Below are 72,089 nucleotides of genomic sequence, written 5' to 3' on the forward strand. Positions count from 1 at the left end.
CGTGTCCGGTTAAATGAACGATTATTCGTACATATAAATACCCTGCCCATCGTGTCCGATCGAGTGTATATGGTAATTTATAGGGACGCCCAATTGTAAATCTTTATATTAACATTAACAAACTTTCATTTAGTTAAACAAATATAAAGCCCATTAATAACCCATAGTCTAGTTTCCACAAGTGTCGTTCTTTTGTCCAAACCCCAATTATGGTACAAAGCCCAATTACCCAATTTTAGTAATTAGCCCAACATCATGATTACTTCGTTTTAAATAAGCATAATAATAACTTAGCTACGAGACATTAATATAAAAAGGTTGAACATAACTTACAATGATTAAAAATAGCGTAGCGTTACACGGACAGAATTTCGACTTACACCTTTACAACATTCGCTAACATACCCTTATTATTAGAATTATAATTAAAATTAAAATATAAATTATAAATATAAATATATTTACGTATGATTGAGAAGAAAAAAAATGATGATTGAGAAAATAAGATGTAAAATTCGATCAGAATTCGGTTGGCTTTATAGCCAGAAGTGAATTTTGGGGCTCCGCGACTCGCGGCAAAATGCCCCTCAAACTCCGCGAGTCGCGGAGAGGTATTTACAATTCACTCCCTTGAAGTTTCCTGCTGCCGACGGTTTTTATTATATATATATAATATATATATAATTAATATAATTAATTATATATTATATTATATTTATATATATAGTTAACTTGTAATTTTTAGTCCGTTGCGTCGAGCGTTAAGAATTGACTCTGGTCCCGGTTCCGGATTTTCGAACGTCCTCGCGTACAATTTAATATCTTGTACTTTGCGTTTTGAATCTTGTACTCTTGTGATTTTGAGACGTTTCTTATCAATAATTGGAACCTTTTTGATTGTCTTTTGTTCTTTTGAGCTTTTTGGTCGTTTGCGTCTTCAATTCGTCGAATCTGTCTTTTGTCTTCACCTTTTATTATTTAAACGAATATCACTTGTAAATAGAACAATTGCAACTAAAAGCTTGTCTTTCTTGAGGAATAATGCTATGAAATATATGTTCGTTTTTAGCATTATCAATAAGCAACACATATATCATATCTGGATCTCACCTCTTCCAGTGAAGTGTCTCGAGATCTGCTTTCTCCTATCTAAAGTGTCCCTTTGATTTCAATGTGAATGTCGATCAGTCATTTTTTGTTTAATCCAAAACTTTGAACCTCATTGTTCTATAAAAGGGGGATATGAAAAGAAGAAATGAAATGGGAATGTGGAAAGAATTGAAAATGAGTTTTAAAAGAGAGAAAAAAAAACAGATTATTCAAGTATTTAAATAAAAAATGGTAAAAAGACTGTTTTACCCTCACATGATATGCACATGCTTCAGTTTAATAGAAGAAAAGAAAAACAGAAAGTAAACGGAAGGACAACATTAAATTGTACATCATCAGGGACGAGCCAATAAAAAAAATTAAGGATGACATGCAAAATTTGGAAAGAGAGACGGCCGGCGTAATTTTGTTAAGATACAGTTTTGCTTTTAACAATTTATCTATTTATATAATTATAACTAGCTTAAGGCCCGCGAATTCGTGGGAGATTTTTAATGGTCAAATCGAATTTTTATTTGTTTTACTAATAGGATTTATATAGCATTTGTTAGGTTGATTAGAAAATAAAATAATATAAGAAATAATTAGGTATTAATATTTTTTTTTACAGTAGATACACTTTGACATGTCTAAATAATAACTTAATCCATATTTAACCATATAAAGAATTAGCATTAGATGGTTGAGGAAAAGGGTCGAACGATTCTTCATTAAAAAATACACACTTATACACACTTATATTAGTTTTTATTAGAGTGATTAATATGAATTTATTACGTATATTAATATAACAATAGTAATAAATCATGTTTGTTTTTGTTACATCTATTATTATTATTACTAATTTATAACCCACCATTTCGCGGCTATACTTTATTATCTACTCCGTAACATGTAAGTTCCGAATTCTTAAGAGAATTGCCGACCCTCCTCTGACCACAACTCATGTAACATGTATTCCTGAGCTTGTAATCTTGTATGCAGGAATGAGAGAAGTTTGGCAACCCTCAACCCATTTTTTTTTTAGGACAGCGAAATTGGGATCACCCGAGGGGGACTAAACCACCCGTTACGATCATCTCCCGTTTCGACTATGCCGATGCAGCGATAATAACCCCGCCCCCATCGCTGCCCGGGAGGAAACCTTGAAACCGATCCAAGGGCACGGCCAAGTAAAACCCCCCATCCCTTTACCCCACTTAGGGGTGCCCCGGGTGATTCCGGACGGGCATGATAGAGTTGCATTTACATTTAAGTAATTGTTGTAGCCGGGTGGAGTCGAACTCCTGACCTCAACTGTATTAGAGGCAGGCCACTACCACTCAACCCTCAACCCATTTAATCAGTTGAAAGCAGTTAACATCCCGTTTATGTGGTTGATGGAGTTAATAAACGTTTGCGTTTTACAAAATATTTCATGTTGACCCTTTGAGATTGATTAAAAAACAAAACAAAAAACGACCGTTCATAGGTAATATAGTATATGGGCAAAATTTGCACCTCTTAACTCAGATAATTACAAAAGAAATCCTCCATTCTGAAACTCTACACACACACACACACACATACACAACATCTGACATACTTTGAGTAAAACTCTGGTAGTTACTGAGACATGTAGACACTTTGATGTAGGTGCAACTTCAAGTGCAAGAGTCCATTTCTATGGGCCATTCCTATTCACGAGTAATCGGTAAGCATCTACTAAAGGTTATACAACCAAGAGTATCAACAAAGCTCAAGAATAACCATTTACATATCATTACAATAACCATTTAAATCGATTCACTTATATTAGAGTGATTAAAACTAAAAAGGCTATGTATATGTATGTACTTAGATTACGCATAAGTCATGCATGATTCCCTTACATGCTCCAAACCAAGCTCTTGTGTAAATGGAGACGAGAATCCTTATAGCCACTTCTCCAATCTCAAAGTCGAAGCCAAGGCATTAACTTACATATAAAGCTTCAAACAAATGTCACAATATGTGTGAGATTTAATCACCATCAATGTGTTCAAAAAGGATTAGTAATGCCCACCTCACAAATTCGCCTTACATCTACACAAAAACTGGTTGAAAATACTTCAAGGATTAGCAGTACCCACTTCAATATTTGAGCAAGTAATGAAGCTATGATTTTTGCTGCTAAATAGACAAGCAACAAAGACATAATGACAGTAACCCAAAACTTCAAACCTTAAAAGAGATTTATACAATAATAATGTATAGAAAAAAAACATAACATTTATAGTCCTTTTTAGTAAGTTCTGATTTTGCATCAACTGAAACATACGCTGGTATTGTTGGCAGCCCATTTCCTGTTTTGTGCAAGGGTATATCATAAGATATTCATCTAAAGAGACAACGAAATTTATTTTACATGAATGAAAATTATATTGCTTCAAGAAAGATGAGGCACCATGTCATACTACAAGTATTTTACCACATAGTCAAATGTCACAATCACAAAACCTGCAGGTTACATAAAGTAAAACTCCCTTGAACATGATATAAGACAAAATCAAACACCAAAATCCCCAAAACTTAATCGAACACGGAAAAACAAAAGAGACTTTCATTTAATTCAATTCAATTCAATATAATAGGAAAATACAAATATATGTTTTTTATACCAAGACAAAGTTAGAAAATTTATATAAATCCTTGAATATGTGGATCATATAAATACATAAATAAAACTCATACGGAGTAAAAGTTTGACCAATTCATTAGGGTTGTGTTATATTTAGGTCAAATGCCGTAAATACAAGGTTCATAACACTTACCTTACGATATCTTTATGAATCGAGAATGTAGCATAGCCATGGATGCCTTCTTATCCAAAAAATTAATACACATTCACTTTATTCAATATAAATTAATTAAATCATTATACACATTCAATCCAATTACCCTTAAAATCAATACAAAGTAATTAAATAAATAACATCGAAATTTGAATTTAACTTAAAAATTGAGATTTGGTACCTCCTTTCATATATTGAATCGGAACGAAGCAATCAGATTCATCGACGAATTTCTTCCCCTTCAACAGAAAATCCATCACTGAGTGGTAATGATTTATGAAACGGAAGTTAATTGATCTTCGATTGATACTATTGTTTAACTGAGATCAAAATCAAAGCATATCTTCTTATTGTGCTAGTATAGTATGTGAATTCTTATTAGGTTAATGAAGATGTAATCTAGATTTTGAAGATAATCGTTTGTATTTTGAGAGAAAATTAGGGTGTTTTACCCTTTGTTTGATCGGGAATGAATTCAATTTTGTAGAACCCCTGATTTAATATTTTTATCCCGTCCTTTCTTTAATCTGAAGGGTATTGTAGTCATTTTCTTGTTAATCTTTGAGATTATGAGGTCATAATCATGAAATGGTTTTTAAAGGGTCTAGATCTAATGGATGCTAATAAATGGATGGCTAGGATTAGAAGTTAGACATTTGAATGATCTATTTTTATGTTTGTTATTATATATAGTATAGATATAGATATAGATAGATATAGATGTTTTAGTCCAGTAGAAGAAAAAGTGTGAATTAAATCAAAATCTTCATTTGACCGGGGGTAAATATTACATAATTCTAAAAACGCCACAACGATGAAACCGAAGCCGAAGATTTCTGACTTAGAATGTTTGACCTCATGCTAACGTTTCCTTAATTATACCGAGTTGAAATTGAAATGTCTAACCCATTTCGAGCTTAACATAATTTATATGTTTTTTTTTTATCAGCAAGTTTGTATGTAACGTTATTTGCTCATACTTGTAACACAGCCCGTAACAGTATCATCACTTTTTCGTGAGAGGTTCATTTTTCTGAAAATGTTAGTGGCGCCACGAATAAATTTCTAACTTTTCATTGCACGTTAAGCCTATTACAAAACAAGCAAAACTCGAAGGTCGGATTTATAGTCCAAATGAGAGGTTCACATTCCTTTTGTGCTTTGTGTTGGTATCGATCTGAAGAGCAACTTTACACATTAATCTCTATAATTTCAATAAGGTTAGACTACTCTTATCTATGACACTTGTCAAACAACCACACTGTGTCATATCAGCGTTACCTCATCATTTTCTTCTCATCGCTAACCCACCTCTTTACACTAGTATCCATGATATACCTCTTCACAACCACATTAGACTCACATAATTTGATTAATTAATACAACTAGTTATCGAACCCTCGCTTCGCGCATGGGGTTCGGTTTTCAATGTATTTTATTGCGTTTAGTAAAATTATTTTGTGGCTAACGATGATGTCGTTGAAGCACAACTCGAGTCGAACTAAAAGGTATAACCCGTGAGAGATTTAAATGTTATTTTAAATTAACAATATATGTGCATCTCCGCGTTTCGCTATGGAATTGTCGACTTTTAAAAATTTAACGCAAAATCAACGTGTATGAAAAGTACCCCAAATATTTAGCGTTTTTTAAAAAGCGTCCGTTTTGCGTATAGCTAGTGACATTGTGTTTCTAAAATTATTTCGAGTTTAACGATGGTGTTGGAAAAATTTAACTCGTTGCGAGCGAGAAGATATGACCCGTTGAATATTTGGGTGTAGTTTATTTAAGATTCTTATGAAAATGATTATTTGACACTTTACTCCCCTGTTTAGGGGGTCGATTTGAATTTTTCAAAAAAGTGTGGGGGCGTTGTTGGTAAAATGAAATTTAGTTAAAATTAAAAAAAAGGTGAAAAGTCGAAAATGCCCCTAGTTACTATTCATAACTTTTATCTATTAGTTAGTATGTAAATGTACAACTCATAATGTATTTTGTACAATAAATAAAAGGTATATATGCTCCGTGGTACATTGGCAACGACATGTTGAAGGACGGTGCTTCAAAGGAGTTCTAACGACATGTTGCTAGTAGTGGTGTCTTCCAACGGCTTGGCAAGGGAGCTCCAACGGCTCTTAAGGAAGCTCCCGATAATGACAGTCTTATAAGTTATAACTTGAGATCATGGCTAACATCTGACATTAACCAATGAGATAACTTGGGAACATGGCTAATAAGGTTATAACCTGAACTGCTCACTCAATGGTTTGCTAAGGAGGTATTTTGACCGTCTTTAAAACACTTTTTAAAAAAATTATGAAAAGCCACCATCCACATACAAAAAATGAGACGAACAAATATACAGAATGAATAACTCTAATTGCTTGTTTAAAGTTTTAATAAGAAATCTTTGCTTTTCGAAAAAAAAAAGGAACCGATAACTAAATGAAGAGGCATTCCTAATAGACCATGTGCATTTGAGGGACAGAAATGTGATAGTCCAACTACAAATAGAACAAGCCTTTACTTTCAAGAGAAAGGCCACACTCCAAAAGACCACCAGTGACAAAATTCAAGAGAATTAACCTAAGCATTGGATATAGCATGTCATATTATATATCATTACAACAAAAAGAAACTAGATCAATAACTTCTAGGTTATCAAAACCATAGTAAAAGGTTCTTGTGGGAACAAAACGATGATACACATCACTAACAGATAACATACAAAATACCTCACAAGCCTTAGTCAGAATTCATATGGTCAGCCTACCGATCATACACAGCACTAACAGGTTCTTTCTTGTGGGTCTTCAGATGTTGTTCCAGATGGTGGGTCTCCATTAGATGGCTTTTTCCATCGACCCCAAACCCATTTTAATATGAAGAAACCTCCAATCGCATAGACCTATAAACAACAGGAACAACTGTTATTAATACAAAAATCGCCTATGTGAATTAAATACATAAACATTCGCATATGTAACTCAATGCATATAAACACACACACACACACACACACACACACACACACACTCTCACTAGGGATGAGATCGGTACCGGTAACGAACCGTACCATACCGAAAACGAATACCGAACCGATTTACGTAAAGCGGATTTTTTGGGGTATTTACAATTTAGTGCCAAAATTGAAATCATTATCAAATATGGCAGTGGTTCATTGTAGTCATATAATGTGTTACAGATTTATATAATGCAGTACCAATTTAGTTCGCATTATAGCGATAGCTTTTCAAAAGAGGACGATTGATTAAGCTTTATAATTGGTGATCAACCTTTTTGTTTGTATAGAGAAACAAACTATAATTGACTTTTGAGTTTGATTAAGCTTTATAATTGAATTTTGAGTTTTGGTTCCAGAAACAATATATAATTGGTCATCAAACTTTATAATTGGTCAAAACATGATGGATGATCACTGCAACACTTGTGAAAAAATATACAAATGGTTTCATAAAATTCAACTGCATATGAATAACACATTACATAAATTACATTAAAAAAAAATCACATATCCACCTACTTAGGTGGTCACTTCACAAAATTCGGTACCTTATCTTGGTTTCCCGGTACCGATCCCGATTGTACCAAAACCGATTAGCCCCAAAACCATGAACCGGAACCCTATCGGTTCGGTTTACGACACCTGTACGGTTTCCCATTTTTTTGGGATTTTTGCCCATCCTGACACACACGCGCGCGCGCACACACACACCATATGGAGTACCTGCCAGGGAACAATATTCTTCAGCACCTGTCGTTCAGCCTTCAAAGGATCTTTCGAAACCTCCAACACCTCACCAGCCTTCAAAGGATCTTTCGAAACCTCCAACACCTCACCGCTAGGAGCCACAACTTCCTTCTTTTTTGGTTTCGGCACCAATTTGTCTAAGATTGTATCAGTTAACTTCGTCTAATTAAGTGAAAACAAGAGGTTTTGAAAGTTGATCAATTCGTTGTTAATAAAAGGTTTACGAAACAAACACGTACAAAACTACCATAATAATAAATACATGATTATCACGTTGATCAATTTCAATGGTTTAGATAACGTACTGCTCCAACTGATTTTAATCAAGTATGTTATCTCGTCTCTTCCAATTGCAAATTTAGAAGAAGCGAAAACAACTAATCAGTAACACAACAAACGCGTACAAAACTACCACAAATAGATACCTTAAATCCGATGAAAATTTTGAACTTAAAAGGACGGTGGAAGCTAATTTAGGGTTCTATCACGTGAGATTTCTATTTTTAGTAACGTGTTCATTTTGCCCCAATTAAGTTTAAAATTAGGGTTCAGTACCATCATCAGCTGTTGTTATTCAACTTCATTGAACTTTATTGTCAGTTCCATGTGATTATGGTATTGTTGGATATCCCAAAACTCTGTTTTTTGACCAATTTTATAGAAAAAAAAAAATGTTGATCAAAGGAGTTTGAATAAAAAAAAAACTGATACAGTGGATTTATTTCTCGTATATATGTTGAACTGATGAAGCTAATAAAAATATATACCTCACTCGTGTCTGCATTCTCAACTTTTGGCTTGGGCACTAATTTAAAAAATTCCTGAAGAATAGTTGCCAATGAGGCCTTGCTTCATTGGTATCCATGTTTCCAAGTTCGAGTCTAACAACTAACAACTAACCTTGCCTTTCAAAAAAAAAAAAACTAAGAAAGTTAGATAGAGAAACTAAAATTAATTGATTTCAAAGGCTATAAACAATTGTTGATTGTTGATACCTCCGAAAAAGATAGCATCTCCTTCGAATCCTCTACCTCAGCCATTTTTGCACAAAAAGAAATGAAATTTGGGATTAGGGCTTTCCAAAAATGCAACTTATAAATATGACCTAATATTTTCTAATTGAACCTGTATACTCTTAAACATAATACTTCAGACCCTCGTAGTTTTAGATTTTAGACTTTAGCATTACATCCTTTTAGACTCGACCTATGTATGATTACTCGACCTATGTATGATTAACTAACACACGTATATATGATTACTCTGGATTATATATCCAACAATAATTCTCATTAATCAGTTAACAAAACTAGCTTAACCTTTGGATAAAACTGGTGATTTGAAAAGCGGGAGTTAGGAAGCCCAATGTTTCAGATTTCTCAATTTAGGCTTTCGTTAAAATGATGGACAACATATAAAGCGTTTAAGAGAGCACCGTTATTAATTTAAACGATCCTCCCAAGTTTCCAGCTAAAATTAAAAAACAAAGAAAGAAGAAGTCCGTTGAGGGAGCGGAAATGGAATCCTCCTCGAAATTTATTAAGGATGTGTGACCTCGTGTTCGGTTTAGGTTCTTGTAGATGATTTCTAATCATTCGATCTTCGTCTTGATTGGTTACCATATCCCCTTTTTTGGTTTAGTTTGTTTGCGATGCTTTTGTTTATTGATTTAGGTCTTACTTTTGTTGTATTGCCGGGAACTTTAGTTAGGTTTCTTTTATAGGAATTTTCATATTTCTAATGAACTTCCTCTCGATAATAAAATATTCTAGATCTTCGGGAAAAAAAGACATACAAAAGAAGTTTGACAATAGTCGAGAGCCTCCCCCGATCGCCCGTACTACAAATTATAATATGAAGCGGGTAAAAAGCCATACCTTCGATCGACCGAAGTCGTAACGCGAAACTATAATATTGAAAACGAATGCTACTGCTTGAAAGCCCATCCATAAACCTTGCATTTCCTTAAACTAATTAATGTTCTCCCTCTCCTTAGGATTTTATGTTTGAAAGATTGCAATTTGTAGAATGGAAGGACTTGTTATCATCATACGACAGATTACCCCGTAATCACGGAGGAAAGTTAGTTTAAACGTGTGACTCTTTCAAAAATTGTTAAATATTAAATATTTACCTCATTTTTCTACCAATAACCCTTCAGATTTTTAAAAATTGTTATAATAATAATAATAATATAGATATGGATAGTCAATTTTGGTGTATACATATAGTCAATTTTGGTACACAAAGTATGTATTTTTATATTGAGATTTTAGGCTATAAATACTCATGAATGCAAGCATTAAACTTGCACCATTTCTCACACTTACAAAGTGTTTCTTTCTTTCTCTCCATTATCATCTTTGTTCTTACACTTCATTATTAGTATTCTAAATCAAGAATCAAATCACTAAAGGTAGTTATAAGCCTACTGAATTATAACATCAAGAATCAAACCACTAAAGGTAGTTATAAGCCTACTGAATTATAACATCAAGAATCAAACCACTAAAGGTAGTTATAAGCCTACTGAATTATAACACGTTATCAGCACGATAATCTTAATACTAAATATGGTTGGCTCTGCCACCAAAATGATATATGGTCGGTTATACCACCAAAATGATATATGGTCGGTTATACCACCAAAATGATATATGGTCGGTTATACCACCAGAATGATATAGGTCGGTTATACCACCTGAAAAAATATATGGTCGACACTGTCGCCAAATTTTCATTTATGTTTACTAATATTTATATTTTTGTTATATAACATTTATTTATGATTGCTTACACATGGTCGACACTGTCACCTACTTATCATTTATGTTATATTAAATTTATGTTTAATGTTTATATACTTATGAATATAAATTGACTCTAATTTATCATGATGTTTGTTTTAATTTTTGATAATAGAAAATGTCGAATCTGGAAAAGCTTAAATTTACTCCTTTAGAATCAACTGGAAACAACTACATGCCATGGGTTATAAAAGTAAAAATGCATCTTAAATCAATGGGCATTCTTGAAACCATAAATGAAAACAACACTTGTTCTGAAAAAGAACAAGCTACGGCATGTTGCTTTATTCATCAACATATTGATGAATGCTTACAAAATAATTATGTGACTGTAGAAGATCCCCATGTTTTATGGGAAGGTCTCAAAAGCAGATTCAATAATCAAAGAGAAATTTTACTTCCAGCTGCAATGGAACAATGGAGAACATTAAGGTTCCAAGACTTTAAGAAAGTAAATGAATACAGCTCAGCTCTGTATAATACATGTTCACAACTTAAATTCTGTGGACATGAAATTAGTGATGCAGACATGATGGAGAAAACTTTCTCCACAATGAATGCTGCAAACATCACAGTGCAAAGAAATTTGAGAATGCTAAAGTTCAAAACATATCCTGAACTTAATTCATATCTCTTAGTTGCAGAGCAAAATGATGAGCTATTAATGAAAAATCAGCAATCCCGTCCTACTGGTACACTTGCAATCCCTGAAGCAAATACTGCAAATAATTATAAACAGGGACAAGGACGCGGGCAAGGTCGTGGTTATAATAACCATCACCATCATCATGCCAAAAGCCATAACTATGGTAGAAACCATCCTTATGGTAATGGTAATGGGCGTGGACGTGGTCGTGGTCGTGGCCGTGGTGGTCAAAGAAATAGTAATCCACGAAAATATAAATATCAACCACAAAACAAGCCCATTAAACAAGATGTTGAAGAAAATTCTTCTAAAAATTCTGAAGAATCTTGCTACAGATGTGGTAGAATGGGCCACTGGGCTAATACTTGCCGAACATCTAAACATCTTGTTAAGATGTATCAGGATTCGCTGAAAGGTAAAGAAAAGGAAGTAAATTTTGTGGATAATATTGATCCAACAGTCACTGAGAAACCATCTGATTTATATGAAGATTTCTTGAATGTTTAAGTTGTGTGTCTTTTGAAAAATAAACGATTTAATATCGTCTGTCTTTGTCATTATGTTTGCTAAATGTTTCAGTACTATCTATTTGCGTTTAAAATATTGTGTAATATTAATGTACTCACTATTTATTTCTTATATATGAAGTTCAATATGAATTTTGCTGGAATACAACATCAATCAAGTGGTGGAGATCTCTGTATAGCAGACAGTGGAACTACACACACTATACTTAAATCCGAGAAATATTTTATTGATCTAAAACCAACGGAAGGAACTATACATACAATATCAGGACCTGCTAACTTGATAAAAGGGATAGGAAAGGCAAATTTCATACTACCAAATGGTACAAAATTTTTAATAAATGATGCCTTATTTTCTCCCAAGTCAAGCAGAAATTTATTAAGTTTCTCCGACATATACCTTAACGGGTATGATTATCAGTCAGTGACAACAGAAAATGAGAAATATTTAAGTAACACTGACAAGAGTCATGTGGTTGAAAAACTGCCAAGACTTAGTTCTGGATTACATTATACACATATAAATGTACCAGAAATACATATGGTAGTTAACGAAAAATATATTGATCCTGGTGTATTCAGTTTATGGCATAACAGATTAGGCCATCCAGGATCAACAATGATGAAAAGGATTATTGAATGTACTCATGGACATCCACTAAAGGATAGAAAAATCCATCATGATACAATGGTTCCATGTACATCTTGCTCTCTTGGAAAATTGATAACTAGACCCTCACCACTTAAGGTTGAGAAAGAATCACCAATGTTTCTTGAAAGAATTCAAGGTGATATATGTGGACCAATTCATCCACCATGTGGACCATTTAGATATTTCATGGTTCTAATAGACGCATCTAGCAGATGGTCTCATGTTTGTCTGTTATCAAGCCGTAATGTGGCATTTGCAAAATTTCTTGCCCAAATTATTAAATTGAGAGCTCATTTTCCTGATTACACCATTAAAAGGGTGAGACTTGATAATGCTGGTGAATTTACATCTCAAGCATTTAATGACTATTGCATGTCTATAGGAATTGTTGTTGAACATTCTGTTGCTCATGTGCATACACAAAATGGTTTAGCCGAGTCATTGATTAAACGTTTACAGTTAATCGCTAGACCATTGATAATGAGAACAAAACTCCATGTATCTATATGGGGTCATGCAATTTTACATGCTGCTGCATTGATTCGCATCAGACCAAGTGCAAGTCATAAATATTCCCCCCTACAACTCGCTTTTGGTCAAGAGCCAAATATTTCCCATCTTAGAACATTTGGTTGTGCAGTGTATGTTCCAATTGCGACACCACAACGTACAAAAATGGGTCCTCAAAGGAGGTTGGGAATATATGTTGGATATGAAACATCTTCAATATTAAGGTATATTGAACCTATGACAGGTGACGTTTTTACAGCACGTTTTGCTGATTGTCATTTTAATGAAACATTGTTCCCTATATTAGGGGGAGAAATGAAAAATAAAGAAAATGATGTTTCATGGTGTGAACCTCAATTAAAGTATCTTGATCCTCGCACAAAAGAATGCGAGACAGAAGTTCAAAAGATAATGCATATACAAGAACTTGCAAATCAATTGCCTGATGCATTTACAGATACAAAAACGGTGACAAAATCATATATACCAGCAGTAAATACTCCAGCTCGAATTGAAATTTCAAAAGCTGGCAATAACGTCACTCATGAATCTTTGCCACGTCAAAAACGTGAAAGACTAATTGGTTCAAAGGATAAAAATCCTCGAAAAAGAAAATCAGCTGATAATGAAGTAAAAGAAAGTGTTCAAGAAGAACCACAAATCAGTACTCCTACTGCAGAGGAGATTGATGATGTCAATACAGAAATTGCAATCAATTATGCATATTCAAAAATATTATGGAACCGAAATGAAATGAAAAATCTTGATGAGAAATTTTCATTTAATGTTGCATATGACATCATGAATAATGATGATGATCCAGAACCAACATCTATGGTTGAATGTCAAAATAGACATGATTGGGCTCAATGAAAAGAAGCAATACGAGCTGAATTAGAATCACTCAATAAAAGAAAAAAGTTTTCGGATCCATCATTCTCACTCCTAAAGATGTGAAACCTGTATGATACAGATGGATTTTTGTCCGAAAAAGAAATGAGAAAAATGAAGTTACAAGGTATAAAGCTAGACTTGTAGCTCAAGGTTTTTCTCAAAGACCGGGAATTGATTATGAAGAAACTTATTCCCCTGTTATGGATGCAATTACTTTTAGGTACTTAATCAGCCTGGCAGTTTCTAAAAATTTAGAAATGCATCTCATGGATGTTGTGACTGCTTACCTATATGGATCACTTGATAGTGATATATATATGAAGATACCTGAAGGATTTAAGGTACCAGAAGCATCAAATGCAAAACCCAAAGAAATGTATTCAATTAAATTACAAAGATCTTTATATGGGTTAAAACAATCGTGACGTATGTGGTATAGCCGATTAAGTGATTACTTGATAAGCAAAGGGTATACAAATAACCTTACTTGCCCTTGTGTTTTCATTAAGAAAACAACATCCGGATATGTGATCATAGCTGTTTATGTTGATGATCTTAACATCATAGGTACAAATAAAGAGATCTATGAAGCCATTCAACTTCTAAAGAAAGAATTTGAAATGAAAGATCTCGGAAAAACCAAGTATTGCCTTGGTTTACAAATTGAGCATATGCCTAATGGTTTACTTGTACATCAAACAACATATACTGAAGAGATTTTGAAACATTTCAATATGGACAAGGCAAAACCATTAAGTACTCCTATGGTTGTTAGATCACTCAATGTTGAAACTGATCCATTTCGTCCATGTGAAGATCATGAAGATATTCTTGGACCAGAAGTACCATATCTTAGTGCAATTGGAGCTCTTATGTATCTTACAAATTGTACAAGACCTGACATTTCTTTTGCAGTTAATTTGTTGGCAAGGTTCAGCTCTGCTCCTACCAAAAGACACTGGAATGGGATCAAACACATATTTCGATACCTTCGAGGAACTACTGATTTAGGATTATTTTATTCTAACGAATCAAAACAAGATTTGGTTGGTTATGCAGATGCAGGTTATTTATCTGATCCACATAAAGCTAAATCTCAAACTGGATATGTATTCCTAAATGGAGGTACTGCAATATCATGGCGTTCTCAAAAACAAACACTTGTTGCTACATCGTCAAATCATGCCGAAGTGATTGCATTACATGAAGCTACTCGAGAATGTTTTTGGTTGAGATCAATGACACAACTCATTACTGATTCTTGTGGACTAGAACGCGATAAAAGTCCAACAACTATCTATGAAGATAATGCAGCTTGCATAGCACAGATGAAAGAAGGGTATATCAAAAGTGACCGAACAAAACACATACCACCTAGATTCTTCTCATACACTCAAAATCTCATTAAGGACAACCAGATTGAAATGAGATATGTGCAATCTAGCAAAAACTCTGCTGATCTTTTCACGAAAGCACTTCCAACTGCTATTTTCAGAACACACGTTCATAACATTGGCATGAGACATGTTCAAAAGATGTAACAGCTGAAACGATGTCTACTTGAGGGGGAGTCAACTCCATGCTGCACTCTTTTTCCCTTAGCTAAAGTTTTTTCCCACTGGGTTTTCTTTAGCAAGGTTTTTAACGAGGCAGTAATTTATAGTTGATCTTCAACAAAATAAAATTGCTATCCAAGGGGGAGTGTTATAATAATAATAATAATATAGATATGGATAGTCAATTTTGGTGTATACATATAGTCAATTTTGGTACACAAAGTATGTATTTTTATATTGAGATTTTAGGCTATAAATACTCATGAATGCAAGCATTAAACTTGCACCATTTCTCACACTTACAAAGTGTTTCTTTCTTTCTCTCCATTATCATCTTTGTTCTTACACTTCATTATTAGTATTCTAAATCAAGAATCAAATCACTAAAGGTAGTTATAAGCCTACTGAATTATAACATCAAGAATCAAACCACTAAAGGTAGTTATAAGCCTACTGAATTATAACATCAAGAATCAAACCACTAAAGGTAGTTATAAGCCTACTGAATTATAACAAAAATTATTTTATAAATAAGAAAGTTTTCTCCAGAGTATCCGGAAGATCAGTTTTCCGATCTCATACTATGATATATGTACGCTACTCATCGGGATCACTTTATGTCTGTTTTCAACCTTTCTCTGACCACCACTAAATATTCGTCCTACACATGATTGAGACATCTTGCAAAAAACTCATGGTCCAATCACATAGCTATGTTGTGGGTTCTTGTAAATTATTTTTTCTACTTAAAAAATGTGTTTAAACTTAATAATGTAACAATTACTTGCACAAAACGTTCATCGTTGATTAATTTATATCGTATCATCAGTAAGCTTCATGTCATGTCATTATTTTTATTTTTTAGCTAAAAGTGGAAGGTTCATTGACGTTTAGTGTTTTCGTATCGTCGTTTTCTTTTTTGCTCGCAATTGGTTACGGAGTACCATATTTACAACGAACGTATTGATATAGTATCTAGTGTATAGAAAAAATTTCGTAGTTGGTCCCAAAACTTTATACCAGAAATCGGGATGGTGACAAAAGTTTAGAACGATAATGTTTGGTCCCAACTTATATACATAATACACGAATGGTCTCGGATTTTAACGATCGTTACTATCTAACAGTTAAGTTAAACACGTGATTGACACAAGATCCGCAACTTAGTCTTTTTTGTAATTTTCTAAAAATTAAGATGCATACCTAAAAGTTAACCGATGTTACGAACAAGAGAAATGGTGACTGCGCTTCGCGGCGGTAAAATTAAAAACGTATTTACATCGAACTTGATACAAAAAAATAATTATGTCAAGGACACCATATTTTTTGTGTGGTAGCAGTCAGAAAGGTATACAATGATTGCTGAAAAATGTTGCTCCTATTGTTATATTGCTGAAAGATATCATTCTTTGCTAAAAAGAATTTACTGATCACTTGAACATAATCTTGTACATCAACTACTAAAACTTACAAAACCTAACCACGTTTGGTTGCACCACCTTCGAAACCGATGTTGACAACCCGTTGATACTTGGTAGTTAGTTCCCTGTTAGTACATAAAGTTAAAGGCAATATGTAAAAAAGTGGACAGAATAAGTGCGCATAGAAAACAAAATCATAAAGATAAGTATACAAAATTACAAACTAACCTTCACTTTGATTCGAAAAGGTAAAATATACATTATACCAATCGTTCCATCCCGTGATCTAACTACCAACTGTTCCATATTGTGATCTTCCATATCTTTCGTAAATGTTGTTCAACAAATTTCAGTTTCAACCATCGTTTGATGCAACCATTATAACAAAGTGACCCACAAAGTTGAAATTTGTGACCGAAATTAACGGTCGTATTTCATCATATGACTAACTACCACACAAAGTTAGTGAAACAAACTGCCGACATGCAAAAACAGTTACACCAGACCTAATAACAGCATCATGAGTTTATATATTGACCACCAAAAATACAAGCTCCCACCATAAGGTATTAATGCAAATGTATATGAGTTGTGAAGTTACGTACTCGTATACTGATCGGTAGAAGTCTTCAATGGGTGCAGATCCACCGACGTGACTCGTTCTAATCATTGAGCAAGTTTTCTCTACCAAAGATACCCAGAGTTAGCATTATTATTAGCAAATACATACCTTACCTAATTATACAATAACAATAATGATGAGTATATTCAATTCAAAAATAGAAAAATTACCTTGATCTCAAGTCTGAGAGGCTATTACAATGGTTGCAATTAATTGACATACCGGATGTTACCAATTGCTATATCTAACCTGCAGTGTATATTCTGATCCAAATCAATACTTCCAATACTAACATAAAATGAAATGAGTTTGTTATTTTACTTTTTTATACAGAGTACTAATGATCATACCTATGACAATTTTTGTTTAATACTCCAATCACAATATGTATTGCAATTGACGTATATGTTCCTTCCTGACTTATAACCTCTGTATTAAGTTGTTAAAAGTAAACCTACTAAAGTATACAAAAGCAAAACGAACTTTGAAAGTACATCTTACCCTCTAACTTTTCAACTCATTTGGAAGCAGCAGATGTCACTTTATTCCCTATAAAAAAAAATATATACTCTGTACTTAGTATAATATTAAACGAAATATGTACGATTATAAGTTGGAGCTTACTTACAAATGACATTCATCTTTCACGAAAGCATTTCTAACATTGCGAGCCTCTATTTTTTTCATTAAGGTATTATAGCAAACACTTGGTATGCAAGAGATAATTGATGTTTGTCAAAAAAGCATGATTCTGAAACTAACAGCAATTATCTGAATTGTAGAGCTACATGAATATAAAAAGAGCGTTGGTAATTACTAGGATTTTTATCCCTTTCTTAGTACCTTCTTTCATAAACGAAAAAAAAAAAAAAAAATCAAATTGTTAGTTACTCGCTATGTAACAATAATAAGCGGCTCCAATATGTGATACCCGGTGACGGTGTTTGCGACGAAAATAAGCGGCTCCGATATGTAATAAGCAGCTCTTCATTATCTAAATTCTTAATTAAACAAACAAACAACTCATCATATCATACATAAAATTTAAAACAAAAGACGGAAATACTTGAAGGCTGAAGTTTTGAGACGATGAAGATGGCCACGATGACGACGTCGTTGGCGACCGTGTTTGCGACGCATTTAAGAAGGTCCGATTTGTGATAGCAGGTGATTTTGATTGTAGAATCATGTTCTCGCTAAAGAGCTAACCTGCTACACTTTCATGGAGAGGAATACATAGTATATTTTGATGGAGAGGAATAAGTTATACGGAGTACATTTTTTTAAAATAAGATAATTGTATATGAACTGGTAATAGATATTGAGGATAGATATTTGGGGGATGCATGAGCTGGCATAAAAACCCCACATGCACCATGACACGCGTTAATGCAAGGGGCATGGCAAAAAAACCCCAAATGCTGCGTGACACGTTTTTTTATAGAAAAAAAAAATGAAATTGTTGGGATGGACCAATAAGGCAGAGGGAGTCGTTCGGTATTAAATGTCAGTGTTAAATTTAACACTGGATTTAATACTGAAGCCAAAACAGTGAAAATGGTTCAGTGTTAAATCTCAGTGTTAAATCATTATTTAATTATTATTATTTAATTTATTTTTATACTTTTATTTATTATTTGATTTATTTAACTAACAAAAAATATAATATAAATTAATAAAAAGTATCATTGTGATTTATTTTTAAAAAAAATTGGCCCAATTTTTAAAAAAAAAAAATTCAGCCCTTTTTTTTTTTTTGCCATTTTTAATGGCCTAAAATTCAGCCATTTTTTCCAATTCTTTTTATTTAATTCATTTTTAATATTTGTATTTATCCTTTTATCTTTTAGTATATACTCCGTAATTCATTTACTCCGTATTATTTAACTGATTATTTAATTTACTCCGTATTCTTCATCTTCCCAACTGAAACGCCTCTTCTTCTTCTTCTTCCTAAACAGTAAACACACCTGCAAAAATCAAATAACAAAAGGAAAAAAGATTGAAAAGAAAAAAAAAAAGAAAAAGAAGCAGAAACAGCGTCGGGTGGGTGACGGTGGCCGACGTTAAACACCTTTAACGGTGGTTTAACGCCGGCGGGGATTGGGTGGAACCACCGTCCCCACCGTTAAATTGGGTTAACGCTGAAAAAATTAGGCGACTCCAGGTGCTCTAAGGGATCAGCTTTCAGTTGTGTCCGTAATACTCCGTATATTGTGTAATTTAAATCAAACATTAAATTAAATATAAATAATAAAAAAAATTGTGAGAGGATAGGACGAGCAAACAGTAAGTAGGGAGCCAATAGGGGTGTTTTATTAACTCTTGTTAATAGCTTTTAAGATTATATATATATATATATATATATATATATATATATATATATATATATATATATATACATATGTATATGTATACATATACATATGTATACATATACATATGTATATGTATACATATATATATGTATATACATATATATATATATATACATATATATATATATATATATATATATATATATATATATATATATATATATATATATATATATATATATATATATGTATATATATACATATATATATATATATATTGGTAGGATCAAGGGGGAAGTAACCAATCGGGGGGAAGCGGTGGGAAGCAATTTATTTTTTTCGTTTTTTGAAAAAACTTTGTTCGCTAAAATTATAGATTGGATGAAAATATGAACATTTAATAAAGACACTTTGTGATAAATGTTTTTATTTTTGCGAGAAAACGCTCGAAGAAGTAATATATAACAATTATCGTGTTTTTCTAGCGTATATTGAGGTTTAGATATTAGGGTTTTAGATTTTAGGGTTTATAGGGTTTAGATATTAGGATTTAGAAATTTAGGGTTTAGGGTTTAGATTTAGGATTTAGATTAAGTTTTTAACACGGACGGTTTAGAGTTTATGGTTTAGGGTTTAGGGTTTGGGGTTTAGGGACTAAACCCAAAACACCAAACCCTAAACCCTAAACTCTAAACTCTAAATCGGGCTAAATTTTACTTCACAAAACATGAAGAAAAAAAACGTTAACATTTTTCACGAACAATATTATCTTGAATGTTATTTTTATCGATTGTTTTTTCGCCAAAATAATAACATTCATCACGAAGTGTCTTTTTTAGATGTTCATATTTTCGTGTGATCTTGATGCCTGAAAAAATTTTCCAAAAAAAAAAGCGAAAAAATAAATTTTTTTACTTCCCCCCGCTTTTTCCCGATTGGTTACTTCCACATTGATCGTGCCCATATATATATATATATATATATATATATATATATATATATATATATATATATATATATATATATATATATATATATATATATATATATATATATATATATATATATATATATATATATATATATTAGTTTTCTCAAAATAGTTATGTAAATAGAATAAAAGTTAATTAGGACTTTTTCGTATTGGTAAATTAATATTATCTTTTTACAACAACAACAACAACAACAACAACAACAATACTCAATCTCGCACATGCGAGGTATGGGGGAGGTGAGCTATAGACAATCATTCATCTACCCTAGAATAGAAGAGAAGCCATCTATCTAGCCACGAGTTGAGAAAAATTCTCCACCCACCGAAAGAGAATATCATCACTCTCTCTAATCCAGGGTAGAGAGATAGCTTCCGTAAGGACCTCCAGCCATAATATCATCTTTTTATTTGTATCAATAAATTTAACGTGTATAAGGGTCCATGTTTATGTTATATTCGTCCATGTTTAACATTTAAAAAGCTTCAATTTAAATTCAAATTCAAATTTTAAATTTAAATTCAAATTAAAATATTATATTTTATAAAAAGCTTTCAAATTAATTGTACAATTTTTATTTTAGTTCTTAATTAATTAGAATAATGACATCGGTCTCGAATTTTTCTGATTTTTTTAATTTTTCTTCTTTTGATTTTTTTAAAGCTTGGGTTGTGTATTTTGATGATATTATCTTAGTTGAGCTTTATATGATAACTAGTGAAATGACCCGTGAAAACACGGGTTTATTTAAACGAAACAGTTTAATGATATGTTTTAGGTATTAAGTGATGTAAATATTAAAGTCATTTAGTTTATTGCCCCGTGGAACCACGGATTCCGACTAAGAAACTTGTCGTTGATTTTACAAACATAAAGTTCGCTCAAAGTTAATATTTATATTTATATTTTTAATAATAATTAATAATAATAATAAATGCTTTTTAAATTTTTTTAGAAAAATAAAATTACAATTTTGGAGAGATTAATATTTCCTTTTATAAAAGTATAAAATTGTTTTAATTAAATTAATATATAATTATGACATCATCATTATAAAAATGAAAGGCTAATTTAGCTTAATAATGATGTCATAATTTTAGAGGTTTATTAGACTATACAGATGATACGGAGTAATTAAATAGTACAAATGAAATCAAAAGTCTTAAAACTTAATTATTTGGAAAGGCTATATGAAACTTTTGATAAATTTTATTGTAAAATATCAATAATTATATTCCATCTTATTTAATCGTAGAGTTTAATAGGTCACACCGGTTGGACTGAAATTCGACCTTTACCAGTTTAATTGAAAAATAGATTTTTAAAAATTTCAAAAACAAAAAGAACGAACATGAATGTTTTTTTTTTTTTTTTTTTTTTGGGTTGGTAAAGATGAATATTATATATAACCCAATAAGATATCTATCTATCTATCTATTATATAGTTTCTATTAAAATCTTAAAATGATGATGTCATTATTAGGTTAATTTTTTTATTAAGAAAAAATTAAAAAGTTAAAGAAAAAAATCTAAGCCCTTAAGGTGATGTCATTAATTTAAATTAATCTAAATAATGACTAATTAAATTAAATCTACTTATTTATTTATTTCATTTCTTAGGGGAAAAAAATCACTCTCATTAATTATTAATTATTATTATTATTGTATTATTATTCAAATTCAAATATGGTTTTTTTTACGAAATTAATCAAGTTATATATGTATACGAAATACACGTCTCAATAAAAGGTTCTAATGTAGGCTTTTATGACAAAGAAAATAGTAATTGTGATGAATATTGGAAGATGATGGTGAGGGAATAAATGTACTTCATTTATTCCGACCAAGTTAAGTACATCAATGTGTTTAAAAAAATAACGAGAAGTTTCTTAGTCGGAATCCGCCGGGTCATTAAACTAAATAACTTTGGCGTTTAAATTCACTTAATACCTAAAATATACCATTAAACTGTTTTGTTTAAACATACCCGTGATTCTACGGGTCATTTTAGTATAATGATAAAGAACAAGAACGACCAGAGAAAAACACCCTAGCCAACAACTAGCCACGCAGGGCCAACACCAAACAAAACCACACAAGCTGAACAAAAGCCTGCACTCAGAAACAAAACCAAGTTACGGGACTTTCCATGAAGACTTCATCATCCTCACCGAACTTGAATCCTTCCAAGAGATTGCCATAATCTTTAGCCGAACATTTGCATAAATGATCTCGAACAGCTGCTGATGCGTACGATTCTTCTTGTTGAAAATTCTTTTATTACGTTCATGCCAAAGAAAATATACATTAGCATCAAATAAGAGCTTAACAGTAATAGACGAGGCATTCTTGCGACTCGCATCCAAGCGTAACATATTGACAATGTCCTTCCAATCGTAAGAAGGACAATTTATCCCCATATAATGCAGAACACATGAACATGTCTGAGCAGCGAACGGACAACGAAAAAACAAATGATCATGGGAGTCCGGCTCAGCTAAGCATAAAGGGAAAACCAGAACGTCATTCGGCCGAATCTCCCACCTCTTAAGCTTATCTCGAGTCTTCAAATTTTGACCCATTAGCAACCAAACCAGGAACGTGTGACGGGGAACACACTGAGCAAACCAGACAACATGATACCAATCAACTTGGTTATTACGAGAATGAATCGTATCCCAACATGGACTGAAAAATTAGGCAACGCAACACCTGTATATCCATCCACTTAATATCTTTGAATGTATTTGGCATCAAAGATTATCATTAGTGAAACGACCCTCAAAGCTGCTTTAAGAGATGTGGTTCGTCTAGTAGTGTATTCTTTCCTGACCGATATGGCTGCCTGCTTTTATCAATTTGTATGGGTTGAAATAAGAGGCGTCCTGGCGGAGTTCATTTCGTCTAGTAATGTTCACAAAATAGCCGGTCATTTCGGCGGGTTTTGTGCGGTTTCATAACAATATTCAAAAACTTATTAAGGTGGATTTGGACGTTGTGGAATATGCTTCAACCCAAGTTTGGGTCAATGAAGTGGCCTGGTGACGTTTCGGGTATTAATCAGATGATCGAGTATGGCTTTTCTCCAGACGTTTTTGCACATTGGTAAAGATGTCATTGGTCCTTCATTGACGACTACGAAGGTTTCTTCAATTTGGTCATGAAAGGTATGGAGGGATCTCGTGTTGAAAGCAAGATTATCAATTCTAAGATGGTTGCTAAAGCAAAAAAGGTAAAGAATAAAAAGGTCCAAGGGGCCGAGTTAAAGAACTTCACGGATGGTTTGTGATTCGTGGTGGTGTGTTCTTGTTTAGCTTGTTCGATGTGGTTATATGTTTTGTAGGTCTCGGGTGGAGGGTTAGATGGTTTATTTTTTCCTTTTGTTAGGTTCGTCAGTGTTTTGGTTTTGTTTGTTGTAGTTGTTTGGTGCCGAGGTGGTTGTGTTTTGTTGGCTCTGCGTGTTTTGTTTTTGTCTATCGTTGTTTTGTATAAAAAAAACTATAGTATTCTTTTTTTTGGAAAAAAAAAAGATGATGTCAAAGATGTTGCTGATCAAAGACTCAAGACAAACAAACTCTATGAATGTGCCCACGTAAGACTAAGCTAGATTTCTGTATCTTTGAAAATGAAATAGGGTCACAATCATGTTTACTTCACTATGGAACGCACTTCGCGACATGAATACACATGTGATTATGTGAACATGAGATTTAACTAAAAGTTGAGATCCAGTACTCTCATATCTTAGAGATTTCTCAAATCAAAATGATTGTATTCACGTACTTAGAAAGAAAATTTACCTGTTACAAGTTTTAGCAATAGCTAGAATGATTATCATGCTTAATTACATCTACAGAGCATGTAACAGCTACCTTATGTTTATAAATCAAAAAGAATACTGACATGACTAACAATGTAAAAGAAATGGAGATTCCGCTAAGCATCCACAAATCATCAAAGCCTCAATGTAAAAATAGTAAGTTTTCGACAATAACCAAATATTATGAAATTTAGTTTCGTACTCTTCAACCTCAAAACGAGATGCTGATTAGATGAAGATCTCAACCATGTTGTCCTACCTCTTTTTCACCTCCCTCCTACACATTAAAAAATACTACCAGTACTTTCAGTTAGCATTAAGATATAATTTTTACTTGAAGGTAGCAAGATTAAGACCTTAATTTAGATGTTGACTTCTTTTAGAGCATTACTGATCCCTTTCATCCTTACCTAGTTTTAAAGAATTCAACCACTTTAACCTGTTAGAGCTATTATATATGACCAATGAACTAGCTAGATAAACCTATTTATTTTTGCGTGAAGGAAGACGTAGCAACATGATGATCACCTTATACATTCCACCATTCATGAGTGCACAAATAACACCAACTGATATAACACCAGGACCTCTCATACCAGTAACCAATGATATAGCCACTCCAGAAGCAAAACCGGCTACGATACTACAATAACACATAAATGTGTAAACTTATAATAACTAGCAAATTAAGAGCATGCTCATCTAATTTCCCATATAGAACATCTAAATTCTCATAGATAGTGCCTAAAAGATTATTCTCATCTAATTTCACCTTATGTGAAATTAAGGGTAAGAACACATATTGAATGCACTTGCACCTGTTTTTCAGTGTGTGCACAGACTGAAAAAAAAAAAATCCAGTCCTGAACTTCAATCTGTGAGTGGATTGAAAAAAAATATTTATTTAAAAAAAATTAAAAATAAAAATTTTTTAATTTTTTTTTGTCTGCCCACAGACTGAACTTCAAACTATGAGCAGATGGAAAAAAAATCTAATTTTATCTTTATTGAAAAAAAAAAAAAAACTCAGTCTACCCACATATTGAACTTCAATCTATAAGCGGATTGAAAAAAAAATTAAAATCCTTTTTATTTTAATTTTTTTCCCAGTCTACTCACATGCTAAACTTCAATCTGTGAGCACAGATAACAAAAATAATACATTTTTTTAAAAAAGCACTAAAAACTTTTTTTGTTTTTTCAATCTGTGTGTACAGACTCAATTTAAAAAAAAAAAAAAAAAAAAAAAAAAAAAAAAAAAAAGTTCAGTTTGAAGAAGAAAATATTTTTTAAATTCATAAACACATGCATACCAAAGAGGCAAAGAGACATATACATACATGTTGGTATGAACAAGAAAAAAAAGTTAACTGCTTTGCATAAGGTTAATATATTACCATGTTTGGACATCCTCCTTGCCTCTTATTTCTTTGGCGAGACAAGTTATGGTTGCACTAACACTTGATAAAACAGCAAAATTACGGACATGTTCGAGGCTTGCGCCAGCTAAGAAAGACTGTACCAATGGACGGTACTCTCCGAGACGTGCAAGTTGCTATATGTCATACGTACAACAAAAAGATTTTCAAAAACTTATATCAGTAATTAAGTAAAGCTTTCATAATTCAGATGTAATTTTATTTTAATCGAGGTACATACAATTAATAAGCATTTTAATTATTAGTACAACTAGAATAATATCAAATTCCACGAAACAGGGTATGGTAAGTTCATTAATTATTTAGTACGTTGTATATATATACCGTTGAAGACGGTGGACTAAGGGAAAGAAATTTGAGGGAATTCTTGTAAAGCAATTCGATCGGCTCTAGTTATTGAGTCGACAGCAAGCGTCGATTTATTGGCGACTTGACTGACTTTAGAGCCTAAATTAAATTTCAGGCAGGATTTAAAACCCATGGAAATTTGATTTTACCATTTTCATGGCGTCTCAATTTATTTTATTTTATAAAAAACTTTTTCCTACTTATTGGCCGGAGGTCCACTCGGAAGCAATCTCTTTATCCGTCGAATAGAGAGAGGGATGACTTTCTCTACTTTTGAGAGTGTTTTTCACTCTGGGTGGAGAAATGACTTGTCTTTATTCTCGGTTAGGGGAAGGATTGTCTACATCTCACCTCCCCCATACACCACTTATGTGGTATTGGGTTTTGTTGTTGTTGTTGTTGTTGTCTTGTAAAGCAATTCGGTAAATAAACCGAAGAAGCAGCCTACGCAGGTTTCACTAATGGGAATAGCAGTACATCGAGCGACCGCATCGATGATAGGGGCAGCAGCCGCAACGGGTGAAGCTTGTTTGAAGTTAGTCTGTAACTCATGATCATTGATTAGCTCTTTATCTAAAGCAACCACCCCTTTCTTTGCATCCACTATAATTTTTGGTTGAGGTTTTAATGATTGCTCGGCCTGCAAGTATGTGTATATATATATTTATCAATTTATTTTGCAAGGAAATGTGAAAGAAGAAGTAGCATGATGATCACCTGATACATTGCACCATCCACAAGTGCGAAAAATACACCAAGTGATATCACACTAGGACCCCTCATACCAGTAACCAATGATAAAGCCACTCCAGCTCCAAAACTGGCCAACATACTGCAATGATACACATACACACAGATGAGTGTGAGATCATATTAAAGACATGCTCAACTAAGTTCCATACACATGAGATGTACACTGTCTAATATGCATCTCTATATACACCAAGTCTAGGTAATTCACTATGAGTTTAGTTAATTTATAACACGACGAACATTCATCTTTCTCTCTTCTTCTTCTTCAACTTTTTAGTTCTTGTTATTTCGCAAAAAGAAACTCTATCTTCTTCCCCAAAGTACTTTTTTATGTCCCATTTCCCATTGTACTTTTAGCTTTGCTTATATATTCTCTTAGTTTCAAATTTGTAGTTCATTTTTTCTGTTCAGGTCATTCCAAACTGACTAATAATTTAAACTATGTAAATGAAAAAAAAATGAATTAATTAGCTAAGAGAAAGAATGTCATTGTATGTAAAAGTAAGTAGTAATAATTATGTTTTCCAAAAACTTCATATTTATTTTGTCCGGGAACAATTAAAGCGGATCCATTGTATGAGTACAATCGAATGGAGTCACCAACCGAAGTTGTTATACATCTTGGTAAACCCTCACAAAAAAAAAAAAAAAAAAAAAAAAAAAAAAAAAAAAAAAAAATTCATGTTTAAGAGGTGATGAGAGCCTGGGAGGATATAGCATGTATGGTTTAGGTGTCAAGACTTTGTTTCTAGGGCTAAAGACTTGGTCTTTAGAGGCGAAAATATCTAGAGGTACCAAGTTTGAATCCTAGGAGAAAAACATATAAACCTATTGGCCACAAGGTTCACCAACGACCACTCAGGCCACCCGCAAATCGAGCGGTCACGCTGGGATTAGTCGGTTCGCAAAGTGGATCACATAATGGCTGAATGGCTCCATTAATCGAGTCAACAGCAAGCGTCGATTTATTGACGACTTGACTGTCCTTAAAGCCTAAATTGAACTTCAACTTCAGGCAGGTTTAAAACCGATGAAAATTTGATTTTACCATTTTCATGGCGTCTCACACTTTTTAAAAACTACTTATTGAACGGAGGTCCATTCGGAAGCAATCTCTCTATCCGTAGAACATCAAAATGGAGGACTTTCTCTACTCTTGGGGTGTATCACTCTGGGTGGAGAAATGACTTCTCTTTATTCTAGGGTAGGGGAAGGATTGTCTACATCTTACCTCCCACATACCCCACTTTTGTGGAATTTAGTTTTGTTGTTGTTGTTGTTGTTGTTGCAAAGTGGATCACATACCTAGATTTAACTAAAAATATCTTACAAGTTCTAGTCAAGTAGGTTCTCAAATGAAAAAAATAATAATGATAAACTACTTAGCATAAGGTTACCATGTTTCGACATTGTCATCCTCCTTGCCTCTTATTTTTCTCGAGAGACAAGATACGGTTGCATAAACACCAGACACTACAGCAAGATTACGGACATGTTCAAGGTTCTTTCCTGCTAAGAAAGATTGTATCAACGGACGGTAGTCTCCTAAATCTGCAAGTTCCTGCAAGTACATACAACAAAAGATTTTCAAAAACGTATACCAGTAATTGAGTTTTCATATGTAATTCAAATGTGGGAACCACAGGACCCCTACTAGTTAAGGAAAAACGGAAGTGCGCTACTACGCACCAGCTGAAAAGGCCCTTTCCCTTTTTAAAACTCTGAGATTGATAATTAATAACCAAGGTGTTCATTAGTAGCATAGTATATATACCTTTGTAGATGGTATACTAATGGAAAGAGTTTTGACGGCTCCCCTGTAAACCGATTCCGTAAATAAACCCATGGCTCCACCTATGCAGGTCTCCTTGATGATGGTAGGTACGACGGCCTTGATGGTAGTGACGGCAGCCTCCATAGATAAAGATGGTTTGGGAAAACATTTACTCAACTTTTTGCAGTTAGTCTGAAACTCATTGATTAGCTCTTTGACCGAGTTCTTTTTATCCAAAGCCAACACCCCTTTCTTCCCATCCACCATTATTCGTGTTCTAAAAGAATAAGATATGGTTTATCATTGATATTAATTAAAGACACTATATATACATATAACTAACTTAATTTCGCAAACTAGCATACGTAAACAAAGAATCGGAAAGAATCTCTCTCAAGGAAATGGTTTAGCATATAATTTAAACACGTAAACAAGATTATATGTATATATATATATATGTTCTGAATACTCAAAGATACGTAGCAGAACCTAATTTAGTATTCCCCTTAGCTGATTTAGAGATAAAGTTGGACTCTTCTCAGTACGCCCCTTAATCTCTGGTTCATCGATTTAGTATCTCTATAAATTCAATCGTGTCAAATTGTCGATGAACTCAAAGCATCAACAGGTGCTCTGTATTTGGTGATAGTTTAAGATAGATTTGTGAAAAAGGAATCAACAATCAGTTAATCAAAAGAAAGCCATAATAATTCAAATTAGTACAAATCCCATGGATAAAAATATGAAAAATATTGAAACTAGAGAGTGGCGACTGTCTCTTAAGAAGAGCTGGGAGAACAGACGATGTACCTGTGTATGTACTTTTAGGGTTGAAACAAACTCTTTTTCAACGGCAGGGCTTAAAGCAAAGGGTGATGATTCGTACACCACCAAGTTTTAGCCATACACCACTAGTTGTGCTTTAAAGTACTGTACTATACAACTGTCTGATGCACGTTTAGTGGTGTATGGCTAAAAATGGTGGTGTACGAATCAGCTCCCTAAAGCAAACTCTGTTACTCTGATTATAATACGGGGTATATTTTATTTATATTTGGACAGAATTTGCGGTCCTTTATGTTTGTATTAAAAAACAACATGAATAACTTTTATCTATTTTTTGACGTCGTTGAAACTCATCTAGCGAAATTTGTCACCCATGACCTTCAAGCGAACTTCTGTTAGTTTAGAATCCGTTAAGTTGCGTTAGTGCTTGTCGTGTGAGGGCAAAATCGTCCAGTCACTATTGTATTGTATGATGTAAACTGTCATATGCCATAAGAGACAACCGTTTAATCGACCACAAAAAATTACCGTATAAATTTCCAACTCCATAAACTTGTAAAATTCCTTTTTAATTTTTTAAACTAACAAATCAAATCATCACCATTGTGCCTTTTAATTTCCAAAATCTGGTGATACATATTAAAAAAATTAATTAGATGAAGTAGTGGCTTTCCATTCCAAATCAAACCACCACCACCATGCTTTTCATTTCATCATTCGGACTCTGATTTGCATAGGTTAAATGAAAGTAAACAAAATTGATGATATATTGTCTAGATATATTTTAGGAACACATTTTTCATGTAACACTTATGTATTATCCTTAATCAAGGCTAAATCGTCATTAAGGTGTCATTAGGTGACCAAAACTCTTTTGGGTATGAAGGGGGAAACTATTCTAAGCATGTTTAAACAAGTTTCATCAATTATAGATGCTCCGAAGTGGTCAAACATTATTAAACAAGTTTCATATATTACATGGCTTCCACGGTCTGACATGCGGTCGACCGTGGACCAAACAGTGTGGCTTATGTTTTTCTTTTAAACTTTACTTGGTTTTGGTCTTTTGATAGAGTAATTGTAGATTTGTGAAATTGTATATTTATGTCAAGATGTCTACCATCACCTTTAGTTATGTGCATGTGTCATCATCAAAACACTTATTGTCATTGGTTAAGATTAATATAATCGTTAAGTGATCAAACCAAAATCGCCATGCTTAAATAGATTTCGGGTTTGAGTGCTTGATTTGGGAAAAAGAATGGATCGAATGTTTTAACTCCTATAGTTGTACAAATCCCGATTTGAAATTTGGATTTCAAGGGCGTGAAACAATCGATGGGATTAACCTTACTCGATCGGAATCGAATAAGTTAATATCTTAGAGTGAAGATTAACTCCGATAGCGACCGTAATCTCAATTGGAGTTGTATTATCAGCTGGAGAAATGCTACCGAAGTTAATTTGGGCAGAGTAACATTAATGCATCCAGTGTTGTTGAATGAATGATATTGTTCGTGTATTTATAGGTGTTATGAGGGAATGGTGATGTGGCACATGTCCCTTTCATGGTTGCAACGAACTTTGCTAATCCCAAGGACGGACGTGGCACCCGTCCCTTTCATGGGAATATCCTAACAAACTTTCCTAGATTCACGGGCGGACATGGCGTGCAGCTTGTTTGTTTATTTGTTCTTGAATCAAGTACTCGTTTCGGGACGGTGCACTTATTCCGGGATGAAGTGCCTGTTCCGGGATGGCGTCCTTGTGCCGGGTCAAGATGTCTAAACCGGGAGGTCGGGGTAGTCCCGGGAGTGTGGTAGATTCGACCAGGTCGTGACAGATGAATGTCTTTGTTTAGTCAAGGTTCTGCCTGGTGTTTATTCCAAGTGTTTCTGATGTTATGGTCGGGAAAGTTCATAGCCGTCTTGCGGGTAATCTCAATCGGGTGCCCGACGTTCAAAGTCCAACCAACCTTTCTATGTGATGACATGGATCCCTGTTCCTTAATGCTTTTATACCCGGATAGCTGGTGCCGGTAACCTGCGTGCTTGTTATGTAATCGTCTCGGCCAGCTCTTGTCTGGTACGCTTCTTACCGGACTCGTATGTGAGTGACCTTCTGGTTGGGTTATTGAAACGGGGCTGGGAAGATGTTGCTCGCCCGTGACGTTTCGTGCTGAGAACATGCTAGCCGTAATGCTGGTTGGGTAGTGTGGCTTTTGAGACGAATCATTATGCATATCATCAAGTCCCTCCAGTTGGTGATGTCAGATGGGACGGCTGCGTTGCCAAACTTAAAGGAACATACCCCACACGAGTGATTTGACATGTAATTAATACTTGTCACTTTCTGTATTAATCATAGTAAAGTCTTTTCACGTATTGCAATGCGCCTTTTTGAGTTATGTGGGGCCCTTATTTGCTTATATAAGCTACCACTTATCTTCACTTAAATTTTTCTACTTTCAATATTCTTCATTTTTCGTAATACAGAGAAATTCTTTGCTTATCTTTGTTAATTATACCTTTTCCTTCATCTTCTTCTTCGTTCATCATGCCTCCCAGACCTGCCAACCCCCTTCATGATGTATGTATTACGTGCATCTAGTAGTGTTGACCAATCATATCTCGATAAGGTTTGCTATGTCTTGCGTATAAACTAGTTTATTTATGTATGAATTGTTTGCTGTGTGATGACGATAAGTTAACGTAGATATCTAGACTACGCGTGAGTATGGTCGAGATGTTTATACGGTAAAACCGGACCATCAATAACTTGGCCGGATACCCTCATTATCCGATAAGGTTCTTCAAGGTGTATCCTCCTACCAACGAAAGCTAGAAGGCATTTCTTCTGGCGGTAGGTCTGGAATATGGCAAAATACTTTTTGTTGGTTGAATGTTGGTTAATGAACTAAACGAAAAACTTAAGTATGATGATAAACCAACAAATATGTTTTGATGATGACACATACATATGCATAAGTGATGATGTGACGCCCCGTACAAAATCATCGTGTACGGATCATTAACAACAGGATCATTACAAGGTCAAACACTATATGCTGTTTAAAAACCAGTTTTGCATTCATAAAAAGATAACTTCAATTGTTTTACAAAAGATAATGTGACACAAAAGTCGTTACAAAGCTATTGTTCAAAATAACATAAGTTGCGAATGCAAAATGAAAAGGTACATGCTTGAGACATCTCTAAACAATGCAGCGAAAGTCTAACACAGCGAGTCTGTAACAACAAGTCTATAAGACCGAGTATAACCTCAAGTCTAACAGCGGAAGCAATAACGTATAAGTACCTGATAAATACATGCTTAAAAGTCAACACGAATGTTGGTGAGCTATAGTTTGTTTGTAATTAGTAATGTAATGTAGACCACGAGATTTCAGTGCTTCAACCAGCAGTTTAAATCAGTAATTCAAATCAGTATGATTAAGTATATGCTTAACCGTGGGCACCCGGTAACTAAACTTAACAAGTAGTATATCACCCCCTAAAAGTGTACTTGGCGAGTGCATTTGTCCTCGAAGTATTAAACACCCGTTGAATGCTAGCGCGACTAGCCCGAGTGGGGATGTCAAACCCTATGGATCCATATTTAAGATTCGTGTTCACGGTTCAGAAACCAATGATTAAACGTTACCGAGCTAAGGAGAATCTTTGTGCCGTTATGTTACCCACACATATATAAAGTTTAAGTACTCGTGTCTAGTATGTAAAATGTAAAAAGCGCATGTATTCTCAGTCCCAAAAATAGTAAAGTAGAAAGGGATGCTATAACTCACAGTGAATAAGCAGTAAAAGTTGATATGAAAAGTATGCAAGTAGTAAGTCGGTCCAAACAAGTAAGTTGCTCGATCCAAAAGGTCCTCAACCTAAGTCAAAGGTCACTAAGTCAGTATATTGTCCCCAAAAGTTTAAAAGTGCATAAATTAAGTCTTAAGTGTCATCATCATCATCATCATCATTCGTAAAAGCTAAAGTAAGTTTAACAAGAATAAAGATCGAAACAATAGGCTGACTTTGGACAGCTGTTACGACCTCTATACAAATCGAAAAGACGTGTAGTCAGTGGCCAAGGCTCCGTATATGAGTCCTCTAACCGTTGTCCAATTTTCAGAACCTAACTCGACGTCGTTTGGCCGTGGCGATGGTTTAAGTGCGAGTAGGTCAGAATTTTCAGCACGACGTTACAAAGGCGTAGTGATTTTCGGAAGGCTATAAATCCTAAACCGTATATCGTATTTAGGTGAGTCTTAAACGAAAAGTCATCTACTCGAAACGAACTATCTGAAAATAAACTTTCCAGAAGCCCAAAGAGTCTGATCAGACCCCGAAAAACAGTAAAAAAAGTGCTCCGGTGGGATTCTTAGTGCTTGATGCTCATCACGGTTCTCATCCTTGATGCGTGTAGCTTCAAGTGTACAACTCATTGAAGTGTTAGCATCAATTTGACCAAGATTCAACCATCAAAACATAAAATGTCAAGACTAAGTAAGAATAGAACTCACTTAAGAGTTTTAGAAGGATGATGAACCAAGGTTACATCATATTCTTAGTCTTAACACAAACACAAATTCTATTTACAACAAAAGCTACAAACTTTCATTCAATCAAACAAACAAGACATAAATTTGATCAAACAAGGTAATGGAACCCTAAGCTAGAGAGCTTGGATCCTCTTCACAAAATTTATGAGATTGCAAAAAGCTAGAAAGTTTGAATCTTTTATGTTCTTGAAGATCTTGGAAGCATAAATCTAGATCTTCAAGTTTCATGTAGACCATAAACACAAGTTTTGATCTTTACAACAAAATAAAGAGATCATAAGTTAGAAATCTTAGATCCAATAAAAGTAATGAAGATTCAAAGCTAGAAAGCTTGAATCTTGATTGTTCTTGAAGATCTCAAAAACATAAAGCTAGATCTTCAAGTTACATGAAGATCATAAACACAAGTTTTGATCTTTATAACAAAATAAAGAGATCATAAGCTAGAAAGCTTAGATCTAACAAAATAAGTGAAGATTCAAACCTAGAAAGCTTGAATCTTCCATGTTCTTGAAAGATTCAAATCCAAGTTTGAATCTATAAGATATAACAAGATCAAAAAGCTAAAGAGCTTGATCTTACAAGAATGATGATGATGTCGTGTATAAGAAGAAGAAAAGAAGAGAAAGAAAATTTAAAACTTACACTTTTTAGAGTGAGAAAGACTAGAGAGAAAATAAGAGAGTAAGTGTGTGTAAATTGTAAATGAGATCAAGTATAAAATGGTAGGAAATGGCTTGGTATTTATAGGGGATGGGGGAGGTGGTGACCGTGGGCATCAAGGGGGGACAAGGGGGACACTTTTTTGCTTTTTGGTTAATGGTGGTCTAAAGTTGGTGTTTATGTTGGGATCCCATGAAACATTAGTGATAATGGTTAACACAAATGCTAGTATGTTGGCTCTTATAAATGGATATTTGTCTTACATATAAATGGGTCATAATCCATTAATAATTGGGCTAATTAAATAGTCCACTAGCTAGATTAGGGTAGCTAAAGTCCAACAAGGTAGAAAGTTCAACAAGACTAACTAGTAAGTATAAGTAAATTACTAAGCATAATTAAGCATTCAAAAACTCAAGTAATTGTTATTAGGAAATAACAATTAGTATTACGTAGTCATAATATTCCAATTATGACCAAAGTTAAATGTGTACCAAGTACATAGCTTGTTTCAAACGTCAAGTGACACCAACGGTCGTAAAAGCATTCGGGGATCAAGTTAAGTGATTAAACACTTAATAGCACGTTGTAAGATATTAACCAAAGTAATTAACATGAAATAAGATCCCAGAGCATAATATAGCTCAGTATGCACAAATACACAGTTTCGTGAAAACAACAAGCATAAAAGTATAAGTCGAAAAAGTCGAGTCGTTACATTACCCACCTGTTAAAGAAAATTTTGTCCCGAAATTTTGAGGAGTGACTAACAACGGTACCTAATTTGAAGAAGAAGGAGTGTATCAAAGCTCCGAGTGACTCATGGGCTTAGAAGTGAGCTATTTACCTTGAAAGGTACTTGGGCGTATAAAAATAAGAATATGTACATGCCATTAATTAAGTCTCTTGTCCTAAGAGATCAATAAATTGATTTCGTTTCTTGTTAACATGAATATGTCATCTGAACATATACCCACAAAAGGAAAGATGATGTTTTTATCCTTACAGGCATCTTTAGTAAGCTGGATGCATGAAATGCATCATGAATGTTACTAAACTCATCTAAAACATTGAGCGCTTATGTCGCAATACAAAGCTGACAGATAGAATGGTAAACATGGCGATCACAATATACTACATGTGAACTTATTCTTGGATGGAATGAAAGCACAGTTCCATAATGTAACTTTATCCTTTCAGTTACATGTTGAAGTTATGGTTAACATCGACCAGAGCAACACATAGTTGCAACCAACGAAGGAAGATATATATATATATATATATATATATATATATATATATATATATATATATATATATATATATATATATATATATATATATATAGTAACCACATCAATGTTATAGACGTCTTAAGCAGTCTCTTCCAAGAGGATAACAAGATTCATAGATTCTTAAAGTATTTTACGTTACATTTCCGAAAGAAAATCGCACGAAAGGTGTGATCTTTGAACGAGAGTGAACTCTTCGAGCGGGTTGATCTGAATTTATCCTTATACTTAAGGGGATGCGCGGATGAGAAGATACGTGAACCCTTGGTCCTAAAGAATGGTTTACTCCAAGTGAAAAGAATCTCCAAAAATGATTTCTTGTACCTCAACCTACTGATTCATAGAGATGATGTTTACGAGGGTGTTGCGATTAGTCGTGAAATATTGAGAGTAGAAATCCACCTAGTGCCTTTCCTACAATGGGGTGACCACTGAGTATACCTCAGAAAACTGATTTATCGGCCTGCGTTTTTGCCATGTCTAACCTTAAAAGGAACATTTTACGAGCGCAAAGACTTCCTAACAAATTTGATAAATCTGCCATCCGAAGTGGCTCAAGAGTTTTTAACAAAAATTTTTATGGTAAGCTTCATCCCTAACGGAAGGCGAGAAGAAGTGTGATCCACACATGGTGTAGTCTAATACGAAAATCTTTAATAAAATCAACTAAGGAATTTTGAAAAACCTTTAAACGTTTGATGTGACAACATAAACAGAACGAAGTTCTTAGAAAATTTAGAAGTATGTATGTGTACCATTTTGCACAAAACTATTTGACTTAAGTTAAACAACTCAATAAAGGAGCGATTTTTAAATAACTTGCAGGCATAACTTAGTATGTACTAACCAAAATAAGTAAGGGTAAATTTATTACTTAATTATATACATACCTATATGATTTTATAAATGGCATAAGTGACATAAATTTTTTTTTTATTACTTTCATTTGTCCGTAAATCTCGTGAGGACCGTACAAATAAATAACGCGTAAAAATTTTGATAAACATAGTTTTTCGTATTTTAGAGGTTACGAGTTGAAAAGGATCGAGTGAAAAATCTTTGAATCATCGGGTGACATGTCACTAGGTAATGAAAACTAATGAATTAAATGTAATTTTGATAATTATCAGGACATAAGTCTTTGGGCCAAAAACGTTCACGTGCGAAGCCGTTGCTAAAAAGTGAGGTATGAAGGATAGAGCGTGAGGACTAGAAGTTAATCGCTTCTTGACTTGAAAAATGCCAAACAGGTTATGACTAATATTAAAGTCAAAATACTGATGGTGTTAATATCACTAAATAAGAATCCCTTGGAATAAGTCAGGACTTAGAGTTATGTAAGAAAGAGCATCGTTCTAACAGGTGTGGCAAATAAGATCCTTGGGGTAACGCAATAATTTTGAATGGTTTAAGTGTTAGTGGATGCCCGAAGGCTCTGCATGACATGGTAGTAAGTGCCTTCATCACATACACACACACACGAATCTCTCAATTTCGATGGTTGTCAGTCTTCATGATGACTTGGATACGAATAAGCAACGAAAAATTTTATATAATAAGCAACGAAAATTTAATAGAAATTGTTTAAGGTGACAATGTAAGAAAAGAAACGAAGTTCTTAGTAAACTAGGGTTACGTACAACATGTACTATTCTAAGTGAAATATCTGTTGAATAAAAGATTTGATATGTAAAAGTGAAAGTACAATTTCATATGTATTAGTCAAAAATAAGTAATTATTTATTTTTTTTATATAACATATATGGTTTCTAAATTTTGTACAAATGACAATAAAATAAATTTATTTTTATAAAACTTTGAGAGGATCGCACAGTAAAATAGTGTGAGTAAAATTTTGGCAAACAAAATTTTCATATTTCGGAGGTTACAAGTTGGAAAAAGATTGATGAGGATTGAGTAAAAGATTTTGAAAATTTCAGGTGATATTTGAGGTAATAAAAACTATTGAATTTAAATGTGGTTGATGACTATTAGTAGGGCATAAGTCCTTCGACCAAAAATGCTTAAGTATGAAGTTGTTGCTTATAAGTGAGATACGAATGAGAGAGTATGAGGATGAGAATTAACCACCCATTGATTTTGGAAGATTCTGAACTGGTATGAATAATATTGAAGTAAGAAGGATGATGGTGTGATTATCATCGAATAAGAAATCTCTCTAGAATAAGTTAGGATTTAGAGTCACGTAATGATAATGCTAAAAACGAACATATATTTCATAGCATTATTCCTCAAGAAAGACAAGCTTTTAGTTGCAATTGTTCTATTTACAAGAGATATTCGTTTAAATAATAAAAGGTGAAGACAAAAGACAGATTCGACGAATTGAAGACGCAAACGACCAAAAAGCTCAAAAGTACAAAAGACAATCAAAAAGGTTCCAATTATTGATAAGAAACGTCTCGAAATCACAAGAGTACAAGATTCAAAACGCAAAATACAAAATATAAAATTGTACGCAAGGACGTCCGAAAATCCGGAACCGGGACCTGAGCCAAGAAGAAACGCCCGACGCAACGGACCAAAAATATCTAGTCTACTATGCACAAGAATATAATATAATATATATATAATTATATATAATTATATATTATATATATTATTATTATTATATTACGTCGGCAAGAAGAAAACAAAGCAATTTGGCTGGATCCAGGGTGGCCATGCGACTCGCATGGCCAGAAGCACAAATCCATGCGAGTCGCATGGAGTGAGATTGCTGGTCAGGTCCTATATAAAGCCAGTTTTCTGCCGAGTTTTAATCATCTTTTTCCTTCCTCTTCATACGTAAATATATTTATATTTATAATTTATATTTTAATTTTAATTATAATTCTAATAATAAGGGTATGTTAGCGAATGTTGTAAGGGTGTAAGTCGAAATTCTGTCCGTGTAACGCTACGCTATTTTTAATCATTGTAAGTTATGTTCAACCTTTTTATATTAATGTCTCGTAGCTAAGTTATTATTATGCTTATTTAAAACAAAGTAATCATGATGTTGGGCTAATTACTAAAATTGAGTAATTGGGCTTTGTACCATAATTGGGGTTTGGACAAAAGAACGACACTTGTGGAAACTAGACTATGGGCTATTAATGGGCTTTATATTTGTTTAACTAAATGAAAGTTTGTTAATGTTAATATAAAGATTTACAATTGGGCGTCCCTATAAATTACCATATACACTCGATCGGACACGATGGGCGGGGTATTTATATGTACGAATAATCGTTCATTTAACCGGACACGGGAATGGATTAATAGCCACTAGAATAATTAAAACAGGGGTGAAATTACATTCAAGGGTAATTGGTGTAATTGTTAACAAAGTAGTAAAACCTTGGTTTACACGCAGTCGATAACCTGGTGTATTCATTAAACAAAGTATTAAAACCTTGTTACAATTCGAATCCCCAATTAGTTGGAATATTTATCTTCGGGTATAATAATAATTTGACAAGGACACTTGCAATTTATATTTATGACTGATGGACTGTTATGGACAAAAACCAGACGGACATATTAAATAATCCAGGACAAAGGACAATTAACCCATGGGCATAAAACTAAAATCAACACGTCAAACATCATGATTACGGAAGTTTAAATAAGCATAATTCTTTTATATCATATTTAATTTCCTTTATTTTATATTTAATTGCACTTCTAATTATCGCACTTTTTAATTATCGCAAGTTTATTTTATCGCATTTTTATTATTCGCAATTTCATTATCGTTATTTACTTTACGCTTTAATTTAAGTCTTGTATTTATTTTATATTTTACATTAGGTTTTAACTGCGACTAAAGTCTTAAAATCGACAAACCGGTCATTAAACGGTAAAAACCCCCCTTTATAATAATAATATTACTTATATATATATTTGTATTTTTATAAAAGTAAACTAATATAGCGTTGAGCTTTGTTTAAAGATTTCCCTGTGGAACGAACCGGACTTACTAAAAACTACACTACTGTACGATTAGGTACACTGCCTATAAGTGTTGTAGCAAGGTTTAAGTATATCCATTCTATAAATAAATAAATATCTTGTGTAAAATTGTATCGTATTTAATAGTGTTTTCCTAGTAAAATAATAACTATTTTATATACACCTCGTTCGACATCAAGTATTTTTGGCGCCGCTGCCGGGGAACATTCGCCAAAGCGAAACGCCATATTTTTAATTTTTAAGTTATAATTAGTTTTGGTAAAATTTATATTTTTAAAAATAAAAAAAAAATATATAAAAAAAAAGAGCTTTTAAAATCGAAAAAAAAAAAAAGTATTTTAAATATATTTTTAAGTTTTTCTTTTATTTTAACAAAATTATAAAGTATTTTAAGTATATTTTTAGTTTTTAAAATTAAGTTTTATTTTAATTATATATATATTTATCTTTTAAATATAAAACAGAAAAATATAAATAAATAATAAATATTACGTGACCTGTCATTTGAACCAGTCAAATTGAACCAGTTCAGGGTGTTCATGCGACTCGCATGACCCACCCTCTTAAATCATGCGACTCGCATGAGGGGTCTGACAGGGCCACATCCTAACCCTAATTCCGCATTTATTACGGTTATTATTTAATTATTATTAATTAAACCCTAGTTTGATTATTATTAATTAAGTTTTTAGTTTAATTATTTTTAACTACTTTTAATTAGTTTTATTATATTTAAAACTTAATACTTTAATATAATTAATATAAAAATAATATTTTAATAAAAATTGTATTTTTATAACTTTTTATAACTTTTAATATTTTGTCCCTTTTTAATCGTTGTAACGTAATATTTGTATTTTTTAGCTCATATTTAATTTTAAACTTAGTTTTTGCTATAGTTATTTTTACTCCTAGATTTTTAGGCTTTGCCGTAGAATTCCTTAAGTGCTTTTTCTTTAGACTAAGATTTAGGTGCTTTAGAATTTTGCGACGCCTTTTTTAAGTTTTAGTTTCTTTTTAAGTTATTTCCATTTGGGATTTAGTTTTTCCTGTAAGCTTTAATATTTTTAGACACCTTTTACTATGTATCAATTATCATTTCAATTAGTAATATCAATTTGCGATTATAATTTTAAGTTAGTTGTAGTAATAAGGTTAGGTTAGTAAAGTATTTTTAAGTTTTTATAAGTTTCTTTTATTTTTCCGTCACCTTTTATTTTTCAACCATTTTTTCTTTTTCGACCTTTTTCGACGAACTCTTTTTCTCTCTTATTTCTCGCCATTCTAGTTTTTAGGACTTAGAATTTTTTTTTTCTACTTCTTATCTAAATTTCTTAAAATTACGAAAATTTATTTTAAGTGGTTAAATTAATAGACATCAAAATTTTCTGGTTCGTAGTAATAGTTGGATTTGTACGTGGACCGGGTTATTGGAGCCAAACAGTCCTCAATTATATTGAGACCAAACGAATCCTGCCCCTCTGCTGCATCTTTTGGCTATTCGAAACGTGGGCAAAATCAGAAAAGTCTATTGATTGGATAACTTATTATAATTTTTCTTTCCTTTTAAAAACTAATAGGATATTCAGTGAATGCACCGAGCAAGACGTTCATCACCTTTTGTACGTTCACCACCTGTAACTCGATCAAGACATCGTTTAACAAATATAACCGCCGTTGATTTTTCTTTAGAATCGTCATCCAGTCGACCAAATACTTCAGTTCAAATTTCCGATAATCCATTTTTTGAACCCAACCTCACAATTGAGAATCCAGAGAATATTCAGGAACGGTTCGTAGATCCTGAACCATTAAACTTTCCTCCGGAACCACCAATCATTCAAACAGAGATTGTTGAGGAACGAACCATTAAATCAGAATCATCTAGTGATTCCGATTCAACAAATTCAATTATGGAGAATCTGGAACCTTTAAGTATGGAAGACCGAATGAGAGCTAAACGCACTGGCCAAGGTCACGCAATTACTCATCCAGACATTAATGCGCCAGATTATGAAATCAAAGGACAAATTCTACACATGGTGACTAATCAATGCCAATTTAGTGGTGCGCCGAAGGAAGATCCAAATGAACATCTACGTACCTTTAATAGGATCTGCACACTATTTAAAATACGAGAAGTGGAGGATGAACAGATATATCTCATGTTATTTCCCTGGACTTTAAAGGGAGAAGCCAAAGATTGGTTGGAATCGTTACCTGAAGGGGCGATTGATACATGGGACGTTTTAATTGACAAATTTCTTAAACAATTCTTTCCTGCATCTAAAGCCGTAAGACTTCAAGCAGAAATTGTTACGTTCACACAGAAACCAAATGAAACTCTATATGAGGCGTGGACAAGATATGGAAAGTTGTTAAGAGGATGTTCGCAACATGGTTTAGACACCTGTCAAATAGTACAAATATTCTACCAAGGATGCGACATCACTACAAGGAAAGACATAGATATAGCAGCTGGTGGTTCTATTATGAAGAAAACCGAAACTGATGCTTACAAAATTATTGATAACACTGCTTCCCACTCACATGAGTGGCACCAAGAAAAAGATATCATTAGATCATCTAAAGCAGCTAGAGCCGATTCTAGCCATGACTTAGATTCCATTTCCGCAAAGATAGATGCTGTGGAGAGACGAATGGAAAAGATGACTAAAGATATTCACTCAATACGAATTAGTTGTGAGCAGTGTGGAGGACCACATTTGACAAAAGATTGTCTCAGTATTGAATTAACAATGGAACAAAGAGAGAATATTTCATACATAAACCAAAGGCCTGGAAATAATTATCAGAATAATTATCAACCGCCAAGACCGATTTACAATCAAAACCAGAATTATAACCGAAATATTCCATACAACAACCAACAAGGTCCTAGCAATCAACAAGTATCCAATAATACTTACAATCAGCAAAGACCTAATTTTCAAAACAAACCACCGCAACAAACCGATGATAAAAAGCCGAATTTAGAAGATATGATGACGAAGCTAGTTGAAACTCAAACGCAGTTTTTCACATCTCAAAAACAAACCAATGAACAAAATGCTCAAGCATTTAGAAATCAACAAGCTTCTATTCAAAATCTGGAACAAGAAGTAAGTAACCTAGCAAGGTTAATAGGTGAAAGAAAACCGGGAAGTTTACCTAGTGATACAAATGCTAACCCCCGGAATGAAACAGCTAAAGCCATTACCACAAGAAGTGGTACAACACTTAAACCACCTGAAATACCTGTAACTTCTGATGAAACTATTCCTACTCCACAAGAACCACAACCTGATCAAGATAAGGAAAAAGAACCGGTAGTTGAAAAGGTTAATGAAGATAACACAGTTAAGGATAAACCTTATGTTAAACCGTACCAACCATCACTTCCTTACCCGAGTAAAATGAAGAAAGAGAAACTTGAAGCCGAGCAATCCAAATTCTTGGATATGTTTAAACAGATAAATGTAAATCTTCCTTTCATTGATGTGATTTCAGGAATGCCAAGGTATGCTAAATTCTTGAAAGATCTAATCACAAATAGAAAGAAAATGGAAGAACTTTCGGCTGTTACTATGAATGCTAATTGTTCAGCAGTGCTATTGAATAAGATACCAGAAAAACTATCTGATCCAGGAAGTTTCACAATTCCATGTTTTCTGGGTAGTCTTAGTTCAATAGAAGCATTGGCAGACTTAGGTGCTAGTATAAATCTAATGCCGTATTCACTATACGCTAAACTAGACCTTGGAGAATTGAAACCAACAAGAATAAGCATACAACTAGCCGATAGATCAATAAAATATCCTAGAGGGATAATGGAGAACATGCTAGTTAAAGTTGGTACTTTAGTATTTCCAGTAGATTTTGTTGTTTTGGACATGGAAGAAGATTCTCAAGTTCCTCTCATATTAGGAAGACCATTCTTAAACACGGCTAAAGCAATGATAGACGTGTTCGGTAAGAAACTGACCCTAAGTATAGAGGATGAGAGTGTTACCTTTTCAGTTGATAGAGCAATGCAACAACCACAATCTGCAGATGATACATGTTATTATATTCAAACTATAGATGCACATGCAGAATTATTAGAAGAATTTCCAGAATTACAAGGAACGGGAGAATGTTCTTTAGGAGAAGGTAATGAACCAATTGATGAAGCTGAAATGTTAGCTACACTTATAGCTAATGGATATGAACCAACAACAGAAGAAATTCAAATGCTAAAAGAAGAAGACAGATATCGATATAAATCATCGATAGAAGAACCTCCGAAATTAGAGTTAAAGCCACTTCCAAACCATTTGGAATACGCTTATTTACATGGTGAATCTGAATTACCTGTAATAATATCGTCTTCTCTTACTGAAAATGAGAAATCACAACTCATTTCTGTGTTGAAAGCTCATAAACCAGCCATTGCATGGAAGATTCATGATATTAAAGGAATAAGTCCTTCGTATTGCACACATAAAATCCTTATGGAAGAAGGTCATAAAACGTATGTGCAACGCCAACGAAGACTAAATCCTAATATGCAAGATGTAGTTAAGAAAGAGATTATTAAACTGCTAGATGCAGGTTTGATATATCCAATTTCTGATAGTCCATGGGTAAGCCCAGTTCAATGCGTGCCTAAGAAGGGTGGCATGACTGTCATTACAAATGAGAAAAATGAGCTTATTCCTACTAGGACTGTAACAGGATGGCGTGTATGTATTGATTATAGAAAATTAAATGACGCCACCAGAAAAGATCACTTTCCCTTACCTTTCATAGATCAAATGTTGGAAAGATTAGCCGGAAATAGTTACTATTGTTTTCTAGATGGATTTTCCGGATATTTTCAAATTCTAATAGCACCCGAAGACCAAGAGAAAACCACATTCACGTGCCCTTATGGTACTTTTGCTTACAAACGCATGCCATTTGGACTTTGCAACGCCCCTGCAACCTTTCAAAGGTGTATGATGGCGATTTTTCACGACATGATAGAAGAATGCATGGAAGTATTCATGGATGACTTTTCAGTCTTCGGTGATACATTTAAATCATGTCTAGTTAATCTGGAACGAATGCTAATTAGATGCGAAAAATCAAATCTAGTACTTAATTGGGAGAAATGCCATTTCATGGTTAAAGAAGGCATCGTTCTTGGACATAAAATTTCAAAAGAAGGAATTGAAGTGGATAGAGCTAAAGTAGATGTAATTGCTAAACTTCCACATCCCACCAATGTTAGAGGAGTTAGGAGTTTTCTAGGGCATGCCGGTTTTTACCGACGTTTCATAAAAGATTTTTCTAAAATTGCCACTCCTATGAATAAACTCCTAGAAAAGGATGCTCCATTCATCTTTTCAGATGAGTGTATCAAATCTTTTAATATTCTTAAAGAGAAACTCACTAATGCACCGATCATGATAACACCAAATTGGAATCTACCATTTGAACTAATGTGCGATGCAAGTGATTTTGCAATGGGAGCCGTTTTAGGACAAAGGATTGAAAAACGATTTCAACCTATATATTATGCTAGTAAGACGTTACAAGGAGCACAAACGAACTATACAACTACTGAAAAAGAACTCCTTGCTATTGTCTTTGCTTTTGACAAATTTCGATCATATCTCGTTCTAGCAAAAACGGTGGTCTATACCGACCATTCTGCTCTTAGATACCTATTTTCAAAACAAGATGCTAAACCAAGATTAATCCGTTGGATTTTACTCTTACAAGAGTTTGATATTGAAATCCGAGATAAAAAAGGAGCAGAAAATCTCGCCGCTGATCATCTTTCTCGTCTTGAAAATCCCGAATTAGAAGTTCTGAATGAATCGGCCATACAAGACAACTTTCCTGATGAATATCTATTGAAGATAGATTATAAAGAAATCCCATGGTTTGCAGACTATGCAAACTACTTAGTTTGTGGATTCCTTGAAAAAGGATTATCGTACCAAAGACGAAAGAAATTCTTCAGTGATATAAAACACTATTTCTGGGAAGATCCACATCTGTTTAAAAGTTGTCCCGATGGAATAATACGCCGATGTGTATTTGGAGATGAAGCTAGTAAAATTTTAAACCATTGTCACACAGGACCAACAGGAGGGCATTATGGGCCTCAACTAACAGCAAGAAAAGTTTATGAAGCTGGATTCTATTGGCCTACAATTTACAAAGATGCACACCTTCTTTGCAAATCCTGTGATGCATGTCAAAGGGCCGGAAAAATAAGTCAACGTGATGAAATGCCACAAAATGTCATCCAAGTATGTGAAGTATTTGACATTTGGGGTATTGACTTTATGGGTCCATTTCCAAAATCTCATAATAATCTATATATACTCGTAGCCATTGATTATGTATCTAAATGGGCGGAAGCACAAGCTCTCCCAACTAACGATGCACGAGTTGTAGTCAACTTTTTAAAACGTCTTTTTGCAAGGTTTGGAACACCGAAAGCTTTAATAAGTGATCGGGGTACTCATTTCTGTAATAATCAACTTGAGAAAGTTCTTAAAAGATATGGAGTAACTCATAAAATCTCCACCGCATATCATCCACAAACAAGTGGACAAGTTGAAAATACCAACCGAGCCTTAAAACGTATTCTAGAGAAAACCGTAGGATCAAATCCAAAGGAATGGTCCATTAAATTGGAGGATGCACTCTGGGCTTTTAGAACAGCCTACAAAACTCCAATTGGAACCACACCTTTTAGACTTGTTTATGGAAAAGCATGTCATCTTCCAGTAGAAATTGAACACAAAGCATTTTGGGCTTTGAAAACATGTAATCTTGATTTACATGAAGCCGGACGTCTACGATTAAGTCAACTAAACGAATTAGAAGAATTAAGACATGAAGCATACGAAAATTCGTTAATCTATAAAGAAAGAACGAAGAAATGGCATGATAAAAGAATCAGAAGTTCAAAAGAATTCAAAGAAGGAGACAGAGTTCTTCTTTTCAATTCACGATTCAAGCTATTTCCTGGAAAATTGAAATCAAGATGGTCTGGACCATTCATAGTCAAAAGAGTTTTCCCATACGGAACGATAGAATTAACAAATTCAAATGGGATTGAATTTAAAGTTAATGGTCACAGAGTTAAACATTACATACAGGGTCCGATGGAAGTCGACAACGAAGTTAATCACAATTTCGACACCACAGCTAACTAAGTGTGGGGAGAATCAAGTCTTTAAAGGATAATATGTATTTCTGTTAGAGTTAGATTATCTGTTTTCGTGTAGTTCTCGAAAATGGAACACGTATGGTCTTTCCCTAGCAGACCCTAAAGAACTAGTCTTCTCCCCCCATTCTGAATTTTTATTTTTTTAGGTTTTTACGAAATGAAGACTGCCTGTGAACTAAACCATGGTCTAATGCTACACGCTTTGATCACTAAACGTAATAATGACATACTACCGAGTGAATTAGTATCAGTAATCAGAGAAAGAATGGACGGAGTTAGAAAAGGATCCAGATGCGAAGATAATAAGTTACAATTTGGTAAAGGAAAATCAAAATCCGCAGCGAAAAGAAGAGCACGACACCTAGAACGATGTCACAAATGCGGAAAATGGTCACATGGAGGTAAATGTTCAAATAATCAAACCTATTCAAATACCGAATTTGTTACTTTATGCAGAGACGGACCGTTCATATGTTTAGAAGAAAAGACAATGAATGCTCGAGGTTACGCCTATGCAGCCATGGAAAACCAATTAAACCGACTATCTTATGAATATAATAGATCATATAACTAAGAAATCTATTTCACAGGTATGTCTGTACAGTTTTTATTTTTATTTTTATTTTTAACCTTTTGATAATAAACGCTAATTTGTTCGCTAAAAAGTATTAAATTGGTATTAAATAAAATTAGGTTTGGCGACCGAAATTATTGATATCCTTCAAAAATTTATTACATCACTGCGAAATTTAACGTTTATTCTTAAGGTATAAATATCTTTAATCAATCAACCCAAAATATTTCAAAAATTCGTCATGAGTTAAATTAGGTCTTGGAACCGAAATTACTTTACCGAAAAGAGGGGCGCATATTTTTGATAATATTTGATTGATTAAAGTGGGATAAAAAGACAAAAAGATTTTTAATTTTATTTTTACCATATTTTTAAAATTAATATTTAAATCTTAAATTAATATTGTAAACTTTGTAAAAACAATATATTTAAAATTGTAAATATTTGAAAAATTAATATAAGTTTGGTGTGAATTTATAATATGAATTTTTAAATTAAGTTTGGTGTGAATTTTTAATTTTTAAAAAAATATGAATTTTTAATTTTATGCATTTCAAATTTTAAGTTTGGTGTGATTTTTTTTATTAATTTTGAATTTTATATTTAAGTTGTGTGAATTTAAAAACAAAAATTTACTTTATCTCATTAAGTTAAGAATATGATTTTTAAAATTCGTCGTAAGTTGAAGACTAGGTCTTTGAACCGAAATTGCTTTACCCGAGGGAGGGACGAGAACTTTTATTATCATTATTTTTAATCTTATTGATTTAAAGTATGCCAAAAACATTAAAAAACCCAAAAATCTAAGCTTTTAAAACAATTGCTTGAAATTGACAAATTTTAAAATTTTGTCGAGGGACGGACTAGGGCATCGTCCCGAAACGACCTCGTCCTAAAAAGAAACAAAATTTTTAAAATTTTATTTAATTCTATGTTTTAAAAGTATAAGGTTTTTATAAAAAAAAAAAAAAAAAAAAAAAAAAAAAAAAAACCCCTGGAAAATACCCCCATGCGAGTCGCATGGGGATGGGCACAAAACCATGCGACTCGCATGGATCAAAAAAACTGGACAGGATCAAATTTCCAGTCGACCTGCTTCTTTCTCACAATACACATACACAAACACGAAAACTCTCCAAAACACTCTCAAAAATTCATCATTTTTCACCAAATTTCTTGCAAAACTTCACAACAATCATGCCTAGATTCAGTAGTCTCAACCCCTTCAGGAGAAAGGTAAAGATTTCACCCCTAATCTCTTTAAATTCGAATTTTTGTGTTCTTGAGCTAGAAAATTTATATTTTGATTTTGTTAAATTTAGGTGTAATTAGAGCTAAATTGTTGTTATATTATGCATGTATATCCTAGATAGAAGCTATTTAACATGAATTGAAGCTAAAAACTTCAAATTTTTAAGAATCTAGGGTTTGTGTTCTTGAGCAATTTGGGGCTTTTTGATATAAACAGGTTATGGCCGATTTTTGTCATGAATTGTTGCTAAATTAAGTAGTGTAACATGTTTAGGTAGTTAATTGATCCAAACTTTGAGCCTAAACATGTTTTTGAGAATTAAAGTGGACTTTTTAAGTCTAAAAATTCATGAACTTGGATAATTTGATATAAAAGCCATTTGAAACTTGTTTCATTGCTAGTAGTGATTATTTTGGCATGTTATTTAAGATAAATGCTTATGAACTTGATGTACATTTTTCGTATATGCTTATTTGACAAAGTGTAGACTTGACAAAAATATGAAAATGAGCACTAGTTTGATTTGAATGCCATGTAACAAGTGTTTAATTGCTATAATGATTATTGTTGACATGTTTAAGAGTTTAAATGTGATAAAACATTGTATACATTTTCGTATGTAAAAATGTAGAATTGTTATTGTTAAGAAAATGTGTATAAAATGTGTTATGAATTGAACATGTCATCATAATTGTTTCAAGTTATTATTTTGCTAACACTAATGCATATTTGGATGCACAATTTTTGTGTTTAATGTGTTTTACAGAAAGCCGATACTGGAGGTTCAGGTGCATCATCGTCCAGGCAACCAGAGCCCGAACCGGAAATGTTTCATGAACAAGAACAACATATGCAACAAGAAGAAGAAGAACAGGAGGAGCAACATATTCCATATCACGATCAAGATCAATTATTCATGAATCAGTTTCGTCAATTCGCTCCACATCAAAGGATTCTGAGCTTAGACATTAATGAAGATCAGTTACACCCAAATCTGAGATTTGATCGATGTTGGATAGAGTATCCAGATTATCAAAAGAACATGCACATTCTCTACTTTAAGGTTGTTGAAATGCCAAGGGCAATTGACTGGGTACCTTTGGAAACAGTTGACCTTGCCGAACCGATTCGGGAATTATTGGTGCAAAGGTATGGTAATTCTCAGTTTAACGATTGGATGCGCCTATTTTCCATTCGTAGAACCATATATAGGGAATGGTGTATAGAATTACTTAGTACTATTAAGTTAAACAGTGATGTTAGGAGGATAGATGATAGAAGCTTTATTAGATTTCTGTTAGGTGGACGCATGTACAGAATGTCCATGATAGATTTAGCTAGGGCCTTACAAATTTACACCCCTGCTGAACTTTTGAGCCCCGACTGTAATAGCCTGATTGCCCAAGGAGAAAGGGTAGATAGGGAATTTGATATTAACGCTGTCTGGAGGCGTATGTCCCACTTTAATGAATTTCACGCCAGTGGAAATCATACATACTTAGATATAGACAGAGCTGAACTCCGGGTGATTCATAGATTCTTAGCAAACACAATTACACAAAGGGGAAGAAATAAGGAGAAATTGACCGTAAACGATTTGTTCTACCTCAAGTGTATTAGAGACCCGAGGAGTTTCGTTAACATTCCCTATTGTGTTGGTTATTATCTCGCTAATGTAGTTTCGGGGATGAAATCGGGGAGTATTATAGGTGGTGGTATTTTCATTACTCTCATTGGAGAGTATTTAGGTGTAGATAAGCACCAAGGGGGTCCAATGAACGAAATAGAGGACGGAGGTGAAACTATAAGTTCAAACCTTTATCACGGTGTAAGGGTATTATTGATGAGACGTGGTCGGGTATATCGATACGAGGGACCTCAGCGACAGGTAGAGAGAGGTTCGGATGACGAGATGGAAGAGGCGAACAACATTATAGGAGTTGTTCGGGAGACTGCTCTTGATTTAGGCGTTCGTATGGAGGATGAATACATGACGAACTATGATAGGCATATGCAGTACGAGGCATGGCAACGTCGGAATGACTACGAGCATTCCCGGCAACGAGAGCATGGCCGATGGGATTATCATCAGCGCCAAATTATAAGCCAGTTGCAGCCTGGCGAGATGTATTATCCGACCCGACCCGCATATTATCCCGCACATCAGCCAGAAATGAGACCACCCTATGATTCATATGATTATGACGCAGCATACCAGTTCACCTATAATCAGCCATGGAACCCGGACGCGAACATGAATTGGGATCCCTATCCTAATTATCCTCCTAACCCACCTCCTGATCAGTAGAGATAAGTTGGTAATTTTTATTTTTATTTTAAACACTTAACATTTTATTACGTTTATGTAATGTTTGATATTCTTATTATTATTGTGTACTAATATTTTTCTTATAGTTTGAAAGTGGGATGCCAAAGTTCCATTTCAAATTGCATGTATGATTATATTTGTATTGTATGTATTCTTTTTTATGCACGAAACAGGGTAAAACAACGCATTTTCAAAGACTGGCATTAAGTTCAGCAAAAGCAACAAATTTTGACGACAAGATGAAAAATATATGTGAAATAGCAACAAGACGGAATGAACAAATGATGTGCACCATTTATCATTCAGCAAAAAAACGCCAATATATTTGGAAACTTTGGTAAAAATTTAATCATTTTCACACAAATCACCCTCAATAATTTAAATTGTTACTGATTTCTTGCAAATGAGGGCATTGCAAGATCTTAAGTGTGGGAAGGGGTTAAATTCTTTCGGATTTTAAAATTTTTATATTAAACACTTGGTTACCATTAAAAATACTAGTAAAGCAGTAGTTGTATTAGAATCTAGTGCTCTCTGATAAAAAAGAACAGCCCTAGTCTTATATACTGACTACCCAATTCTAGTAAAATTTTTCAATTAAATGAATTCAAATCATGTTTATACATATTTATGAACGATAAAACTAGGTTTTAACACCGAAATTATTGTTACCTCGGAAAGGACATAAATTGAGAAACAAACTAAAATGTTAAAATTCATTTAAAATGGAATAGAGGACGATAAAAAGAAAAATAAAAAGCCAAGTGTGGGAAAATTTACCAAGTTATCTTAAACATATGTCACATATATCTGTAACAAATAACTGAAAATACTTTTGCTTTGGACTAAACTAAACTGTTTTACCCGATGAAAGAAAAGAAGAGATGGATCTACACGATGAATCAATTCCATCATTAAAAGGAAGTAAAGTCTTCCGAAAAAGAAACGCGCTTCTTGATTTAGGTCATGAAGTTGTCGTTCAGACCAGCTGTAGGTTGACGAAAAATTTAGAAAAGTCATCTCTAAAATCAGCAGGAAATCCACGGACCTCAGCATTAAACAGGGTCGCCAAGTGGTCAGATTTATCCTAACCATGAGAAGGATTTATCTCGTACAATGGGGGGGCACCATGCAAATTAGCTGGATAAGACTAATGAATCAGATCCCCAGAAAGGATAATCTCCTTAAAGATTAAAAATCAGCTTTTAAGACTGATATTACTCAATCCTAGAGATTGACCTTAAAGATTGAGAATTACAAACTCATGGAATTCAATGATATCTAAACTCGAGCTTGAACGAGAAAATATTTTGATCAAAAATACAAACCGATTTGTTTTCTGAAAACCCTATTTTCAATGCGTTCATTACCATTGAACGTAAAATCCTAGGAATTCACCTAGAATTCATTAGGTCACCTGAACTAAATTGGGTGTCAACCGTAAGAACGGTGGTTGCATAGTGGTCAAAGACAGGACCTTGTGCCAGACCGAAAAATTATAAGGGTGAGCTTTACTATTGCTCCTACCAAGGATAGTAATTGCGTCCGACACGTTATAGACCATAATCAAAAGCATGTCACGGGACATTGCCTTAACAATTGCTTGTTCAACGCTTTCCTTTACAACCGGACGGTAGTTTGCCGAAAGGTAATATACGGAACAAGTAAACTGGACGTGTTGCTTTCCAAATACAAGGTTAGCAAGTGGGTGACACAAAACCGCAAGTTTTGAGCTAAAATTTTCAAATCTGAAACCCACCAAACCCACAAAAATATTTTGCAAACACCGGTAAAGGGATATTCCGAAAAACTTATCTAGGGTAAAAACTAGATTTAATTTTCAAAAGATCAAATGTTTTCATAAAGATCCAATTTCCTTAATGGATCTAAATTTTTATAGTCATGTGGGACTGTAAATCACATCGTTACTACCATTGTTCATACCGCCGTATTGAAATCACTGATGTACAAAGTGTGAAGAATAAAGAAGTGATTCTAGTATTTCAAGACAATATTGCTTGAGGACAAGCAACGCTCAAGTGTGGGAATATTTGATAATGCTAAAAACGAACATATATTTCATAGCATTATTCCTCAAGAAAGACAAGCTTTTAGTTGCAATTGTTCTATTTACAAGAGATATTCGTTTAAATAATAAAAGGTGAAGACAAAAGACAGATTCGACGAATTGAAGACGTAAACGACCAAAAAGCTCAAAAGTACAAAAGACAATCAAAAAGGTTCCAATTATTGATAAGAAACGTCTCGAAATCACAAGAGTACAAGATTCAAAACGCAAAATACAAAATATAAAATTGTACGCAAGGACGTCCGAAAATCCGGAACCGGGACCTGAGCCAAGAAGAAACGCCCGACGCAACGGACCAAAAATATCTAGTCTACTATGCACAAGAATATAATATAATATATATATAATTATATATAATTATATATTATATATATTATTATTATTATATTACGTCGGCAAGAAGAAAACAAAGCAATTTGGCTGGATCCAGGGTGGCCATGCGACTCGCATGGCCAGAAGCACAAATCCATGCGAGTCGCATGGAGTGAGATTGCTGGTCAGGTCCTATATAAAGCCAGTTTTCTGCCGAGTTTTAATCATCTTTTTCCTTCCTCTTCATACGTAAATATATTTATATTTATAATTTATATTTTAATTTTAATTATAATTCTAATAATAAGGGTATGTTAGCGAATGTTGTAAGGGTGTAAGTCGAAATTCTGTCCGTGTAACGCTACGCTATTTTTAATCATTGTAAGTTATGTTCAACCTTTTTATATTAATGTCTCGTAGCTAAGTTATTATTATGCTTATTTAAAACAAAGTAATCATGATGTTGGGCTAATTACTAAAATTGGGTAATTGGGCTTTGTACCATAATTGGGGTTTGGACAAAAGAACGACACTTGTGGAAACTAGACTATGGGCTATTAATGGGCTTTATATTTGTTTAACTAAATGAAAGTTTGTTAATGTTAATATAAAGATTTACAATTGGGCGTCCCTATAAATTACCATATACACTCGATCGGACACGATGGGCGGGGTATTTATATGTACGAATAATCGTTCATTTAACCGGACACGGGAATGGATTAATAGCCACTAGAATAATTAAAACAGGGGTGAAATTACATTCAAGGGTAATTGGTGTAATTGTTAACAAAGTAGTAAAACCTTGGTTTACACGCAGTCGATAACCTGGTGTATTCATTAAACAAAGTATTAAAACCTTGTTACAATTCGAATCCCCAATTAGTTGGAATATTTATCTTCGGGTATAATAATAATTTGACAAGGACACTTGCAATTTATATTTATGACTGATGGACTGTTATGGACAAAAACCAGATGGACATATTAAATAATCCAGGACAAAGGACAATTAACCCATGGGCATAAAACTAAAATCAACACGTCAAACATCATGATTACGGAAGTTTAAATAAGCATAATTCTTTTATATCATATTTAATTTCCTTTATTTTATATTTAATTGCACTTCTAATTATCGCACTTTTTAATTATCGCAAGTTTATTTTATCGCATTTTTATTATTCGCAATTTCATTATCGTTATTTACTTTACGCTTTAATTTAAGTCTTGTATTTATTTTATATTTTACATTAGGTTTTAACTGCGACTAAAGTCTTAAAATCGACAAACCGGTCATTAAACGGTAAAAACCCCCCTTTATAATAATAATATTACTTATATATATATTTGTATTTTTATAAAAGTAAACTAATATAGCGTTGAGCTTTGTTTAAAGATTTCCCTGTGGAACGAACCGGACTTACTAAAAACTACACTACTGTACGATTAGGTACACTGCCTATAAGTGTTGTAGCAAGGTTTAAGTATATCCATTCTATAAATAAATAAATATCTTGTGTAAAATTGTATCGTATTTAATAGTGTTTTCCTAGTAAAATAATAACTATTTTATATACACCTCGTTCGACATCACGTAAGAATGAGTATCAAATAAGATTCTTGGGAAGTCCTTAATATAGAATCTGAATCGCTGAAGTGACGGGATACAATTTCCTTTATGTATCGTTGTGCAAGTTTGTCCATTGTATCGGTTCCTTTCATGGCTAGAAAACGAGCAGATGTGGTGAGGCGGTCAACAATAACCCAGATAGTGTCATAACCGCCTACCGTAGCTTCGTGATGAAATCCATTGTTATTCCTTTCCATTTCCATTTTGGGATTTTGGGTTGTTGAAGTAACCCAGATGGCTTTTGGCTCACCATTCTCGCGTGGTATATGAATAATCTTCTCACTATAAATAACTTTCGCTTTCATCCTTGAAAGCCAGTCCGTTCCAACTATTTCATCAAAGCTTCCTAACTTGATGGGTCTTAGGTTAATCTTAATGTCCATTCCAACCGAATCTTATTATACTACCGTGAAAATTTTTATCAATCTTCTCAAATAACATCTGCTTGTGCATTGGTAACTAATCCTTTCCAACTACTACTTTAAAAACTTCCAGGTTTTGTTGACATGAGGTCATCTCCAAATGACCCACCTGTTAATTTTAAGGTACTACCTTAAATTATTCCTCTATCTCTACCAGCTTACCATAGCTTATCCTATAGAATACTTAACTTCCATGATTGTTAATGACTTATTAGTCATAACACTAAGGTTCTTAGATATAAGGTTTCTATCGCTCTAGTATTAAACAACTCCGAGACAATAAAATGTTGTGACGAAACGTACCCTAACTAAAATCAGGATCCATGCGAGTCTCCATAGCTGAGATAATGATTGCTCTACCGCAAGTAAGTCCAAGGTTTTTCCTATTTGAGAACTTTTTCCTTTAGTGTCCAGGGTGTCTATATCTATGACAAATTTTCGAGTTATCAATCAAGGCCCTTCTTGTACAGTATCTGGGCTAAGTGGTTATTCTTTCCCTACCTCTAACAGACCATAATGCGTATACTCAAGTGGTTCCTACTAAAATTTTCTCTGAATCACTTCATATTCCTTATATAGTAACATCGGGACTTCTGCATAATTTACTTCAATATAATCACGCTGCCCTGGCGTCATTATATTGTACTAAATCGTACGTTCATTCCAACATCACTCCATATGGTCAATGTAATGTGATCACTTCAAGTTCTACTCAATTTCATCTAACGGTGCTTTATCTATGCTATCTCAAAACAAAATCTACATATTTAAACTCACGGCTTCTCGGTGTGGGTGCGTAGATTCCGTAGGTCATGCACCAATGCCTAAATATCCCGAAATTTCTTCAAAATGTTCGGGTTCAGGTAATATCATTATGTTCCTTTTTAGAAATTCAATCTGGGTCTCGTGTCGAGTTGTATGTGTAGCAAGTAGTAATACGATATGTCTTGAGGCGACTCCCAAGTCTTTGGGTATGGCTGAGCATCAGTGGAAGACACTATGACCTTGTGAAAGGAGATTCCTTCCCGAATTCTCCAATACCTAAGAGTGTTAGGGACCTAAGTCTGGAAGTTTTGTTAGATCGTCGAGCAGTGGTGAAGGATGAAAGAGATAAGTGACGGTCATGAAAGCGTATGGGACACGGGTCAACTTGCGGAAACTGAACATCCTTCTAATGTTCATACGTTTACGTAGCTAATTAGGGTAAGCTCGGGGTGCGTTTACTCCGACAAGTCCTCACATATCTCCTCCTCCGAGGATCAACTTTAGTGTGCGTGTAATTCGAGGGGTACTCTTCGTAGATTGCGTGAAGTAATGTTTCGATCTCTGGAACGGTGAAACAGTAGTAACAGGTGGATTACATTACTAGTTCTTATGGTTAGACGAGTGGGGGAAGGGTTCAGAAAAACATCTGAACCAGGAAAGATAAATTCTCCAAGTCGGTACAGCGAAAAGCAGACGGGTAGCAAGCACGAAATCATGCATAGTAACTACAGCAGCCTAGATCGTCTACAGCAATACATAGCATGGAAATAATAACAGTATTAAGCAGAAGTAACATGCAAAAAGCAGCTAGTAGCATGCAGTAGCGAGAATAAGCAAAAGCATACAACAAGTTCACATAGCAGTAAGAGTAAGCAGTAGCATGCAGCAAGTTCATATAGCAGTAAAAGTAAGCAGTAGCATGCAGCAGGTTCCGCAGAAACAAGTAAACGAGCAAGTTGTAGATTAGTTCTATTAGCGAATCCTACTCGACTCGATCAAGGCTCACTAATGCAACCTAATTCCCTACAACCAATGCTCTGATACTGTAACATCCCGTTTTTTATCATACATGTCAGAGGTACATGATTGATATTTAGAATGTTCATACTTGGTTGTATGATAGTATAAAGATTATTGTACGATGAGTGTATGAAGTGTACCAAGCGTGTACGTGTTGCTTGTTCGAATGTCGAAGAAAACTGGACGTTGTTTGGGTTACAAGGTGTGTACATACCTTTTCGACCCCAAATAAAGTTTGAGTTGATATTTCAAAACCTTACCAATAGAAAGGAAATCTTATTACTTTTCCAACGATATTTGATTCATCGAAAACGGAGTTACGGTCAAAAAGTTATGGTCAAAACAAGTTGTTGAAGTTCGGATGAAACAGGCTATTGTCACGGCGCAATCAGAATGGCCACGGCGCGACAAATGCCTATTTTGAGGGCCATAAAGCTTGAAAATGTGATCTAAAATCACCCTTTGGGTCACGGCGCGACAAATTTGCTCCGCGGCGCGACAATAGGCATGATCTGGTACTTTTCAGCCTTTTAATGAGTTAAATGAGGGGCAACGTTGGTATTTCACATATGGACGGGTTTTTGGCCATAAAACTGATCCCAATCTTATTCAAACTTCATTTCCTTCTCATTTCTTCTCTCCCACTCACACACCAAACCCTAGAGAGAGAGTAAAGGGTTTAGAGAGAGAAAGCTCGAATCGGGGATGAAGAAGAGTGATTCGGGTCGGGTCTCAAGAGTTAAAGTTGTTCTCCTCGTTCACGGCTACGTTGTGATAGTGATGGTAAGTTCTAACTCCGAAATTCATCTTTATGATTTGATATTCAAGTTAGGGTTTTTAGCTTTTTAGTTGTAAAACCCATTTAGATGATGAAGTGGGTTTATGGAAACTAGTTATTTTTGATACATGGCGAGTTTAGGGTTGATTGACATTTTGACCATGATTAGGCTTTGGTTTAGGGTGTAATCACTTAGTTTAGTGATTTTGGAAGCGTTGGAACCCTTTTGGGTGTATTTGAGTTGACTAATTTTGAAATGGGTCAAAATTAGGGTTTATGTGTCAAAATGGGTTTTGAGTCAAGTTTTGGTAAATTAAGTATGTAAGTACTTGTTTTAGGTGTTATTTGGTGTTTTGGTAATATAATCACTAGTCGTTAGTGATTTTGGGCGTTTTTGAGACTTGGGTCAAAATGGGTCGACTTTGGTTGGGTCGAATTTGGTAATGACACTAAATTGGATTAAATGGATGTTAAACGCTTTTGTTAAGTGTTAAATAGCATTTTTGAATGAAAGTAAACGTGAGAAATGATTTCGGGTTAAAATTGGTATTTTAACCATAAAGTCAAACTTGGTCAACCTTGAAACGGGTTTTTGGGTAATATACGAGATAGTATGCGTTTAATGGCTAAAGTTGATGTATTTAGGTATTTTGGGAACGCGGGAACTAGTCTCGTTAGTTTTGGACCTTCGGGTGTCGTTAAATGTATAAAGGGTATTTTGCACTTAGGTGTCTAAATGGGCGGATTGTGGAGGTAGGTATAAACCCTTGTTAAGGGCATTTGCGTCAAATTCTCTTGAAGGGAATGTGTGTTGATTGTGTGAATACCTATATGTATATTATAGGTGGAAGCTTGCTCGGTTGCGTTTGGTGGCGACTTTACATACATGACTTGTGCATGCATCTCGAGGTGAGTGGAATAATTATATATGTATGTATATGATTTATTTACTTATGGGGTATGGGTTAAAGTTCAATGTTGACGATACCATACCCTAGAGTATTTTGTTGTGTTGATGAGGGCTTAAAGTTCGATGTTGATGATACCTCATGTATGGATTTAAAGTTCGATGTTGACGAAGCCATACCACTATTGTAGTGACATTCGATGAGGGCTTAAAGTTCGATGTTGACGATACCTCATATGTTGGTTTTAAGTTCGATGTTGACGATACCACATTAAGTCATTCGATGAGGGTTTTAAGTTCGATGTTGACGATACCTCATACATGGGTTTTAAGTTCGATGTTGACGATACCACATTAATTGGGACGGATGGGATTTAAGTTCGATGTTGACGATACCATTCGTAGGGCTAGCCTTGAAATCTTGGATACTAATGGATGTTGTGAACATCACTATTTTGGTGTGATGTAGCGTAGCATATTATATTGTTCGTGTTATATGCTATTGTTTGTGCTAGCTTGCGTATTGGAGATTTTAGCGTTATACTTTGCAATGGTATGCTAATTATATTGCTAGCGTGTATGCAGTAATTGTGTAAGTAATTGCAAGTAAGTAGATTATATATGTATGTGTATAATTATTGCATTCACTAAGCGTTAAGCTTACCCCTCTCGCTGTTTACCTTTTTACAGGTATTGTGTTTGTGAAGTTAGCTAGTCGTTAGACTAGATGCGTAGGAGCGCTTGGGCTCGATGGGGTAGCTTTTGGAGTTTTGGACGCGGATTGGGGATTTGGTAGTCCCCGGGATTATGCTCTTGGTATCGGGTTGGGTTATTGTGTATTAACCCGTATATCTTGTGATTGGGTCATTATTATAAATGATTTTGTAAAGTGTAATTTGTTTACCAAGGGTCATGATAAATTGTTAAACGTATCATTACGATGTTATGTTTTGATTAAAACAGAGTAGAAATTGTATTGTATTAATGGGACTTAACTTATAAAAAAAAATGTACTCCATTTTTGGTTAAACGGATTGGGGTTGTTTCAAGTGGTATCAGAGCATAGTCTAAGGGAATTAGGTGACCTTGGAATAGGTGCCTAGTCTTAGACTTTTGACGGATGTGCGTTATTTGCGGGACTTGTAGGAATACGGGTCGGATTGAGATTTATTAGTGCCTTAGAGTAGGTGACTAACTAGGACTTGTTTTTGTCCAAAGTGTGATTATGTGGGGCCTTATTTCGTGTGTAAATTAGTGCCTTAGATAGCTAGTGCCTAATGTAAGTAGGCGAACTTGGACATTGTTTTAGTAATAGTCACCTAGGATGTAGGTTGACTTGTGGGTGCGGTGTACTTGTGTGCATTTATTATTATATTGTATATAGGTGTATATATACAGGTATCTTTTGTGCGGTATCCTAGGGATGAATCTATTGGAGAGATTCGTATGTTTGGCGGTTTTGAGTGATCAAGTTCATGGTAAGGACTTTGGTCATTCGGGTACTAGGAGTTATCGCGTGTTCTTTTGTGTGAATGTTGCGTCAGTCCGGGTAAAGTACTTTGCGTGACCATGTGGAAATGGTAAGGTACGCATTTGTAATAATGACCGATCACCATTATTACGAAAGTGTATCTTGACACTAAGCATGACATGACAAGTACCGAGCGGAGGAAACGTGGCATGGTTACGGTAGATTCGGGATAAATAAGGAATCTTTTATGGGTTCCTAGGATATAGTTGTCTCGAGTGATGTGCTTGTAGTCACCTCGGGTTCCTTGCGAGTCGGGAAGTGTTACGATGGATTCAGTTAGTTAAGTGAGTGAGCCAACTCACGAATTCGGCGCGTACTTAGTCACCCTAAGTTGTGGGCGCATTGTTGAGATTGTGATTGGTTGTAGTTACCCATCGTAACTTGGATGGCCGATTAATGTGTGTGCGTTGAGAACTTGAATTCTGTAATGGGATGTAACGAGTCTAATAATTGTAGTTTTGAGTTACACTCAGTAGAGTGTGTGGTTAGAGAATCGTGAAAGGATTCTAGTTGTGAGTCGCCTTGGAATTGGCGAATCGGGGAGTCTTTGGGTCATTAAACTCATGGGAGTGGGACCCGTATGACGATGATTGGGTTAGTGTGTTAGCGTGTTATGGAAAATAAGGTAACATTCCTAACGGAATATCCCTTGTTGTGGTAGTCGTGCCGATGTGCGGAAGGGTATAAGACTTGGTGTTTCCAAGCATCTCTTTAGTGTTAGATGAAAGGGTTCGTTAGGCTATATCGTTTTGGCCTTGTGGGAATTGTGGGTAGTGTGTGATCGCTAGAAACTTTCGATAAGACAATAAACTGTAAGGTTTTTCGGGTAATAATGACTTCGGGTCATTATTATGGAGAGATGGGCGACATCGGGTGTATAAAATCCAAAGATCGAGTTTCTAAATTTCAGTAGAATGTGGTGGGAGTCTGCATGACACTGCATCAGGTGCCTCTTTATACCTGCTAGTGTAATGTCAAACTACAGTAGTGTTGTGATCACTTTGTGCTTAGGGTTCCCGTGAGATGCCCTTGGAAGCAGCGGAGATTACAATAGTGATCGATGGGTGATAGTAATTCGGTGGTTGTGCAAGTCGAAGTTAGAGAGCCTTGCGGTAAATACTTCCTATGAAGTGACGGATGAGCGAATCTGGTTGCTCTTGTGATAGACGGGTGAAGATGACTGACGAGCCGGTGACGGACTTAATGTTCGATTATGTCACAACCCGGAAAATTTCGACTATTTTAAACCAAACTCTCGATACGATTTTGTATTTTCGACACGATAAGCAAAGTCTGTAAGGTTGAGTCTCAAAAATTTTGAACTGTTTCATGTATTTAATTGACCTTCGACCATTTCTGACGATTCACGAACAACTATTTGCAAATACATATGTATATAAGTATATGTAAATAAATTTATGGTAAGTTGAAATATTAATTGTTAGAATTAAATATATAAATAACGTACGATAAAATAAAATATGTTAGTTAGAACATGTTTATATATTGAATATATATATTTTCGAATTTATTTAGAAAACAATAGTAACACTCATTTGTCATTCGATCATTATTAAACAAGTTCAAATACCAACTTTGGGGATCTAAAAATAATTGTTGGTTCATTAATATAGGATACGAAAGTTATAGTCTTGTTAAAAAGATTTTTTTTTACTTTGTGGAGTTGAATTTGAGTACTCCGTACATGAAACTTGGAACTTAAAACAAATATTATGCAAATCTTTTTGATCAAGTTTTGCACAGTTAATGACCGGAATAAATAAAAGGAATTTAATTTAAAAGTTTAGTATTTTTTTTAGAACTTTTATCCGTCACTGATTATCAACGGAGTACGATATACTCTGTGCAATAAAAGTGTCGGCACATGATTACAATATACCTGGCTGCTCACTGTGTAAAATGGCATAATATGAAATATTATTTTCATTCTTTTCATTCCACGTTTTTTTTTATTGTCAATATGATTATTATTATATTATTAATTTAACTTTATTAATCATATATAAGTATATGTTATGCCTACTGCATCCTAAGAAAACCATACCACTTCTCACCTCCCTTTAATCACCTATGATCTTCTGTTTCGACTATCACTAAGAACAACCATCGATCACCTCTATTCTTGTGATATTGTTGAAAACAAATCACTTCAACTCTAATCTTCTTCTTAGTAATACTAGACATCACCACTCCAACCACCAACACCTTCGTGTGTTTTGAAGATGTCACCCTCCACCACCATAACCGTCAATAATAACCATCACTCAGACCACCACAATCCACCTCATCGAACTACATGGAAACGGCTACTATTGTTCCTATTTTCTTGTTCGATCATAACTATAACCGGAATCCAAGTTTACATTACGTATTTTCACGTGAATCAACCCACTAACATGAACAATCAAAACACCATCGGCCTCTCAACTAGTGGCCACCATTTTCCTAGTTCAAATCATCATCCTTGTCATTAGAGCTATTATCGTTCTACTTCTTTTCTAGCTTGGTACATCACGAACACCCAACAACACCATAAACCACAACCATCACCTTAGATCGATCACCACCCTCATAACCTTCGAACACAAACCCTTCACTACCTTGTTAATCTTTATGCACCTAGACAACCATCAACCACAAGACTATCATTGCACCTGGCTTCTGTTTTACTCCTGTTTCCTATTCGATCCAAACCCAAACAACCATCATCGACGACTACTGCCCCTCATTACTGTTGCAGCTACAACAAACCATTTTTATGACACCTTAATCTAATGCTCGATCCTTATGTTTCTGCCTCGCTCGAAACCGCTATAACCTTCTCATATTCAATTTTAATCAAAACCCACTTGTATTTATTTTGACTGCTACTGTTTTGTTTCTGTTCGAAGAAAGATTGATGACGATGGATGGATAAGAAGAAGGTAAGATGATTAAGGGTATCATAAAATAGATTGTCGGTACACATGTGGGTCTAGAGGTGGATGGGTACCATCTAATTCTTTGATTATTTAATCAGATATTTGTTATTGGCCAAACTAATCATACGCGCAGTTTATTCCATCACTATCTCATCATTTAAAACATACTTTTGGATCACACTTTGGGCCACTATGGTTCGGGCCTTTGTTATGCGATACTGGACTACATGTTAATCTTGAATTTGGGCCGAACCATTCCCTTTTAATTTACAACAGCGACTATGTTTATATGTTCTTTTTCGTTTTAACTGTGATCGAATGAGGTAGATGATAGATGATAATGATTGGGTATGATGATGAATACATAATGATGTTACGATAAAAATGATACATAGATGATTATGGTGTCGAGTTAGGAAAAGAAGATGTTAAAAGTGTTAATATCGAGTGTTAGTGTAGTTAATGACGAGATATTCATGAGTGATGAATATTAAGAACACACGATAATAAAATCATGATTTTATGAAAGATTGATAATCATGGATTATGATTATGATGAGTGTTTGATGGCAAATTCACGATGATACATAAGATGGGTAGTTACAGTTTGGAATGATGATGATACTGTCGAAAGATTGATAATGAGGTTATAATATCATGATGATATCATGATAATGATGATGATAAGACAAAAAGTTAAAGGATTTAGTTTAGGAATTAAATGGGTTTTATTAAAAGGAAACAATTAGAAATAGGTTATGATCATTTATTTCGGGGTGTAAAAGAGAAAAACAGAAGCGGCAGTTTGGTTAAGAAGGTTTGTGGGTTTACAAGAGGTCTTGAGTTTGAGCCTGGACTCGGGCATTTTGTTTTAGAAACACATGGCGTAATGGTTAATGATGAATTCGGGTTAGCGGGACGTCGCGGGTTAAAACCCGAACTTGGGCATTTTTTTTAAGGACTACTTCTTTGAGGTAGTATTTCTATTACCATTATTATTATTATTATTATCGTATCATTTTTAATATTAACATAAGTATTATTATTATTATTATTAATATTATCATTTTATGAATTAATAAAATAAGTATCATTACTATTTTTATTATTATCATTTCTAACACTAATATTATTATTTTTATTATTATTATTATTATTAGTATTATTAATATATCAAATAAAGATTTGCTATATAAAAATATATTATTTACATAAAACATAACTATATTAAAATGTTTGTAATAAATATTAATTATCTATTTAATGTATATAAAAATAAATTTAGTTAATTTAGTTATTAATGAAACGTACAAGTTACTAAAATAACAATTAATAATAATACCTAAATTAGTTCAATTACGACTATATGTGTTAATATATATAATTGATATAGGTTCGTGAATCCGAGACCAACCCTATACTTGTTCAATGTCGTCCTACGTATTTTTACTACAAAATACAGTATGGTGAGTTTCATTTGCTCCCTTTTTAATTGCTTTTGCAATATAAATTTTTGGGCTGAGAATACATGTGCTGCTTTTATAAATGTTTACGAAATAGACACAAGTACTTAAAAATACATTCTACGTTGAGTTGTACCACTGGCATACTTCCATGTAGCTTGGTAACTACTATTTACATGGGTATTGTAAACGCGAATCCTGTTGATAGATCTATCGGGCCTGACAACCCCAACTGAACTGGACGACCAGTATTCAACGGTTGCACAGTACTTCGTTTCGTTACTACACTTGGTACAGTGTAGGGAGATTTCATAATAAAGGGAATATGCAACGTTGATTAAATGTTAAGTATGGTTACCAAGTGCTCAACCACTTAGAATGCTTTACATACACTTGCGAGTGTATTATGTTTATAATTATGAAATCTTGTGGTCTATTAATATATTGAAAAGATTGTTATGATAAACCTATGAACTCACCAACCTTTTGGTTGACACTTTTATGCATGTTTATTCTCATGTATGAAAGAAACCTTCCGCTGTGCATTTGCTCATTTTAGAGATATTACTTGGAGTCATTCATGGCATATAGAGTTGAGTACCTCGCAATGGGACCATATGATGAAGACTTCGTCTAGGAGGATTAGGACGGGTCGTTTCAGATTAAGACCGAAGGGTATGATGAAATGTTGATATTACAGTTGTCGCAATTATTGTGTCGGATTGGTCACTTTTCTCCATGAGAGTGAGCAATTGTTGGTAAGGGATCGTTGAGTGGAAGGTCAGGTGATCTCGACTGAGATGCACGACTGATTAAGCGGAGTGGCATATGCCTATGCTTAGAGGCGTATGTAAGACTTGGGTGGAGTTCGCTTTGCGAACGATTAAGACAGTTGATTGTGAATTGTGGAATGAAGGTGCGATGTTGTCGCGTGTACGACATTTCAAGTGATTGTGTATGACGGCACTGAGAGCCTAAAGTGAGTTTGCAGTGATTCGGTGTTTATGATTAGTGATGAGAATGATCATGTGTGTTGTGGAATGGTAATTCCACGGGATGTTATCATCTTTGCGGTAAGAATGTGGAGCTAAATCCTAAATGGGGGAGTTTTTACTGCCGCCTGAGGAAGCTCCCGTGGTACTAGATCAAGTGAAGTGTAAGACTTCTTATGTAGGGTGGTCGTGTAGTACCAAAGTGCGGTATGAGACCAAGTGTGAAGTTTGAGATCACGGAAGTGAGAGAATGTAACTGTTATTGCGGGTGCTCTCGTGATATAAAATTGGGTTGTGTGGAACTCGGATAGTATTGTCGAGTGAGTACGGGTTCGAGATGGTGGTGAATACTGTATTTTCCCTGTCGAGAAACGTGATCGTGAGGATTTTCAGTGGATTATTCCACTTTATGGATGGTTGTGAGGCGGGGAGCGCCGGTTCTGATTGTCTCACGTCGAGACACGCGGTTGTTGTTTGTTTGCGAGAGTGTGTTCCCTAGTGATGCGACCCGTTGGTTGCATGAAAATGACAAGGCCATCCTTAATGGACGGTCTAGGTAGGAGGGTTCACCTGACGTCGGTGAATATTTTATGGGTCGTGTGTCGAGTGGCGAAATTGTAGTGATGATGATTTGCTGTTGATGGGATTCTAGTATATGAATAGTCTCCGTGCTAGTACTAGAAAGCCTTCCTATGGCATTGTGTTGCAGGGTTGGAGGAGAAACCCTGTGTTAAGTGTTGATGATTTGTTTAGCACGTGGTGTATTATCGTCGTCCTAGATTAATCCAGAGACCGGTGATCATGCGCGGGTTGATTGATGGGAAAGTTTGTGTCCCTAGTGTGATTAGTTGGCGATACCGAGATTCCTTCATTGAAGGAATGACCCGGTGGTGCAGACGGGGGAAGTTGATTCTTGGTTAAGAGAACCTTCTTGAATAGCTGGTTACGAGTCATTGAAGTACGGAGTTTAACGCGGCATAAATCCTTCTCGATTCGGATTAACGCAAGACTTGGTTCACGGCGTAGTGAATTTGGTAGATTGCATGGTGTGATGTAGTATGGATGTAGCTTGTGGCAAGTTGTAGTCGAGAGAACTTGAAGGGATATATGGTGTTTTCCGTATTTCCTAAATGAGAATTTTAGACGTTGTGTGTGCGAGATACTGTTTGTTGCGGTAATGCACGCTAATGGTTATTGGCGTGTGGTGAGACATTCGGGTTAATGGAAATCGTGGTGGACATCGAGTTTAGATGTGTGTCGGAGGACTATAGAGTGTAGGTTCGGATTGGTTAAGTGACTAGGATCACGAGGACGTGATCCAATTTAAGTGGGGGAGAGTTGTAACATCCCGTTCTTTATCATACATGTCGAAGGTACGTGATTGATCTTTAGAATGTTCATACTTGGTTGTATGATAGTATAAAGATGATTGTACTATGAGTGTATGAAGTGTACCAAGCGTGTACGTGTTGCTTGTTCGAATGTAGAAGAAAACTGGACGTTGTTTGGGTTACAAGGTGTGTACGTACCTTTTCGACCCCAAATAAAGTTTAATTTGATATTTCAAAACCTTACCATTAGAAAGGAAATCTTATTACGTTTCCAACGATATTTGATTCATCGAAAATGGAGTTACGGTCAAAAAGTTATGGCCAAAACAAGTTGTTGAAGTTCGGATGAAACAGGCTATTGTCACGGCGCGACCAGAATGGCCACGGCGCGACAAATGCCTATTTTGAGGGCCATAAAGCTTGAAAATGTGATCTAAAATCACCCTTTGGGTCACGGCGCGAAAAACTTGCTCCGCGGCGCGACAATAGGCACGATCTGGTACGTTTCAGCCTTTTAATGAGTTAAATGAGGGGCAACACTGGTATTTCACATATGGACGGGTTTTTGGCCATAAAACTGATCCTAATCTTATCCAAACCTCATTTCCTTCTCATTTCTTCCCTCCCACTCACACACCAAACCCTAGAGAGAGTAATGGGTTTAGAGAGAGAAAGCTCGAATCGGGGATGAAGAAGAGTGATTCGGGTCGGGTCTCAAGAGTTAAAGTTGTTCTCTTCGTTCACGGCCCAAGACCCGAATATTTATCTTGTACACTTGTGTAAATAAGTATTCAAGTGGCGAGGTATGATATTATAAAATTAAAATGCAAAAGAATCTGTTTCAGCATGGTCGCGCACCGCGCGGGTTTGGGGCGCGCCGCGCCATTTGCTGCTGACAGAATCCTTCTTTTTAATTGTTTTAAATGAAGGGTATTTGGGTAATTTCACTTGAGGCCGGATGTGAAGCCATATTAGCTGGTTTGTATCAGTTTTGGATCCCATTTCACATCCATACATCACTCCCAACTATCTAGAGAGAGAGAGAGAGAGATTCTAGAGAGAGGTTTGGGGTTTTGGAGAAGAAGGAAAAGCTCGGGTTTTAAAGTTGTTCCTCTCGTTCTTGGCTACGCGGTGATAGTATTGGTAAGTTCAAACTCTGAATTTCATTTATTTGATTTGATATTCAAGTTAGGGTTTTGAGTTAGTTTGTTGTAAAACCCTTTTAGATGATGAAATGAGTTTAGTGATGCTAGTAATTGGGTTTTATTGTTATTGTTGGTGGATTTTGGGTTGGTGAACTAATTAGCCATGTTTAGAGCTTGAAATTGGGTTTAATCACTTAAGTTAGTTATTATGGAAGTATTGAAACCCATTTAAGGTTATTTGGTTGACTAATTTTGACTTTGGGTCAAATTAGGGTTTGGTGGTGATTATGACCCAATTGGCGATTTAATGAGGTTTATAAACTTAAAATGGATTAAGTTGAAGTATAAAGCCAAGTTAAATGTGTTTTGGTGTCAAAACTTGTAAATGGTGAGATTTTGACCCTTATGGGTCAAAATTAGGGTTTTAGTGTCAAAATGGGTATGACACGTGTTTAACACTTGAGTTCGGGTTTAATTGGCATATTAGGACCATTCTCACTTGTGTTAGTGATTATTGGTTAGTTTGGGCACGGTTTGTACTTGGAAGTGCAATTGGGTCGAAATTGCACTAAGTGACGAATTGGGTTGATTTGTAAATCCACTCTAAGAGTATTGTTGTGATTGTGATAATGGGATAGGTATTTTCCATTAGCGAGTTTCGGATTACTTGGAAGTATTCTTCAAGACTTCAAGGTGAGTGATAATATCCTATGTGCATATGTATGTGTAGGATGGGTGCGGGTCGGGTGAAGTGATTCTCGGTTATAGAGCTCACTTCACATATAGGTGGACTTGATGGACTTTTGTATGAGTCTAATTGGCACGGTTGTGCGTTTTGGTTGACCATCTTTGGCGAAGTACACGTTCGCGTGTACATTATCACACGTGGTTGTGATGCGATTGATATAACCCCAATGGCGAAGGGTTTAATGTTGAGTAGTGAATAGCGTGTGTATTTGGATTCACGATGACGTGTGTGGTTTCGGTCATCTTATTGTATTGTGGAAATGAATTTCGTGTAGTTCAGATTCATGGTGACTCGTGTAGTTCGGTCATCTTATTGAGGTAGTAATCTGGTGTGGTTTCGGATTGCTAAGGCTCGTGTAGTTCGACCAACCTCGATGTTGTGAAGATAGTAATCTCGTGTGGTTTCGGATTACTAAGGCTCGCGTAGTTCGGCCAATCTTCATTGTGGTATTTGGTTCTCGGTATTGGGTTAAGGGGTTAACCTTGTGCGTTTTTATATTGTTATATATATTAATGTATTGTTGTGTTGTAGCTAACCCTCCGGGTGTAGCTATTTGGCGTCGTTCACATCGTCGTTGGTGAACTTATATATTGTTGTTGTATCTTAGCTCGTGCTTAGTGTTTGTACGGTACGCCTAGACTAGCTTGCCTTTATGCTTGGTTGTTCGGTATGCGGTATTTGATATTTGTGTGGCGTATTCATTTTATACATATATATGTATGTAGTATATTATCATTCACTAAGCGTTAGCTTACCCTCTCGTTGTTGACTCTTTTTATAGATTGCATGCGGACGGTGGCTCGGGTAAGCGCGGGGACTAGAAGACTTGCATATTTGCTTTAGAGACTCGCTTTTGGATTTATTAGGATTGGGTAGCGAATCCCCAATCGCCATGCTCGGCTTTGTTTTGTATTAATAATCTTGTGGTCGAAAATTGTATTTCGGTACTTAAAGGGGTAATTTGGGTCGACGTGGGTCCCGCTTCGTAAAACTGATTTTATCAATTAAACGTGCTAGTTTTATATATATGAATTCATGGTTAAAAGCGTTTGGGCTAAATATGTCGGGAACTAGTCAAACATTTTTGCATTTAAAGTTCCCGGAGACAGCCGAGTTTTACGCGGCGCGCCACCCTGGGTGTGCGGCGCGCAAGTGTCAGTCCAGAATTTTTTTTTATTTTGTAATTTTCACGTGTTTAATTCATGGGATGGTTTGGGTTGTTACAAGTGGTATCAGAGCATGGTCTAAGGGATTTAGGTGACTTGAGATATGTGCCTAGACTTAGACTTTTGTGTGTGCTTAAATTGTTGCGGGACTTGTAGGATTACGGGTCGGAATGGGTTTAGTTAGTGCCTTGTTTATAGGTTGACTAACGTATATATTAGTAATGCGGATATTATTAATATGCTTTTGTGTTGTGGTAATAATTCTCGCGTGTGTTTGTATCGCGTAGAATTTTGGTTGTGTTTGTTCTTATCATCGAGCGAGGCGGTCGTTGTACTAACGAGTCGATGCGGCGTGTGTGCGTAATAAGAACTTGCAAACCTTATTACGGGTGCAAATCGTGTCTAACAAGTGATGTATGACGAGTGCTTAGCAAGATGGGTCGGTGTTGTGTGTGTTTACTTATACGTTTGTGATCTAATCGCTTTGCATTCCTTAGAATGGCGACGCGAAGCGAGATCGAGGCGAACGAGGCGGAGTTTAACGCTAGAGTTGCGGCCGCCGTTGCAGAGCAAATGGGTGCGTTGGAAGAAAGAATGGAAAGGAGGTATTCCAAACTTCAAAGTAGTAGTGAAATGGAGCGTTATCTTAAAAGCTTCATGAGGACTAAACCCCCGATGTATGACGGAAAACCGGATCCTTTGGTAAGCACAACTTGGATTTCGGATGTCGAAGGGTGTTTTCGTACTATTGATTGCCCTCCTGAGAGAAAGATGAGACTCGCTACGAGTTTGTTGCGGGGTAGGGCGAGGGATTGGTTGGACGGTAAGATTGATCTTGTCGGTGGCGAGACGTTTATGGCCTTATCGTGGGACGAGTTTAAGGAGGAATTCTTTGAGGAGTTCCGGACTTCGGCCGATTTGTGGGAATTGCGTAATGAGTTGCGAAATTTGCGACATGGATCTATGGATTTGAGTACTCTCAAGGCGACCTTTATGGCGAAGGCTCATTTTTGTCCGGAGTATTTGGGGAATGATCGTTTGTTAATGGGGGATTTCTATCGGACCTTGAATGATGACTTGAAAAGTAAGATTAGACAGGGTCAAGCAAAATCGTTTTCGGAATTATTCGACTTGGCAAGAGGCTTCGAGTCGTATTCACGATCGAAGAAGGGTGAATCTTCAAGTGAGAGAAGGGTTGTTTCTTATGGTGCTCCGAATAAGAGGACTAAGGGTCCGAGTGTGAGCACGGCTGGTACGCGAACGGGTATATTGGATTCTCGTGCGGCTAGATGTTACAATTGTGGCGTGAGGGGTCATAAGTCTTGGGAATGTTCGGTACCAAAGGGTGATGGTATGGTGTGCTTCAATTGCCAAAAAGAAAGACATCGTAAGTCGGAATGTCCCAAGTTAGCGG

At 34.7% G+C, this 72,089-nt stretch overlaps 2 protein-coding genes across 11 annotated transcripts; both read right to left on the minus strand.

Moving 5' to 3' along the window:
• Window positions 1-6,531: 6,531 nt before the first annotated feature.
• LOC139877793 (uncharacterized) lies at window positions 6,532-8,725 on the minus strand. 4 transcript variants are annotated; one of them, XR_011768777.1, is made up of 3 exons: window positions 8,463-8,565; window positions 7,672-7,857; window positions 6,532-6,831 (listed from the first exon to the last, which is right to left on the minus strand). XR_011768777.1 is itself a non-coding variant. In XM_071865212.1 (3 exons), the coding sequence occupies exons 1-3, from the start codon at window positions 8,706-8,708 to the stop codon at window positions 6,712-6,714; spliced, it is 324 nt and encodes a 107-aa protein (XP_071721313.1). In that variant the 5' UTR covers window positions 8,709-8,725; the 3' UTR covers window positions 6,532-6,711. The 4 variants fall into 4 exon arrangements, 2 of the variants coding, with proteins under 2 accessions (XP_071721313.1, XP_071721314.1); XR_011768778.1 differs by having other exon boundaries at window positions 7,497-7,857; XM_071865212.1 differs by lacking the exon at window positions 8,463-8,565 and adding an exon at window positions 8,691-8,725.
• Window positions 8,726-24,497: 15,772 nt separating this feature from the next.
• LOC139877057 (uncharacterized) lies at window positions 24,498-29,644 on the minus strand. 7 transcript variants are annotated; one of them, XM_071864460.1, is made up of 11 exons: window positions 29,585-29,644; window positions 29,264-29,407; window positions 28,775-29,051; window positions 28,398-28,561; window positions 26,965-27,079; window positions 26,653-26,887; window positions 26,224-26,264; window positions 25,858-26,015; window positions 24,989-25,103; window positions 24,817-24,870; window positions 24,498-24,737 (listed from the first exon to the last, which is right to left on the minus strand). In XM_071864460.1, the coding sequence occupies exons 3-10, from the start codon at window positions 29,039-29,041 to the stop codon at window positions 24,823-24,825; spliced, it is 1,143 nt and encodes a 380-aa protein (XP_071720561.1). In that variant the 5' UTR covers window positions 29,042-29,051; window positions 29,264-29,407; window positions 29,585-29,644; the 3' UTR covers window positions 24,498-24,737; window positions 24,817-24,822. The 7 variants fall into 7 exon arrangements, with proteins under 7 accessions (XP_071720561.1, XP_071720562.1, XP_071720564.1 ...); XM_071864461.1 differs by having other exon boundaries at window positions 24,498-24,754; XM_071864463.1 differs by lacking the exon at window positions 24,817-24,870.
• Window positions 29,645-72,089: the final 42,445 nt, after the last annotated feature.

Source organism: Rutidosis leptorrhynchoides, chromosome 11 (genome assembly GCF_046630445.1).
Source record: "Rutidosis leptorrhynchoides isolate AG116_Rl617_1_P2 chromosome 11, CSIRO_AGI_Rlap_v1, whole genome shotgun sequence".
Lineage (NCBI taxonomy): Eukaryota > Viridiplantae > Streptophyta > Magnoliopsida > Asterales > Asteraceae > Rutidosis > Rutidosis leptorrhynchoides.

What these genes read in the sequence shown, in the direction of transcription:
- LOC139877057 (XM_071864460.1), bottom strand. Translation starts at nt 29,041, where the DNA reads ATGGTGGATGGGAAGAAAGGGGTGTTGGCTTTGGATAAAAAGAACTCG. An exon ending in GATGACAATGTCGAAACATG is followed by an intron (nt 27,080 to 28,397) that starts GTAACCTTATGC and finishes GTATCATTGCAG; the next exon opens with TATGTTGGCCAGTTTTGGAG. An exon ending in TTAGTCCACCGTCTTCAACG is followed by an intron (nt 26,016 to 26,223) that starts GTATATATATAC and finishes TATGACATATAG; the next exon opens with CAACTTGCACGTCTCGGAGA.
- LOC139877793 (XM_071865212.1), bottom strand. An exon ending in AGAATATTGTTCCCTGGCAG is followed by an intron (nt 6,832 to 7,671) that starts GTACTCCATATG and finishes TGTTGTTTATAG; the next exon opens with GTCTATGCGATTGGAGGTTT.